The sequence below is a fragment of the Scyliorhinus torazame genome, chromosome 11 (genome assembly GCF_047496885.1).
Source record: "Scyliorhinus torazame isolate Kashiwa2021f chromosome 11, sScyTor2.1, whole genome shotgun sequence".
NCBI classification, from domain to species: domain Eukaryota; kingdom Metazoa; phylum Chordata; class Chondrichthyes; order Carcharhiniformes; family Scyliorhinidae; genus Scyliorhinus; species Scyliorhinus torazame.
In genome coordinates, this window is record NC_092717.1 from 124,546,300 (window position 1) to 124,618,388 (window position 72,089).

The window sequence follows — 72,089 nt, forward strand, 5'->3', positions numbered from 1 at the left end:
GCCACAAGCACTTCCTCACTGTGTTATCCCATGTTATTTGCAATGAATGCTCAGTAGGCCTAGTGTGTGATAATTGCACCCGAACTGTAACTGTACTATGGGCACCAAGCATTACATTATCAGTCCCAGATGAAAATTTAACAAAAGGACATCCCAGGGAGCTGAAGCTGTTGGCAGTCTAGAGGTAAATGAAATTTGTGGTATAATTGTGGATACATTGTTTTAGGTTTGTTTTTATTGCTGAATTCCCATTTTGTGTATCTTGTAAAGTTTTCACAAACAGCTGAGACACTCAAGAGAATAATTAGTTGAACATGTGCCATTTCACACATCAGAAGTGCTTGCAGCTTATTTTCCTCTGAGAGTGTTGCCTGGTTACTGGAGAAAAGTTCAAATATATTACAGCTTCATGAAGGCTGTAGTAATCTCTTAGGATCGCTTTCCAATTCTGTTCAGAAAAGAAACTTACTTTTGTCTCAGAAGAGATCTTGTAAAGAATGTTATTGTTTAATAATTTAGTGATTAATAGGCAAAAATTATTGATGAACTGCTATTTTTGAAGTGCAATAGACTCAATTCAAGCATTTGCTAATTTTTTTTCCCTTTTGGGAGCGGTAGGAGACAAACGTTTGCTTTAACTCCCAAAAAGTGATGCCGTTTTGTGTTTGAATGTTTTACTAGGTTTGGAAACAAATGAAAAATGTTTTCCACATGTTTGCATGGAAGTCTTTAAGGTCTCCTTTCTCCTGGTTTTTGGAATACAATGCGGCCCTATTACTTACTCATCATAAACTGAAACATTGAACACATATTTGAGCTTGCACATGATACCGAAGAAATGTCAAAGGAAACTTCCTCAGCTATTTTGGATCTGGTTACTTAGTTCTGACATTGTATATTTTTAAGTTTCTTCCAGTTACTGTGTGGTAGTATCAGGTATTGCGGTACCTAAGAGGCTGATGACCATTGGTTAGACCCAGGAGTCTACCATTGGCTGTTGTTACGTAGCTTCGCCCTGACAGGCGGAGTATAAGAGATGGTGCCGTCCCAGCAGCCTTCACTTTCTGTACCGAAGCTGCTGGGGAAAAGGTTCTAGTAGATTAAAGCCTTCAGTTATGAAATCACTTTGTCTTGAGTGTAATTGATCGCGCATCATACTGACAACATTGAAGTGGGCCATTAGATGTGGAAAGCAATGGTCTTTTGTCATCCAAATGTTTAAAATGTATTAAACAAAAATTTGCATGTCCTCAAGCTGTTTAATACCATATTTCATTTTGAATAATCTTATTTCAAATAAGATTTTGATTTATTTTATTTCAAAACATCTTCCTGTTCATTTTTCAGTGGATTTGTGCAACTTGCTGAAATAGTTAATTTATTATTCCACTGCTTTGTTGATTAACCACTTCCGCCCCAACAAATACAAATCAATTTGCTACCAAAGGTGCAAAATGCTTCATATCAGCAATGTGAGTGCATTAGTTTGTAAATGGGCTTGCACTTCATGCTAATACAATTTCCAAATTTACCACAACTCTCCGTAATTCATTTACGTGCAAAATGACCATCAGTACAGTTTGTCACCGTATCTGATGTGGTGTAAAATGGACTGTCGGTACTGCCCATTTTGTGTTCCAGCTCAAGATTAACTGCACTTCCAGAAAACTTGGGCGGAAGTCTCCGATGCCCCGCCGGGTCGGAGAATCGGCAACGGGCCGCGTGAATTGCACCACGCCACCCAATGCCGGGACATGATTCTCCGCAGTTCGGCGTGGCGCCGGCCGTGGTATGCGGTGTCTCTCCGGCCCGGGCTGGCATCGGGCCGGCACGCCGATGCTCCTCTGAGCGGCGGGACCTCAGCGTTGAAGGATCCAGGGCTGGCCTGTTGGGGGGGGGGGGGGGGGGGGGGGGGGGAGAGGGGAGTCCGACCCTGGGAGGGGCCACCAGAGTAGCCTGGCCCGCGATCGGGGCCCACTGATCGGCGGGCCAGCCTCTCTGTCGGGGGACCTTCATTCCTCCTTGCCAGCTCCTGTAGCCCTGCGGCATTTGGTGTCGGGACTGACGCGGGGAAGAAGGTCACTGCACATGCGCTAGTTGGAGCTGGCCCAACTGCGCATGCGTGGACCCCGCAGCGCCAGGTTCACGCCGGGCTGGGCCGCTCCAGCACCGTGCTACCCACTGTGGTCTGGAGAATCGGGTCTCGGAACAGGCACCGACGCCGGAGTAAAACACTCCCGTTTTTACGCCGGCGTCGGCACTTAGCCACCCGATGGGAGAATCGCGCCCAGTATGTCTCTTTGATTGTCTGTATCTAGCATTACTGTTCTTTTTATTTTTTGTCTAACCTACTTTGCTTTACCTGCATTTATTTGATAACATCAAGGCATAACGTTAAGGCAGCACGGTAGCACAAGTGATTAGCACTGTTGCTTCACAGCGCCAGGGTCCCAGGTTCGATTCCCCGCTGGGTCACTGTCTGTGCGGAGTCTGCGCTTTCTCCCTGTGTCTGCGTGGGTTTCCCCTGGGTTCTCCTTTTTCCTCCCACAGTCCAAAGACGAGCAGGCTAGGTGGATTGGCCATGATAAATTGCCCTTAGTGACCAAAAAAGGTTAGGAGGGGTGATTGGGTTACGGGGATAGGGTGGAGGTAAAGGCTTAAGTGGGTCAGTGCAGACTCGATGGGCCGAATGGCTTCCTTCTGCACTGTATGTTCTATGTTCTAACATGGATTAGCTACTGATGAGGTGCATTAATAACAAGCCATTGTAGATCTCTTTTAAAACTTGTTGAATGTATTAGACAGGAATAAGCTGACATCATCAGTCCCACATCAACCACAATGTTTGTTACTGATGTATTTGAGGTTAGTGTAATATACCAATGGAACAATCCTGAAAGATCAATGTGACAATGTAGAAATTTCTGACAGGGACTGGGAGGAAGTGGAACAGCCAGAAGTCATGGTTCATGTGGAAACCAATTATTAGGAAGAGAAAGGCTTGAGGTCTGTAGGCAAAATTTCAGAGGCTAGTAGGAAATGAAAGAGCAGGAACTAAAAAATTGGGCTGGTTTAGCACAGTGGGCTAAACAGCTGGCTTGTAATGCAGGACAATGCCAGCAGCGAGGGTTCAATTCCCGTACCATCCTCCCCGAACAGGCGCTGGAATGTGGCAACTAGGGGCTTTTCACAGTAACTTCATTGAAGCCCACTTGTGACAATAAGAGGTTATTATAATAATAATAATAATAATTATTAAAATGGAAGTGGCTACGGGCACAGCAGTATCACTAATACCTGAGACAACGTATCCTCAAAAGCTGAAACATCTGCCCTGACATATGCCCCCAAGGATGTGCACTGAAGAGTTTGTACAATGAAAAGGATGCATTATGGTGAAAGTACAAGCAAATGGGCGGATGGTGAAGTTGCCTCTTCACGTCCATGGAAGCATTCCTGCTCTATTTGACAGAGCATGGTTGGCTAAGATTAGGCTTAACTGGGAAACAGTCAATCAGCTAGTGGATTCAAAGAGAAACTGGCAACAACCTCTGAAGAAGTAGGAGAAGGTGTTCAAAGATTCACCAGGCTGTATCACTGGAGTTGAGCTACACCTAAAAATCAAGCCAGATAGCACAACCAAATGTTTCAAAGCTAGAATGGTACCATATGCCATCAAGCCTAAAGTTGAAGAAGAACCAGAAAGATTAGTAAAGACACACATCATTGAACATGTTGCTACAAGTGACTGGGTGAAATCAATCACTCCTGTACTAAAGCGGGATGGCTCAGTAAGAATTTGTGTAGATTTATCAACTACTATTAACCCAGTTTTTTGCATAGATGCCATTGATTGAAGACTTGTTTGTTGGATTTTCTGGAGGACAGAAATTCAGTAAAATTGATCTTTCACAGGTATATCTGCAGATGAATGTGGCTGCTGATTCACAGCCACTTCTCACCCTCATAATGCACAAAGGTCTGGTACATTGCTGAAGACTTCCTCTTGGAATAACATCTGCACCTGCTGTTTTTCAAAGATCCATGGATCAAATTCTCAGTGGATTAAATGGAGTGCAATATTATTTAGGTGACACTGGTTCGAGTGAACAGGAACACTTGGAGAATTTGGAAGTTAACCTGAAGCGGTGACAGAGCCACAACCTGAGAGTTAAGAAGGAAAAGTGAGATTTTTTCGAGTCATTCATAATTTACCTTGTTCATATCATCGACAAAGAAAGGGTAGATAATGAACCAAAGAAAATGTCATTTAGAAGCACCACGTCCTCAAAATACCTCACAATTAAGGTCGCTTTTAGGATTGATCAATTATTATGGTAAATCTGTGCTGAATTTAGCAATGTGATTCAAGTTTTTACATTCAATACTGTGTCAAACAGACATGGCACTGGTCAGAAGAATGTTAAAATGCAGACAATGAAGTGAAAGAAGCTTTAGTGAAGTCAGAGCTGTTGGTTCATTATAATCCAAAAAATAAGTTGCGATGCTTCATCCTATGGGGTTTGGTGCACATTATGCCTTCAGGTGAGGATTTGCTTCACGCACTCTTACTAGCGCAGAAATGAGTTACACTCAGCTGGAAAAAGAAGCTTTGAGCATCATTGTAAGTATAAAAGGTTCCAGCATTGACTTTATGGGCGTCATTTTACCCTTTTGACAGATCATCAACCCTTGACTACAATCTTTGGGCCTTGTAAACGTATGCCTTCTTTGGAAGGTAATAGATTGAAAAGATGGACACTGATATTGTCAGCACACACTTACGACGTCCAGTATCTCAAGTCCGAGCAGCAGCCAAATGCTGATGCTTTATCACGATTTCTGTTACATGTCAAGCATGACCCAGCAGAAAAGTTTGTCAATATTTTGTATTTCTTGCTCATGGATAGTGTACCTGTGAATTCATCTCAAGTTCAAAGATACACAAGAACTGATCCCGTGATGGCGAAGGTGATAGACTTTGTCCAAAACGGATTGCTGTCAGACATGTACAGGAAAAATCTAGACCTGAAGCCCTATATCACATGAGGACTCGCCACACTTATTTTTCGTGGCCAGGATTAGATGCTCAAATTGAAGAGAAAGTTGAACAATGGCAATTTTGTGCAAAACTAAGGAACATTCCACCAATAAACCAGATGCACATCAGTGGAGGCAGGAACCTCTAGGCGAGACAGCAGCCAGAGATCTGCTAGATCTCAGGACCCAGCTGGGTCCTAGTCAGGAGCAGTGAGAGCCCCTGCTCACTGGACCGCATATCCTGCATTCCAGACACTTGCACGTAATGTCGCCTGGATCAGACCCAGGTCCTATCCCCAGTCCACTCACTCACCCTCTGGCTGCGGTAAACTCCCTGGTGCAGAGGCCAAGTCCATGGGTGTTCGGATGTTGGACATTGCATCCATAGTGTTGTGTCCTGCAGTGTTCATGCAGCATTCAGGCCTGATTGGGATGCTCGGCAACAACTCCCACAGGCTACCTGGCCCACCCACCCATGGGAATCCACTTGTAAAATATGAGATGCTCACTTAACCACGATTGCCAATTCCTAATTAGCAATAGCCTTGTGCGGCATGGCCAGAGGCCTCCGCAGTCAGTGGGAATTATGGGTACTCAGTGGGGCAGATAGGCAGGTGCTAGGATTGCCTCCGGAACGGATACACACAATCCAGATGTTGGCATTGTGGACCCGCGGACGATTAGACCCCCCCCCAAAGGAGACCATGAGTGGCCACTCCCCCCTCCCCTCCTCCATGACCCCCACCCCAATGGTGGCCTATCCCGACCCCAGTGCTCCCGTTTCATGTTTTTAAAAAGGAGTACTAACCAGCGCCAACGTGACCACTTGCTGGGGAGGCCATTAGATCATGGGAGGCAAATCCCGAAAGACGTGCTTGTTCGGTGAATTGGACATTCTGAATTCTCCCTCTGTGTACCCGAACAGATGCCGGAATGTGGCGACTAAGGGCTTTTCACAGTAACTTCATTGCAGTGTTAATGTAAGCCTACTGGTGACAATAATAAAGATTACTATAATTATAATTGTATGGAGATTGGGCTTAAGTGGTGATTATTGGTTTCTCGCTAAGGTGAGATCCAGATTTTGCCAAGCGGATCGGGCTGGTTAGATCACAAACACATCGGCGCCCCGCACGGCTCACGCTTAAGCGGTACGCGGCCATTAAACCGTGCCCGTTAACGCCACCTGATACTTCAGAGATTGGCAACCGACAACAACAAACACGGATTGCTTGGCAGGAGAACATCTCCAAAAAGCGTGAATTCAACCAAGGAGAAGGGAGTGTTAGCTAGGAGTTACACCACTAACGAGAAATAGGTACCAGCTATGATCCTAGCAAAGACAGGTCCAATATCATACACTGTATAGACAGATGATGAAAAAGTTTGGTAACGTTGTGCTGATCAGTTACTTGCTCCACAAAGTGGGTTGGCAGAAACTTCCCAAGAGTTTCTATATTTAGAAGATCGAGCGGTATACTTTGGAACAGAGATCAGAGACAATGATGTTCAGATTCTGTTTCTAAGAACTTTTCAATGTTTATAGTGACAGATACTGAAATAAACACTCAAGAAATACCGATTACTGAAAGAAATGAGGTCCTTCTGAGGTCGCAAGTAGCCGAGTTCAAGAATTCCAAATTCTACCAAAAAGAATAGGCGTCCACCACAGAGACTGTCTTATTGTATATAAGTGTAGAAATAACATATTAAGGATTTGTTCTCGTTGCACTAATGAAGACAAGAGAGAGGGATGTTTTGTATCTGGGAATACATTCTTATTAGTTCTGTGTCACGTGATGTGCGGCAAAGAAATATAACAGGTTTAAACTAACTAAACAATCACTAGAGTAAAAATAGGAAGGATCAGACAAGAAGCAAATGGAAGCAGTTTAGGATGGGTTTGAAATGCACGGGAAGAATCTTCCAAGATTTTCTCCAGCTGCTGGATCTGTCGAGAAAACCAGAATGCAGCTCTCCAGCCAACTTTTCTCACCAGTTATTCCTGTACCTAAGAGTAAAAAATGTTTTCTGGCACCGCTGATGTTGTCACATTGATGGAGTTGAGCCTCCTAGAGCAACGCTGGCTCTGTACAGATCAGGATGTCCTTTTTTAATGGGCACCCTGATTAGCAAGCTGCAAAAAAAATCTCCCCCTCTTAAATGGAGAATCCCCCTCCTGCACGCAAAAGGTCAAGCACACCCCAACATACATAAGGAGAACCTCTCCCCCCAATGTATCTCCTGAAAAGATTGATCCTGGCACTGTCCCCTGGCACTACCATCCTGGCACTTCCAGGCCGGCACTGCAATGGTGTCAGGGACATTGCCAGCGTGGCACTAACAGGGTGCCAGGGTGGCACTAACAGGGTGGCACTGCCAGGGGGTTGTGCCAGGCCAGTGCCCTGCAAGTCCCTCTCCCCCCACACCCCGCTTCAAATTTTTTAATGCCTGCTGTAAACCATATGAATATTCAGTGAGGGGGAACATATGGCGGGGAAGCCCTTTAATTATTTTAAGATTTATTACAATTTATTGAAGTGAGGTTCCCACCCTTTCTGGTTATGTCACCAGTGAGGAGTGTGGAAAATTAAAAATGAGGAGCGGGATTCTCCGTCGGCTGACGTCGAAATCAGGAAACACGATTGGGCGGCGAATCAGTTTAATCGCCGAAAACGTGGAGGGCGCCAGTTTCACGCCACATTGCAATTCTCCAGTGCATCGACAGCGGCATAAATGCAGTCAATACCCTGACCCGGTATTCTCCGAGGCCCCCGCGATTCTCCGCCTACACTGGGGGGAATTTCCGGCGGCAAGGATCACTTGTGCTTTTAAAAATAGTGAAACAGGCGCCGTGACTGATGAGGGGGAGAGAGCATGTAAACTTGGAGATCCCAAGTTATTTACCAAATTGTAGAACGGGTGCAAGTCAGCTCCTTGCTGCTGGCTTACTCTGTACTGCCGCTGGCTACCTCAGTCTTCAGCAGCAGACTGATTATCATTGTGCTGAGAGCAGATGGTGCAGGCAGCGCCTGGTTCTTAAAGGAAGATTGTCCCTCTTAAAGGACAATTGTACTGAATACTACACCCTTCCCTCACAGCAAATTTCCCCTTTACATTTTCTGCTTTCAGATACTCAGAAAATGCCACCTGCCAAATCACAACAACCTCAAAAGAAGAAAAGTGAGCAGCAGCACAGTACTGATGATGAGAGACCATTCACTTAAACTGACACTTGTAGTTGCCTGCTCAGATATTGGTGCTGCACCTAATTTAGAGACAGGATCGTAGTTGGGATCAGCATGTGATGAGCACATGTGGCCTACAGCCAGACATAAAGGATGGTTTGTTTGCCAGCTCCCTGAAGAGGAAGGTTGCAGACAATTTCTGCTGCAGAGGACTCTGGACCTCATGGTATGGCATTGAGGAGAGAGTTTAAGGGCATGAAAACTGAAATTCCGGGTACAATGGCTGGCCTGCAGCATACTGTCACTCTCAGGGAGGTTCACTCCAAGTTGACAGAAGACATCGTGCATTGCTTGCCCTCTACAATCGTTGCTCCATCTCATAGAATCATAGAATTTACAGTGCAGAAGGGGGCCATTCGGCCCATCGAGTCTGCACCGGCTCTTGAAAGAGCACCCTACCTAAGCCCACACCTCCACCCTATCCCCATAACCCAGTAACCCCACCCAACACTAAGGGCAATTTTGGACACTAAGGGCAATTTAGCACAGCCAATCCACCTACCCTGCACATCTTTGGACTGTGGGAGGAAACCGGAGGACCCGGAGGAAACCCACACACAAACTGGGAGAACGTGCACACTCTGCACAGACAGTGACCCAATCCGGGAATCGAACCTGGGACCCTGGAGCTGTGAAGCAAATTGTGCTAACCACCATGCTACCGTGCTGCAGAGCCAAAAGCACTGACATTGCTGCCCTCTAGGTCACCTAATCCTCTGTCATTCCTGTGAGGATGTAGCAACACTCTCTGTAAAATCCGGGAAATCACCACAATAACTCTAAAAAGACTCCCGAGTACTTCATCAGACACTTTGAAATCGCAAAATCTCTGAAAAATTACATTACCTTCAAGTTGGGTGTCTGCCCCTTTATGTTTTAAACTATCTTATGCCTTACTGTTTGATTTTGGAAAAGTGATGCAACAATTTGTCACCTGGATTACTGTGGCCCAAGTGAGAGATCCTGGTACCCTTCAGCCGACTCGGCTGTGAGATGTCAGGGTAGTGCTCTTTCAGAGCCTTCAGGCTTACACTGTGGATGCCAGAAGAAGGTTTCAGCACAGCGGGCCCAAGCAATGTGATATTAGTCTCCCATGGTGTCGTTGGAGGTGACAGTGCGCAGTTGAATTTCTTCTTCAACTTTTGGGCAACGGTAAATGTGGTCTCCTTGCACCCACTTCAGCTGCTGGCACACAGCAGCACATTACAGAATGCACCAGAGACTAAAGGAGTGGGCACATAGGTGCCTGGATGTGACACTGACGGAAGGTCTTTCTGGAGGAGTTCCAGAGGAGGTTGTGATGGCCTGTACCCACAGTAGGTAAGGATGCCACGTCACTCACCTTGCCCTTTTGTCCTTCTCATCTGCAGCAACTTGTGCTTCTCTGCCTGGCCTCAATCTCTTTCCATTCCTTGCCCAATCTAAGGGGACATCTGAGCAAGATGCCCATGACCAAGCATCCCTCCTCCTTCTCCTTGTGACTCCTGTATGGCATCCAATAAGGCAGAGTAACACAGCTTTTACATTATTAAGTGAAGTGCTCAAGCGTTTGCAGAATAATGTTGCTCGGGCATTTGTGAAACCTTGATAAAATATCCCAAAATAAATCTCCCAGTGTGTTTCAAATCTTCTCTTCATGGCTCCAGCATCAAATGCACATGCAATGGTCAATGTCCCCTTAAGTAGTGCTTGAAATTGCAATTAACGCATTAGTTTATTTCCAAGCAGCTGGTCATTGTGAGGATAGGAAGTTCGGGAAAGCGCTAGCCACCAAAATGCCATGTAACCTCCTTAATGAGTGCTTGCAGGCATTTTAAATACAAGCAGCCCCATAATGATTCTTCAGATTGCCAATCCTCATGTAAGCTTCAATTCCTCTATCAAGATTGTGTTTTTTGCAAAATGTGGGCTAAGCGGTCTTTTAGCTTAAGATCCTGAATCTGACCACCTCAGAGTGTATCCTCTGCCTGAAAGTGCTGCTGAAAATCACCCAGAGAATGTTTAACAAAATACATTTGTGGAAGCTTTTTTTCTTTTCAACGTGACGTATGATGCCATAAGTAAACATTCAGTTGGATGGAAAAAGCCTTGCAGGTATCCGTGCAGGAAAATTCTCACACAAAACTCAATATAAAACATTAACAGGTGTCATTAAGCCCTACATAACATATTGGGTTTAAATTTATTCCTGTTCCAAACTGGTATAAAAGTAGTAAACCCACATTCTCTGGTCTTTGACGGGGGGTGGAGCAATGTTATTGAGCCAATTGGGGTACAGGTGGACATAACTTGAGAGTAGCACAAATGGTTGTGCCAATTAGCAAGTTGTGATGTTTCAGTATAAATCAGTTACGCACAAGAATGCTTGGGAAAAAAAGAGCAACTGCAATCTTACTCCATTCTTGGGCAGGATTCTCCGACCCCCCGCCAGATCAGAGAATCCCTGGGGGGTGGCGTGAATCCTGCCCCGCCGCTCCGACGCCGGCAGCTGTATTCTTCGGCACTGGTTTTCGGGCGGGGACGGGGATCACGCCACGCCAGTCGGGGGCCGTTGGCAGCGACCCCCCCGGCAATTCTCCGAGCCCCAGTGGGCTGAGCGGCCGTTGGTTTCTGGCCAGACAGGCCGGTGTGGATTGGACATGGTCCCACACGGCGGGGCTTGGCAGGTAAGTTGGCTGGTGCGGTCCTCGGGGGGGGTACGGAGGGATCCGACCCCGGTGGCCTGGCCCGCGATCGGGGCCCACCAATATGCGGGTGGGCCTGTGCCATGGGGGCACTTCTACCTTCCGCGCCGGCCCCTGTAGGGCTCCGCCATGGCCGGCGCGGAGAAGACACCCCCCTGCACATGCACCGGAATCCGCTGACTGGTCTGCGCATGCACTGAATCACGCCGGCGGTTCTGCGCATGCGCTAACTCGCGCAGTCACTTCGGCACTAGCTGGCGCGGCACCAACCCCTCCGCCGCCGGCCTAACCCCCGGCCCGACGCCGGAGTGGTTCATGCCGTTTTTTACGCCGCCGTCGGGCCATCGCGCCGATTCGGTAGAATCCTGCCTCTGATGGCAAAAGATTCCAGGAACTTATTTATCGAGTCTTGCTGTATTTACCACATTAATGTACTTGGGGAGGATGTATGTTAATATTTTATTGTGATGAGCTAGGGTTTACCACTGGCACAGTTATTGCCTGCCATCGCTATTCTGCAGTCAACACCAATTCCATTAATCAAATATATTTTGTTGATTTTAGTTCTTAAAATGTTTGAAAACCCCCCATGGAAAAGGATAAGAGATGTGCATGGTTCAGTCGTAAATCACGTGCCCATTACAAGTATTTTCCCGTTTACATTTACGCTGCACTCTGAATTGATGCGCCTCGACAGAATGATCACCATAAGAAAATATGATAACTTTTTTGTAAGTAGATAATGGAGTGTCAAACACTGCTTTTCCTTCTGGTGACCCTGATTTGTTAATTCAGTTGACTCCCCTCGGGCTGTTGCAATGCACCCTCAGGAATTGTAAGCCATTGCATCCAAGGTGAGCTCCATCCAAATTTATCTCCCCCATCAGACAGGTAAATGAACCACAAAATCAGGCAGTAACTGAACCACCCACAGGAAATTCATGATCCAGAATTGTGTGAGCAATCTAATCTTAAACTGCAATTTGCACTTTGATTATTATACCATGCTGCAGGAAAGTAGTGATAAATTCTGACCAAGCATGTTTTTGAAATAGTGCCAAACCAGCATTGCATTTTCCATAAGAATATTTTATTGTCAGAAAGTGAATTTTTGGCACACTGCGTCCCAGTTTTTAAATCAAAAATTATGGAACTCATAAGTTAATGCAATACTTGAACTATTTCTTGAGTCTGTGTGAGTAACTGTAATTGGGGAAAGGAATAGCTTTCCTATTTTAACGACATTGGGTAGGATCTACATTGCGTCTTAAAATTAGCACTTCCAATGTGCCCAGGTGGCACTGCCAGCTAGCAGGGGCACTGCCAGGGTGCCAGGCTGCCAGTTTGGTAATGTCAAGGTGCCAAGCTTGCATTTTTCACATTTTCACATTTTTCAATGGGACCTGGGGGTGCTCTGCATGGGTGCAAGGGGTGGCCCCGGGAACCCCTTATAGTGAGCTGGGGCTATGGGAGGGGGTTTGGGGGTCGCGTCGGGGCTCAAGAGATCGGGGCGCCATTTAAATCTTGGCCGGATTCTCCGAAATGGAGGCAGAGTGTTCGCACCATCATGAACGCCGTCGAGGTACACAACGGCGCGAATCGGCCCCTATCCCGACCGATTCAGGGCCCGATAATGGGCTAGGAGCGGGGCCGTGTCATTTATACCCGCCAGGCCTTGTCGCCGCTTAAAGGCGGCGCCGCATACATGACGTGGCCGGCACCGCATAACTGGCGTCACCCACGCATGCATGGTTGCCGTCCTCTCCGAGTCCGCCCAGCAAGAAGATGTCAGACGGATCTTGCGGGGCTGTGGAAGAAAGGAGGTCCTCCTTCAGAGAGGACGGTCCGACGATTGGTGGGCACCGATCGCGGGCCACCCCCCATTTGCGGCCCCCCCCCGGTGCAGTATCCCACCCAAAGCCCCCCGCAGGCCGCCCCCCCCAGCGTTCCCGCGCTGTTCCCGCCGGCAGCGACTAGGTGTGGACGGCTCTGGGGGGAACCCGCCGTTTTGGGCAGGCCGCTCAGCCAATCCGGGCCTGAGAATAGCAGGGGTGCCGGAGAGTCGCCATTTTGGGTGTCTCCGGCGATTCTCCGGCCTGCGGCCCGCAGAACTCGATGGGGCCGTTCTAGCCGCTTGGGAGAATTGCGGGAGGGTGCCGGCCCGGCGTCGCGGGAAAATTTGGCGACCCAGGCGATTCTCCCAACCGGCGCGGGAGCGGAGAATCGCGCCCATGGTGTCCCGATCTCTCACTGCATTTTAAAAAAATTTAGAGTGCCCAATTCATTTTTTCCAATTAAGGGGTAATTTAGCGTGGCCAATTCACCTACCCTACACATCTTTGTGTTGTGGGGGCGAAACCCATGCAAACTCCACACGGACAGTGACCAGGAGCCGTGATCGAACCCGGGACCTCGGCGCCGTGAGGCAGCAGGGCTAACCCACTGCGCCACCATGCTGCCCCGATCTCTCACTGCATTGAGGAGTACCGGCGAGCGGAGCTTCTCAATGCAGGAAACAGGATTAAGTGTGGCCTGGGTCGTGCATTCTCTGTGGAGGCCCCTGATCTACCCAGATGGGCGTTAGATAGTGGGGCGTTTCTCAGCACCCCGAGCACTGGGAAACACCCTGTTAATCTTTTTTTTAGTTTCCCTTTGTGTTCTAGAGATGTTACAGAGGTAATTTCAATGAAATGGACAGAAAGGTAAATTATTTTTTTCTAATTTAAAGTACACAATTCTGTTTGTCCAATTAAGGGGCAATTTAATGTGGCTAATCCACCTACCCTGCACATCTTTTGCGTTGTGGAGGTGAGACCCACACAGACACGGGGAGAATATGCAAACTCCACAAGGCCAGTGCCCCGGGACCGGGATCGAATGTGTGTCCTCGGTGTCGTGAGGCAGCAGTGCTAACCACTGCGCCACCATGCCGCCCACACCCGGCTAATCTAGTGCGCTACGGGACTCTGTTCCCGGAGTGAAGTTTAACCTTAGGCTCTTCACATAATACAAGGAACCATCAGTTTTGGTGGGGCGGGGCGGAAACAGGGGTAATGGATAGTAGCAGATTGGTCACTCCTTATTCACCCTGTCTGTATTTCCTTTCTGCTGACTTCGATAGGTGGTTAAGCTGACACCTGTTTATGCTCCCTCCAAAATTAAACTTACCATCCAATGAATTTCCCTGCATTTTGTAACATCAGCAAAAAAAAGCTTTATTCTCTTGCTTTTTTTCCCGACTAACATTAGATAACAGTGGGGAAATCTTCCCAATAAATCTCAGAAGAGTACCACAGAAGAGTATCAGCACTGTGTGCAGGCTGCTTTCTTGTACTGCTCAGTTCAATTAAAAATGGAACCAAAATGAGTAAGGAAACAAATTCTTGACTCACTGACAGTTGTCTGCCCAATTAGGTTTTCCATACAAATACCAATTCAGGCACCCAGACCGCTCAGCAGATGCCAATTGAGACCTAATGAATAAATGCAAATATGATGTCAAATGCTGCAGTAATAGGATAAGCTAGTAGGGTTGTAAAGATGGCAAGATTCCTTCAAATCAAAGGCTTCATTGATTGTGCCTTCAATGGAGTGTTCAATCAACAGTTTGGCTATCTGCACAGGCCTGGTGGCTTCCTGCAATGTAGCTCAGGAGTGTGCTTCCTATGGCAGCGTTTTGTGCTGTATAAATTTGCTCTGTAAACAGGGACAGCTCATGGAGTTACAATTGGGCAAGGGCACTTGGCATGATGATGAGAGATGATACAGGAGATGTTGAGGAAGTGGCTGGACTCCAACAGCTGCCTGTGTTCAGATCTGTTCAGCAACAGTTCATTAAAAGGTCTTGCAGCTGAACAATTTGTTCCTGTGCATTAACAGTCACGCCTGACAGTTCCTTTTAGTGCTTACCCACTCTCCTCCTGTAAACCCAAAACCAAAATTGATATTAATTATATAAAAATAGAAATTGCTGGGCATACACAGCAGCTCATTGGCATTTTCTGTAGAGATCCTTCATCACAACCCATTGATATTAGCGTTCATTAACTTTCAGGATTGCAAGCGGATAATAATAATAATCTTTATTAGTCACAAGTCGACTCACATTAACACTGCAACAAAGTTACTGTGCAAAGCCCCGAGCCACACTATGGCACCTGGTTCACTGAGAGAGAATTCAGAGTGTCCAATTCACCTAACAAGCACGTCTTTCGGGACTTGTGGGAGGAAACCCTTGCAGACACAGGGAGAGCGTGCAGACTCAGCACAAAGAGTGACCCAAGCCAAGAATCGAACCCGCATCCCTGGCACTGTGAAGCAACAGTGCTAACCACTGTGCTACCGTGCCACCCTACCCAAGCTACAATAGTAACACATTCACCACACTAGATTTCAAAAAGTATTATAATTTAACTTGTTTAGACAATACCTACCTACTAATAATACCACAACGGTCAGACACTACTGACGGTCTTTCGTGCTTTATAAACCATTAGAATGCTTTATGCAGTGTTTCTCCAGTGGCTTGGGCTGTGAATGCTGTTGTACCAATACTCTTGAGATGCTTGTCAGAAAATGCAAGGAGCTTTGGCCTGAGAGAACCCTGCCGGAGGTTGCGGCAAATGAATGGCTTTCTGGCAACAGGGAAGCTCACTGGCAGAAGAGGACACCTTCTGTTACTCCTCTTCGAGGGAAGGGACACATGGAGCTGCAAGGTAAGTATTACAGCTATAATGCTTCACACGGCCCCTGTCTTGACTGCTCTCCAGCTTCTAGCCAGGGTGATGCGACCATCAATTCACTCAAGGACTTATATCAGAGTAAAAGCGTGGTTTTAATTAATTATCAACTTTGCCTGCCTACGACTGGTACATATTGAGAACAGGCCCACAGGCCAGCTACTCTTATACTCTTTCAAAGGGGCGGAGCCATGTGCTGAGCCCCTAGATGCTCCAACCTCCTCCAACATCTCCCCCTGTGGGTGAAGCCATACAATGGCCCACAGATAAAACCCACAGGATTAATAACATAGAACATAACTGGTGAATTAACTGTATTTACAAACATAGAACATAACTGGTGAATTAACTGTATTTACATTCACCACATTCACCCCCTGTAAAAAAATAAAGTCCGGCGGGGGTGATGGGTCACAAGTTCAGCCGGAACGGCGCCCGGATCGTACGCTGCGACCGCCGAAGCACTCGTGTTGCAGCCGCTTCAGGTGGCTGGGGAAGTGGGTCCGGTGCAGCCCCAGGGGTGGACTCTGGGAGCGGCTCTTCCTGAGCTTCATTCCTGCGGACTGGTGTGCCGGGTGGAAGGGAGCGCGGGAGCCAAATGGGCGCAGGGGTGCTGGGCATGGGAGAAAGAGCGGGGTACAGCGCAGGGGGTACTGTAGACATAGTGGTGGTGGAGCCTGCAGGCGCAAGGACTCGGAGGGAGACGGTATCCTGGCGACCATTGGGGTGCTTAACGTATGCGTAGTGCGGGTTTGAGTGCAGGAGCTGGACCCTCTCTACCAGGGAATCGGTCTTATGGGTCTGAACGTGTTTCCGGAGATGAACCGGACCCGGTATCATCAGCCAGGGTGGGAGCGAGGCCCCGGAGGTAGTCCCCCTAGGGAAAATAAACAAGCGGTCATGAGGAGTCTGCTTTGTGGCCGTGCAGTTCGTCGCTCATGAACGACGAGCCCCTGTCGCTGTGGACGTAGTTGGGAAAACCAAACAGGGTGAAGACACTGTGCAAGGCTCTGATAACAGTGGGGGTGGTCATGTCGGGGCACGGGATGGCAAACGGGAAACGGGAGAACTCATCAATAATATTGAGAAAGTAGGTATTGCGATTTTTCGAGGGGAGGGGCCCTTTGAAATCGATACTGTGGCGTTCAAAGGGCCTGGACGCTTTCACCAGGTGGGCCTTATCTAGTCGATAGAAGTGCGGTTTACACTCTGCACAGATTTGGCAGTCTCTGGTTACAGCTTTGACCTCCTTGGTGGAGTAGAGCAGGTTGCGGGCCTTGATATAATGGGCGAGCCGGGTGACCCCCGGGTGGCAGAGGTCGTCGTGGATAGCCCGTAGTCGGTCCTCTTGCGCACTGGTGCATGTGCCGCGGGACAGGGCATCTGGGGGCTCGTTGAGCTTCCCAGGACGATATACTAGATCGTAGTTATAGGTGGAGAGTTTGATTCTCCACCTCACATCGTTCTTGATTTTGCCCCGCTGCGTATTGTCAAACATGATGGCTATCGATCGTTGGTCGGTGACGAGGGTAAACCTCCTACCAGTGAGGTAGTACCTCCAGTGCCGCACGGCTTCCAGGATGGCTTGAGCTTCTTTTTCGACCGAGGAGTGTCGATGTTCAGAGGCGGTGAGGATGGGTGAAAAAAACACAACCGGTCTGCCTGCTTGGTTGAGGGTGGCGGCGAGTGCGACCTCTGATGCGTCGCTCTCCACCTGAAAGGGGACGGACTCGTCCACTGCACGCATCGCGGCTTTGGTCATGTCCGCCTTGATGCAGTTGAAGGCCTGGCAGGCCTCGGCTGCCAGAGGGAAAAGGGTGGCCTTAAATAGTGAGCTTTGTCTGCATACTGGGGGACCCACTGGGCGTAGTAGGAAAAAAATCCAAGGCACCTCTTGAGGGCCTTGGGACAGTGAGGGTGAGGGAGTTGCAGGAGGGGGCACAGACGGTCAGGGTCGGGCCCTAGGACTCCGTTTTCCATGACGTAGCCGAGGATGGCTAGCCTGGTGTTGCGGAAAACGCATTTCTCCTTATAGGTGAGATTAAGTTTTTGGGCGGTTTGGAGAAATCGGTGGAGGTTGGCGTCGTGGTCCTGCTGATCATGGCCGCAGATGGTGACGTGGTCCAAGTACGGAAACGTGGCCCGCAGCCCGTACTGGTCCACCATTCGGTCCATCGCTCGCTGGAACACCAAAACCCCGTTAGTGACGCCAAAAGTGACCTGGAGGAAATGAAAAAGATGGCCGTCTGCCTCAAAGGCCGTGTAGTGGCGTTCCTCCGGACGGATTGGGAGCTGGTGGTATGCAGACTTCAGATCCACCGTGGAGGACACGCGGTAGTGTGCAATCTGATTCACCATGTCCGCTATCCGGGGAAGGGGGTACGCATCAAGTTGTGTGTAGCGCACAAAGACTCACGAGAGACGAATAGAGATGAAGTCGATGAGGCTTTATTAAGCGTGACTTGTTCCCCGCAGTTCAGTAGCAGACTGGCCTGCGGGGGAGAACTCCTGGTTCTTATACTCTGCCTTCAGGGCGGAGCTAGAGGTCAACAGCCAACCAGGACCCGGGATCTGTCAGCCAATGACATCACAGCTTCCCAGTCCCACATGACCCCTAATGCATACTACCACATTGCGTAAACCGGTTAATGGTCTGGCTGTAATCAATCCGGAGCTTCTCCCCGGTCTTGACGACCACCACCTGAGCTCTCCAGGGGCTATTGCTGGCCTCTATGACTCCTTCCCGCAAGAGACGCAGGACCTCAGACCTAATAAATATTCTGTCCTGCATGCTATATCGCCTGCTGCGAGTGGCTACTGGCTTGCAATCAGCGGTGAGATTAGCGAAGAGGGAAGGAGGGTCGACTTTCAGAGTGGCTAGGCTGCACACAATGAGTGGGGGCAGTGGTGCGCCAAAGCTAAACGTCAGGCTCTTGAGATACATTGAAAATCGAGCCCTAAAAAGAGGGGGGCGCAGATGTCTGGGAGCACGTACAGCTGGAAATTAGTGTACTCAGCGCCCTGTACCGCAAGGTTACCGTAGTGCACTCTCGGATTTGTACCGAGTGCGACTCGGGGGTGAGGGAAATTGTTTGTTGCGCCGGGAATATCGGGAGTGAGCAGCGGCTTCCCAGATCTGGGTGGATGAAACTCTCGGTGCTCCCGGAGTCGAACAGGCAAGGTGTCTCGTACCCGTTAACCCGGATGGCCATCATTGAGCTCTTGAGGTGTTTGGGTCGCGACTGGTCCAAGGTGACTGCGCTGAGTTGAGGGTAACCGGCGGCATGGTCGGCTGTGCTGGGGCAGCCCCCCCGGTGACTGTCCGAGCAGGTCGTACTATGGCCCACAGATAAAACCCACAGGGTTAATAACATAGAACATAACTGGTGAATTAACTGTATTTACATTCACCACATGGGGGTCTTTTTTCTGGGCGGGGGTCTTTTTTGGGGGGGGGGTCTGTGTGTGGGCGGTGTCTGTGGAGGGGGCTCCTTTAGGCAGGGAGTCCCTGTGGGTGGGGGGTCCTCCTATTACAAGGCATTTGGGAGGGGTTCCCCAAATACACATCCCTGTGGGGGGGGGGGTCCCCTATTACATGGGTCCCTATGGAGGGTCCCCCTATTACAGTGGTCCCTCAAGGAGTCCTTCATTACAGGAATCCTTGGGGAGGGGAGTCACCCTACTACAGACTTCCCTGGGGCAGGTCAGGTCACCCCCATAGGGGGTGGCCACTGCTCCCCCCAGGGGTGGGGGGGACACGGAGGAAATCTGAGGGTTGGGAGGGCCGTCGTGGTGGTGTTGGGGGGTCAGGGCGGATTTGCGGTGCGGAGGAGGGGGGCCTGCCAGCAGCGAGACTCCGTTATCAGGCCACCTGCTCAAGATGGGGCCTAATAGTGGGATCCCCTGGGAATCCTCTCATAAATTTGCATGACGAGGAACACTGTATTGCATGCTGCTTTACGGACATAAATGGATGGTAAAACTAGTTCAATTCAATCTGGCAGGAGAACATCATCTCCCAAATGGAGATACCTGGCGAGGCTGTCTCCTTCATGGATACCTTTCCTGATCAGAGGCTGCCCTGAATGTCTATACCCACCAGTGCGTCCCCTAACCAGCTTGACTTTTCACCCAGCTCCCTCCTTTTCCCTTATTATGGCCCTCCTGTCCTGGTCCCACTGTGGTCCTCCCAGGCTTACCTTTTACCCAGTTCCAGGGCGCGATTCTCCGAAATGGAGACTAAGTGTTCGCGGCTTCGTGAACGCCGTTGCGTTTCACGTCAAAGCGAAACGGGCGTGGGGACTACCGATTCAGGCCCCCACAGGGGGCCAGCATGGCGCTGGAGTGGTTCACGCCCCTCCAGCCTCCCTTCCCGGTGCCAAATGGGCGCCGCGCCAACCCGCGCATGCGCAGGGTACTTCTTCAGCGCGCCGGCCCCGACGCAACATGGCGTGGGGGTTCAGGGACCGGCCACGCAACAATGTAGGCCCGGGGTGTGAGGGGGGGGGAAGAGGCTGGCCCACCGATTGGTGGGCCCCGATCACGGGCCAGACCTCATCGGAGGCCCCCCCCCCGGTGAAGGAGCGCTTTTCCCCGGTTCATAGGTCACCCCCCGACCCTACGCGCAGAGTTCCCGCTGGCTGCGAGCAGGGGTGAATGGCGCCGGTGGGACTCAGCCAATTCCGCGCTGCCACTTGTCCGGGCCGGAGAATCGGCGGCCCGCGACCGGCGCCATGATCGGCGCCGCGCCAAACGCGCCGGCGCAAATGGCGCCAATTCTCCGTACCTTGGAGAATCACTCACCGGCATCGGGGCGGCGTGGCGCGGTTGCAGCAATTCTCCGGCCCAGCGCGGGGCTGGGAGAATTGCGCCTCCTGACTCTATGCTTTCTTGGACTGAATGCAGTCCCATCAATACCCACTGCTCCCAGTGGCGTTGCTGAGACTAGAGAGTGCTGGCCAATCAGATGGCTAGCAGCTCTTGGAGGCGGACCTCCTCTCCAGATGAAGGTGGAAGGCCCGTCTCTATCCAATTAATATTCCTCAGAGTGTTCAGTGGCTGTGGGGCAGCCAACCAGAGCTGGTGAGTTCCCTGCTGACTCCTTCAATGGCAGAACACACCACCTGTTAAATTCTGCCCACAAACATTCTCACTAAGGCCACCTAAATAGAAAACCATGAACCTCAAAGTTTGGCCATTTCACTGTAGCCTTGCATCAGAATTCTAAATCTAACTTTTTCCTTAAAATTATTTAGATTTTGCCTCAATATGACTTTTAACTATTGATTTTAAGTAGTTACCAGGAAAATGTACATTTATCCACTTAATCATTCCTGGTTATGATGTGTATAGAGTCTACATGGAATGCTCTTGATAAGTTTTGATGTGGAGATGCCGGCGTTGGACTGGGGTGAGCACAGTACGAAGTCTTACAACACCAGGTTAAAGTCCAACAGGTTTGTTTCGATGTCACTAGCTTTCGGAGCGCTGCTCCTTCCTCACCTGAGGAAGGAGCAGCGCTCCGAAAGCTAGTGACATCGAAACAAACCTGTTGGACTTTAACCTGGTGTTGTAAGACTTCGTACTTGATAAGTTTGTTAATATAATTTGTGGTGAAAGCTTGAATGTTACTGAAGAAATTGCAATCTCGCCTGAGCATAATTTGATCAGGTCAACTGCTTTCCACAGCAGGATGACTGCCTCATTAGTTACCATTGCACAAAGTCTTAGTACATCACCATTGATCGCATATACCAGTTTACTTCCACTAAGACATGGGGCGAAATTCTCCGGTATCGGCGTGATGTCCGCCGACTGGCGCCCAAAACGGCGCAAATCAGTCGGGCATCGCGCCGCCCCAAAGGTGCAGAATGCTCCGCATCTTGGGGGGCTGAGCCCCAACCTTAAGGGGCTAGGCCCGCGGCGGATGAATTTCCGCCCCGCCAGCTGGCAGAAAAGGCCTTTGGTGCCCCGCCAGCTGGCGCCATTTCCACGGCATTTCCACGCATGCGCAGTGGAGGGAGTCTCTTCCGCCTCCGCCATGGTGGAGACCGTGGTGAAGGCGGAAGGGAAAGAGTGCCCCCACGGCACAGGCCCGCCCGCGGATCGGTGGGCCCCAATCGCGCCTCCCCCAGGACCCCGGAGCCCGCCTGCGTCGCCTTGTCCCCCCGGTAAGGTAGGTGGTTTAATTTACGACGGCGGGACAGGCATTTTAGCGGCGGGACTTCAGCCCATCCGGGCCGGAGAATCGCGGGGGGGGGGGGGGGCCTGCCAACCGGCGCGGCGCGATTCCCGCCCCCGCCGAATATCCGGTGCCGGAGAATTCGGCAACCGGCAGGGGCGGGATTCACGCCAGCCGTCGGCGATTCTCCGACCCGGTGGGGGGGTGGACAACCTCGCCCTTGATGTGAATTGCTGGAAATAAAAAAAAGCAGGTTTAAAGTACAAACGACGATAAATGCTCATTGTAACTAACATTGGGCGAGATTCTCCGACCCCTCACCGGAGAATCGCCGTGGGCCGTCGTGAATCCCGACTTTTCTCCCTTCGGAGAATTCAGCAGGGCGTCAATCGCACCCCACATCTCGGAGAATGGCACGCGTGGGCGCAAGGCAATGGACTTCGGGGCTGCCGATATTCTCCCGTCCGGATGGGCCGAAGTCCTGCCGACGTGATCACGGGTCACGTCGGCGTAAATCAAGCCACCTATTAATTGGCGTCAACCAGTGCTCATGGTTGACGCCGACCAGCGTGGGGGTGGGTGACGGCCTGGGGGGTTGGCCGCTGGAGAGGCGATGGCGTGGCCGCAGTCTGTATGTGTGGGGGAGAGGTGTGTGTAGGGTTGTGTGTGTGTGTGTGCGGCGGGGGGGGGGGTGGTTAGAGTGGGCTGGGCTCCGGGGGAGTGCCGGGAGGGGGGGTGAGTGCCGGGGACGGGAGGATGACTGCCAGGGAGGGGGACGGGGGGGACGGAGGGTCCGTGCCGGGGAGGGGGACGGGGACGGGGTTCCGTGCCGGGGACGGGGGGTCCGTGCCGGGGAGGATGGGGGGTCCGTGCCGGGGAGGGGGACGGGGGGGGGGTCCGTGCCGGGGAGGGGGATGGGTGTCCGTGCCTGGGAAGAGGACGGGGGGGGGTCCGTTGCGGGGAGAGGAATGGGGGGGGGGGTCCGTGCCGGGGAGGGGGACGGGGGGGATGGGGGTCCGTGCCGGGGAGGGGGACGGGGGGGTCCATGCCGGGGAGGGGGACGGGGGACGGGGTCCGTGCCGGGGAGGGGTACGGGGGGGGTCCGTGCCGGGGAGGGGGATGGGGGGGTCCATGCCGGGGAGGGGGACGGGGTCGGTGCCTGGGAGGGGGGGTGCGAGGGCAAGTGAGTTGGTCCACCTGGCCAGGTGCCAGCCTCCAACAGTCAGACCCATGTGGTCCAAGCCACCTGGCTGGGGGGGAGGAGGGTGTATGGGCAATGATGACATGCCGTCGTTCCCCCCCCCGCACAGGCCGTCATGTTGTCCGGTCAGCCAGCGATGTTGGCCGCCGTGGCGGCAGCCGCTAATGTCCATGTTGCCCTGGATGAGGAGGAGGAGGAGCGTGCCAGAGAGGCGGCGCAGGCTGCCGCAGAGGGGCAGGCGGCAGCCGATCAGGCTGGAGGGACACCTGACCGACAGAACGAGGAGGGGGAGGAGGACGTCGCGGCCCCACGGCAACGGAGGCACCCGAGGACGCCCCGTGTGTACCGGCCCCGGCTGTCATACCAGGACCTCACGGACCGGGAATGCAGGAGGAGACTCCGGACGAGCCGGGAAACTGTGGCACACATCTGCCACCTGCTGGCGCACCTGTCACCGCGTGGCACTGGCGGGGGACACCCTCTCCCCGTGTCCGTCAAGGTTACGGTGGCCCTGAACTTTTATGCAACGGGGTCATTCCAGGCATCGAGTGGGGATCTGTCCGGCATATCGCAGACATCGGTGCATCGGTGCATCCGGGCAGTGACAGACGCCCTATATGCCATTGCGCACCGCTACATCCGCTTCCCTGTGGACTGGGCCAGCCAAGATGCCCGGGCCGTGGGCTTCTCTGCCGTGGCCGGGTTCCCCATGGTCCAGGGCGCGATTGATGGGATGCACGTCGCCGTGCGGCCACCTGCAGATAACAGGGCCGTGTTCACCAATAGGAAGGGGACCTATTCGATGAAAATACAGGTGGTCTGCGACCACCGCATGATGATCCTGCACGTCTGCGCCCGTTACCCGGGCAGTGTACAAGACTCATGCGTGTTGTCGCGCTCATACATCCCAGGCATGTACGAGGGACGCCATCCCCGGCTGAGGGGCTGGTTGCCAGGCGACAGGGGCTATCCATTGCGATCGTGGCTGATGACGCCTATATGGAGGCCACGCAATGAGGCGGAGACCCGCTACAATGATGCCCATGTAGCGACAAGGGGAGTGATAGAAAGGTGCTTTGGCGTGCTGAAGATGCGTTTCAGGTGCCTGGACCTCTCTGGGGGCGCCCTCCAGTATCGGCCAGATAGGGTCGGCCGCATCATTGTGGTGTGCTGCGACCTGCACAATATAGCCCAGCAGAGGGGCGATGTGCTGCAGGCAGAGGACGGCGGAGTGGAGGAGCAGCAGGAAGAGGCGCAGTCCTCCCCAGATGAGGGGGATGGGGGTAATGGTCAGGGCAGACGGGCTAGACACGGGCGGGTGGCTGTCCACCGTTACCGGCTGGGCCAGCGGGCACGGGACAGGCTGATAGACGCCCTCTTCACTGACTAGATGGGCGTGGGAATCGGGTAGTATGGCCACAGACCGCACACCATGGCAACACCCGACCACCCCACCCGCATGCACACCACCCCCCCATTGCCGATCCACCTGCGGCACAACGGCCGGGCTCACACAGTTGCCGGTGGACACGTGTCTATTGCAGGCCATGGAGGATGATGACAACCCGCCCTGCGATGAGCTGCTGGCTCCACATCATTGGACTATGTCTGACCCATGGCCACAGTACCACCATCCACCCGGACCATCCCTGCATGCGGCTGTGACACTGCAGCGCACGGTCCCGTCCTCTGCCCGGGGGGATGTTGATGGCGGCCCAGGGGGAAGGGGGCAGACTCACCTGGGGCTGAGGTAAGACCCCCCCTCACACACACACTTGCGCTCAACGTACATGACACCCCCGCACGCTTTGGGCAGAGCACAAAGGCAGCTTCTGGAGGTGTAACATTGACTTTAATAACCAAAGGAGTTCATGCACGTGCCCTAGCCCCTAAAACTCATTTGTGCCCTGCACCCGTGCCAACTTACTCAGTGTCTAATTGTTTGGCCTTACGGGCCGTTTGACTACGCCTAGGTGGTTCCCCAGACGGTACAGCAGAACTGGAGGTGGACTCCTGCGATTCCTGCCCTCTGACACGGGATCCCTTTGGCGGCCGTTTCCTGGGGCGTCCTGGCCTAGATGGGCCAGGCTGCGGCCCGGGCGACTGGGATGGTGAGCTGCCAGCCTGTCCTGCCCGTTGCCCACCCGATGCACCTGGGACGGAAGGGGGGGAGCCCGAGCTGTTGAGGTGTTCCGGGACCTCCCTTACAATGGGACCCAGAACAGGCCCCAGCACCTCCTCCTCCCTCGGGGTGCCCAATGGACCCCAGGCCTCTACATGGGTGGGGGATGCGAACGGACTGGCCATCTGACACCCCCCCCCCGACATCTGGCGCTGCCAGTCCTGGAGGCCCATGCTGGTATCGACAAGGGTCTGCAGGTTTGCAGCCATGGAGCTCAGGGAGTTGGCAATCCCTGTCTGTGACTGTGCGACGCCGGCTAGCACATGGGCAATGGCGCCGATGCCCTCAGCGATGGCCTGCTGAGACTGGGCCATGGCCTGCAGAGACTGTGCCACGGAGTTGAGCCCCTCTGTCATCTGCCGCTGGCGCTGGCTCATGGCCTCCTGTGAGAGGGCAGCCATGTCCTGGGCCACAGACGCCGCCTGCACCAAACGCCCCAGGCCTCGCAAACCGCTCCCCATGTCTGACACCGTCGCACCCATTGCCTCCACCGCGGACGCCACCCATGCGGTGTCGGCCTGGGTGGCACGCATGACCGGCACCACTGCCAGATCCTGGACGCGAGTGGACTCCTCCACCTGCGACTGCAGCCGCCGGAAGCTGGCCGTCACCCTCTTCGCTCGTCTCAGGTTCGGTGGTTGCATCGGACCTATGGGTGGGTGTGGTAACTCCAGGAACCCGGGATCCATCTGGGCGGCAGATGTTCGCTTGCGCCGGGCTGCCCTCCGACCGCCCGGCCCCTCTGCTGCTCCTACCTCCACCTGCTGTACCGGGACGGCTGTGTTGTGCGCAGTAGTGAGTGTACCAGACGTCTCATCACTAAAGTGCCCAACCGAGGTGAGCGACTCTGTGATGGTGGAGGGTGTTGGTGACAGCAGTGGCGTTGTGTCGTGCGCATCGTCCGACTCTGAGTCCATGGCACTTTGGGGTGGTGGTTCGTCTCCGCACATCCAATCTGTGTCACTGTCCTGTATTTCAGTTTCCTGGGTAGGGATAGAACATAGAACATAGAACATAGAACAATACAGCGCAGTACAGGCCCTTCGGCCCACGATGTTGCACCGAAACAAAAGCCATCTAACCTACACTATGCCATTATCATCCATATGTTTATCCAATAAACTTTTAAATGCCCTCAATGTTGGCGAGTTCACTACTGTAGCAGGTAGGGCATTCCACGGCCTCACTACTCTTTGCGTAAAGAACCTACCTCTGACCTCTGTCCTATATCTATTACCCCTCAGTTTAAAGTTATGTCCCCTCGTGCCAGCCATATCCATCCGCGGGAGAAGGCTCTCACTGTCCACCCTATCCAACCCCCTGATCATTTTGTATGCCTCTATTAAATCTCCTCTTAACCTTCTTCTCTCCAACGAAAACAACCTCAAGTCCATCAGCCTTTCCTCATAAGATTTTCCCTCCATACCAGGCAACATCCTGGTAAATCTCCTCTGCACCCGCTCCAAAGCCTCCACGTCCTTCCTATAATGCGGTGACCAGAACTGTACGCAATACTCCAAATGCGGCCGTACCAGAGTTCTGTACAGCTGCAACATGACCTCCCGACTCCAGAACTCAATCCCTCTACCAATAAAGGCCAACACTCCATAGGCCTTCTTCACAACCCTATCAACCTGGGTGGCAACTTTCAGGGATCTATGTACATGGACACCTAGATCCCTCTGCTCATCCACACTTTCAAGAACTTTACCATTAGCCAAATATTCCGCATTCCTGTTATTCCTTCCAAAGTGAATCACCTCACACTTCTCTACATTAAACTCCATTTGCCACCTCTCAGCCCAGCTCTGCAGCTTATCTATATCCCTCTGTAACCTGCTACATCCTTCCACACTATCGACAACACCACCGACTTTAGTATCGTCTGCAAATTTACTCACCCACCCTTCTGCGCCTTCCTCTAGGTCATTGATAAAAATGACAAACAGCAATGGCCCCAGAACAGATCCTTGTGGTACTCCACTTGTGACTGTACTCCATTCTGAACATTTCCCATCAACCAACACCCTCTGTCTTCTTTCAGCTAGCCAATTTCTGATCCACATCTCTAAATCACCCTCAATCCCCAGCCTCCGTATTTTTTGCAATAGCCTACCGTGGGGAACCTTATCAAATGCTTTGCTGAAATCCATATACACCACATCAACTGCTCTACCCTCGTCTACCTGTTCAGTCACCTTCTCAAAGAACTCAATAAGGTTTGTGAGGCATGACCTACCCTTCACAAAGCCATGCTGACTATCCCTGATCATATTATTCCTATCTAGATGATTATAAATCTTGTCTCTCATAATCCCCTCCAAGACTTTACCCACTACAGACGTGAGGCTCACCGGTCTATAGTTGCCGGGGTTGTCTCTGCTCCCCTTTTTGAACAAAGGGACCACATTTGCTGTCCTCCAGTCCTCTGGCACTATTCCTGTAGCCAATGATGACAAAAAAATCAAAGCCAAAGGTCCAGCAATCTCTTCCCTGGCCTCCCATAGAATCCTAGGATAAATCCCATCAGGTCCCGGGGACTTATCTATTTTCAGCCTGTCCAGAATTGCCAACACCTCTTCCCTACGTACCTCAATGCCATCTATTCTATTAGCCTGGGGCTCAGCATTCTCCTCCACAACATTATCTTTTTCCTGAGTGAATACTGACGAAAAATATTCATTTAGTATCTCGCCTATCTCTTCAGACTCCACACACAATTTCCCATCCCTGTCCTTGACTGGTCCTACTCTTTCCCTAGTCATTCGCTTATTCCTGACATACCTATAGAAAGCTTTTGGGTTTTCCTTGATCCTTCCTGCCAAATACTTCTCATGTCCCCTCCTTGCTCGTCTTAGCTCTCTCTTTAGATCCTTCCTCGCTACCTTGTAACTATCCATCGCCCCAACCGAAACTTCACACTTCATCTTCACATAGGCCTCCTTCTTCCTCTTAACAAGAGATTCCACTTCCTTGGTAAACCACGGTTCCCTCGCTCAACGCCTTCCTCCCTGTCTGACCGGTACATACTTATCAAGAACACGCAGTAGCTGATCCTTGAACAAGCCCCACTTATCCAGTGTGCCCAACACTTGCAGCCTACTTCTCCACCTTATCCCCCCCAAGTCACATCTAATGGCATCATAATTGCCCTTCCCCCAGCTATAACTCTTGCCCTGCGGTGTATACTTATCCCTTTCCATCATTAACGTAAACGTCACCGAATTGTGGTCACTGTCCCCAAAGTGCTCTCCTACCTCCAAATCCAACACCTGGCCTGGTTCATTACCCAAAACCAAATCCAACGTGGCCTCGCCTCTTGTTGGCCTGTCAACAAACTGTGTCAGGAAACCCTCCTGCACACACTGTACAAAAAACGACCCATCTATTGTACTCGAACTATATCTTTTCCAGTCAATATTTGGAAAGTTAAAGTCTCCCATAATAACTACCCTGTTACTTTCGCTCATATCCAGAATCATCTTCGCCATCCTTTCCTCTACATCCCTAGAACTATTAGGAGGCCTATAAAAAACTCCCAACAGGGTGACCTCTCCTTTCCTGTTTCTAACTTCAGCCCATACTACCTCGGAAGAAGAGTCCCCATCTAGCATCCTCTCCGCCACCGTAATACTGCTCTTGACTAGCAGCGCCACACCTCCCCCTCTTTTGCCTCCTTCTCTGAGCTTACTAAAACACCTAAACCCCGGAACCTGCAACATCCATTCCTGTCCCTGCTCTATCCATGTCTCCGAAATGGCCACAACATCGAAGTCCCAGGTACCAACCCACGCTGCCAGTTCCCCTACCTTGTTTCGTATACTCCTGGCATTGAAGTAGACACACTTCAAACCACCTACCTGAACACTGGCCCCCTCCTGCGACGTCAAATCTGTGCTCCTGACCTCTATACTCTCATTCTCCCTTACCCTAAAACTACAATCCAGGTTCCCATGCCCCTGCTGCATTAGTTTAAACCCCCCCAAAGAGCACTAACAAATCTCCCCCGCAGGATATTTGTGCCCCTCAGGTTCAGATGTAGACCATCCTGTCTGTAGAGGTCCCACCTTCCCCAGAAAGAGCCCCAGTTATCCAAAAATCTGAATCCCTCCCGCCTGCACCATCCCTGTAGCCACGTGTTTAAACGCTCTCTCTCCCTATTCCTCATCTCACTATCACGTGGCACGGGCAACAACCCAGAGATAACAACTCTGTTTGTTCTAGTTCTGAGCTTCCATCCTAGCTCCCTGAAAGCCTGCCTGACATCCTTGTCCCCTTTCCTACCTATGTCGTTGGTGCCAATGTGGACCACGACTTGGGGCTGCTCCCCCTCCCCCCCAAGGACCCGGAAAACACGATCCGAGACATCATGTACCCTTGCACCTGGGAGGCAACATACCAAACGTGAGTCTCTCACGCTCCCACAAAATCTCCTATCTGTGCCCCTGACTATAGAGTCCCCAATTACTAATGCTCTGCTCCTCTCCCCCCTTCCCTTCTGAGCAACAGGGACAGACTCCGTGCCAGAGGCCCGTACCCCATGGCTTACCCCTGGTAAGTCGTCCCCCCCACAAGTATCCAAAGCGGTATACTTGTTTCTCAGGGGAACGACCGCAGGGGATCCCTGCACTGACTGTTTTTTCCCAGTCCCTCTTACAGTTACCCACCTATCTCCAATCTTTGGTGTAACTAATTCCCTGAAGCTGCTACCTATGACCCCTTCTGCCTCCCGATGATCCGAAGTTCTTCCAACTCCAGCTCCAGTTCCCTAACTCGGTCTTGGAGGAGCTGGAGATGGCAGCACTTCCTGCAGGTAAAATCAGCAGGGACACTAACTGCATCCCTCACCTCAAACATCCTGCAGGAGGAACATTGCACTCCCTTCCCTGCCATTCCTCTAACTTTCTACCAAGATCTGGCTAACAACTAAATTAAATTTTTATAAAAAATAATAATAATATAATAAAATATGGTACTTACCTCAGACCAATGGGTTTTATTATTAGGTTAGAGGAGGAGGGCGGGTGGGAGACACTACACGTGTAGTGTCTCGGGTTTCCTCTCCACCAGAATTTATTGGTGAGGGTCTTCCCAGACGTCCGCGGGTCGACTTCCTGTTCCCGCCTAAAAAAACTAATTTTAAAAAAAAGAAAAATTCTCAGCTCCTGCTGAAATTGACTAACCAGCCAGCTCCACTCCCGCCGAAATCGACTGGCCTGCCCCTGCAAAGACAAGTGCTTTTAAAGGTTGACTTACCTCCCAGCAACCTCCTTCCGCAGTGCTCCCGCTGAAACTGACTCACCAGCTGTTCTCCCGCCGAAATCGATGTCCTGGGTAGGGGTGTCCTGGGTTGTGGTTTCGTGGCTCGGCTGTGACGGGGGCCTGTGGCTGCCCCTCTCGTCGCTGGGTGGCAGACGCCTGCTTCGCCGCACCCGCATGAGACGGGGCATCGTCTCCCTGTTGCTCCAGGTCTCTCCGTCTCCCGTGGTCTCCGAGGGGCATCGTGCGGGCGTCGCATGCCAGAGGGTCCGGGTCTCTCCGTCTCCAGTGGTCTCCGAGGGGCATCGTGCGGGCGGTCTGCATCTGCGGGGATGGGTGCCTCGACGTTTGCTCCTGCGATACACAATGAAGCATGCATGGGGCGAAATTCTCCGGAAACGGCGCGATGTCCGCCGACTGGCGCCCAAAACGGCGCCAATCAGACGGGCATCGCGCCGCCCCAAAGGTGCAGAATGCTCCGCATCTTTGGGGGTCGAGCCCCAACACTGAGGGGCTAGGTAGGCGCCGGACGAATTTCCACCCCGCCAGCTGGCGGAAACGGCCTTTGTTGCCCCGCCAGCTGGCGCGGAAATGACATCTCCGGGCGGCGCATGCGCAGGAGCGTCAGCGGCCGCTGACAGTTTCCCACGCATGCGCAGTGGAGGGAGTCTCTTCCACCTCCGCCATGGTGGAGGCCGTTGCGGAGGCGGAAGGGAAAGAGTGCCCCCACGGCACAGGCCCGCCCGCGGATTGGTGGGCCACGATCGCGGGCCAGGCCACCGTGGGGGCACCCCCCGGGGTCAGATCGCCCCGGGCCCCCCCCAGGACCCCGGAGCCCACCCACGCCGCCTTGTCCCGCCGGTAAGGTAGGTGATTTAATTTACGCCGGCGGGACAGGCAATTTATCGGCGGGACTTCGGCCCATCCGGGCCGGAGAATCGAGCGGGAGGGCCCGCCAACCGGCACGGCGCGATTCCCGCCCCCGCCGAATATCCGGTGCCGGAGACTTCGGCAACCGGCGGGGGCGGGATTCACGCCAGCCCCCGGCGATTCTCCGACCCGGCGGGGGGTTGGAGAATGTCGCCCCTGGGTAGGCATGCAGGCAGTGATCAGGTGATATGGGGGAGGGGGGATATGGGGGAGGGGGGATATGGGGGAGCGGGGTTATGGGGGATATGGGGGAGGGGGGATATGGGGAGGGGGAATATGGTGGAGGGGGGATATGGGGGATATGGGGGAGGGGGGATATGGGGGATATGGGGGAGGGGGATATGGGGGAGGGGGATATGGGGAATATGGGGCGGGTGGATATGGGGGATATGGATATCGGGCGGGGGGGGGGGGCTCACCCTGGCTGCCCTGACAAGGTTGTTCACCTTCTTGTGGCACTGGGTGCCTGTCCGTGGTGTCAGGGCCACAGCGCTGACGGCCTCTGCCACCTCCCTCCACAGATGCCGGCTGTAGCGTGGGGCAACTCTGCGGCCGTGTCCAGGATACAGGGCCTCCCTCCTCTGCTCCACTGCGTCCAGGAGTGCCTCAATGTCGCGGGACTGGAACCTCGGGGCTGAGCGGCGGGCGGCCATCCGGTTGGGTCTTCTGGTCGGGTGGGGGGAGCAGCGCGTCTTTTGAGCTGTCACGCACGCCGCACGGCGTGAACCACGTGAGCCAGCGTGGATAGCGTCACGTCGCTGCTAGCCCATTCCGGGCCGGAGACTGAGCGACGTTTGGGGCGGCGTGATGCAGGTGGGATTTGCGCCATTTTTGGTGTCGGTCGGCGGACATCGTGCGATAAAGGAGAATTTCGCCCATTGTGTGTAATGCTTTGAAGCTAATGACACACTTATTGAATCCACATCCGTTTTAGTGAACACAATTAAAAGATAAGCAATTCCCTTCTGCAAAATGTCATGATATTCTGGCGAACAGTCCGAATGGGCAGGTGTCGTTAAAGAGGATGTGTTCACGTAAATTATATGAATGACAAGAAATAAATTGAATGAGTTGTATACCTATTAAAGTGCGCTTTTAACTGGTGTTTGCTTGGTGCCCATGTCACTAATTATTAAACTATTTGGCGAATCCGACGGGCGAGAAACACTCAGAGAACACACGGTAGGATAGAAAAAGAAAGAAATGTATTAAGATACACTACTAAACTCGCATGCCCTGAAGGGTCACCTCCCCGACCTGCACCCAGGCTGAGGTTGATACTGTGGAGCCTTCCCTCTTAAGGAGGAAATCTCACCCCCAATTGCCAGTGGAATTCATACTCATTATGAGGAAATGGGAGTCGGATGGTGCACACTCACTTACTCCCCGGGGGTGGGGGGGGGAAGGGGTGTGGGAGGAGGGGGGATGTGGGGGGAGGGGGCGTGGGGGGAGGAGGGACGGCGGTGTGGGGGGAGGGGGTGTGGTGAGGTGGAGGGGAGGTGGGAGTGGGGGGGGGGAAGGGGGCCAAAACACTATTTAATAATCAAATAGATAGTGGCATGCTGTCTTCTTAAACCGCTGCATCCATGTGGTGCTGTTAGGAAGGACGTTCCAGGATTTTGACCAAGCAATAGTGAAGAAACAGCAATCTAGTTCCAAGCCAGGATGGTGTGTAGATTGGACGTGGTGGTGTTCACATGCATCTATTGTCCTTGTCCTTCTGGGTGATAACGGTTTGGTAACCTGTTTGGTAGATGCTGCCAAGTTGGTAGGTGAGTTGCTGCGGTGCATCTTGCAGGTAGCACTGTGTGTGGTGGTGAGGGAACGAATGTTTGAAATGCTAGACAATCAGCTGGGTTGCTTTGTTCTGGATGGTGTGGAACTTCTTGAGTGTTGGAGCTGCACTCATCCAGGCAAGTGGAGAGCATTCCATCATACTCCTGACTTGTGCCTTGCAGATGGAGGACAGGATTTAGGGAGTCAGGAGATTAGTTACTTTCTGCAGAATTGCAGCCTCTGACCTATTCTATTTACAGTATTTATATAGCTGATTCAGTTCTGTTTCTGGTCAATGATAACCTCCAGGATGTTGATAGTGTGGGATTCAGCAATGGTAATGCCATTTAATGTCAAGGGGAGATGGTTAGATTCTCTCTTGTTGGTGATGGTCATTGCTTAGTAATTGTGTGGCGTTAACGTTAATTGTCACTTCTCAGTCCAAACCTGAATGTTGTCCAGATCTTGCTGCATATGAACATGGACTGTTTCAGTATCTGAGTCATGAGGGGTGCTGAACATTGCATAATCATCAGCAAACATCTGCGCTTCTGACTTCATGATGGAAGGAAGGTCATTGATGAAGAAGCTGAAGATGGTTGGCCTGAGGTCATTACCCAGCTGTGATGTCCTGGGACTGAGACAATGGACCTCCAAGAACAAAAGCCATCTTCCTTTGTACCATGTATGATTCAAGCCAGTGAAGAGTTTTCCTCCTGATTCTCATTGATTTCAGTTTTACTGCTCCTTGAATCCATGCTTAGTCTAATGCTACCTTGATGTCAAGGGCTGACACTCCCACTTCACCTCTGGAATTCAGCTTTTTTGTGCATTTTTCGAACAATGTTGTGAAGAGGTTAGGAGCTAAGTAGCCCTGGCAGAAACCAAACTGAGTGTCAGTGAGCTGGTTGTTGGTGAGTAAGTGCTACTTGATTGCATTGTTGATGACCCCTTCCATCACTTTGCTGGGAGTAGACTGATGGGATGGTAATTATCCAAATTGGATTTGTCCTGCCTTTTATGAACAGGACATACCTTGGCAATTTTCCATATTGTTGGGTAGATGTCCGTGTTGTAACTGTACTGGAATAGCTTGGCTAAGAGAATGGCTAGTTCTGGACTACAAATTTTCAGTGCTGTTATAACCTGCACGGGCCTTATGGAGTAGGGATGATTAAACATCCCATGGATCTTGCAGAATACGAGCTCCCCTGATAAGGGGGCCCTTAACAATGTTCGCTTTGTATAGAGTCGGCCAGTAAGGCACTGTCTGAGAAGACGCAGTAGAGAACTATTGGAGACATATATAATAGCTAAGTGTAAAATAAAGTAAGTTTTTGTTTACGACCAACTTGGTGTGGACTCTCCGTTCCCCTTACAAAGAGTACTATTCCCAGAATAACGTCAGGACCCATAGCCTTGCAGGTCGTGCAATGCTGGTCCAAGGCAACGGAAGAGCTCCTTTGCAACTGTTTGGAGTTAGTGTACCGGTCTACATTCAAGAACCCGGCAGCCAACCTAGACGAGTATGCCACTACCGCCACAGACTTCATCAGTAAATGTGTCAAGAACTGCATGCCACAGAAGCTAGTACATGCGTTCCCCAACCGGAAACCATGGCTTAACTGGGAGATCCACTCCCTACTGAAGTCGAGGTCTGAGGCGTTCAAACAGGTCACCCTGATCTATACAAGAAATCTAGGTGCGATCTCTGCAAAGCCATCAGGGACACCAAGAGAAAATATCAGACTAATCTAGAGTCACAGACTAACAACACAAACTCTCATCAGTTGTGGCAAGTCTTAAACAATATAATGGGCAATAAAGCAAATCCAAGCAGAATCTCTGGCACCAGAGCACCCATTCCCAATGAACTCAATGGATTCTATGCTCGATTTGAGCAGGAAGCCAATGAATCAATGTCACCTACCCCAATAGCCTGGGATACACTCATTCTACCGTCACAATCTCAGAAGTTAGATTGGCCTTCTCAAAAGTGAACCCACGGAAAGCAATGGGTCATGGTGGAGTCCCTGATTGGGCATTCAGATCATGCGCGGACCAACTGACGGGTGTATTCTCAGACATCTTTAACCTCTCCCAAATCTGTTTCGATGTTCCCATCTTCTTCAAAAAGAGCTAAAGAATAACCAGGCAGCATGCCTCAAAGACTACCGACCTGTGGCCCTGACATCTATTACTATGAAGCGCTTTGGGAGGTTAGTCATTATACACATCAACTCCAACCTCCCAGATTGCTTTGATCCATTGCAATTCGCCTACTGCCACATCCGGTCCACACCAGATACTATCTTCTAGCCCTACACTCATCTCCAGAGCATCTCGACCTCAAAGACACCTCTGTCAGACTCCTGTTCATTGACTACAGCACTGTCTTCAACACCATAATCCCAGCCAAGCTCATACCCAAACTCCAAAACCTAGGACTTGGCTCCTTCCTCTGCAACTGGATCCTTGACTTCCTGAACCACAGACTGCAACCTGTAAGAATAAACAACACCTCCTCCACGATAGTCCTCAATATCGGGGCCCTGCAAGGCTGCTTCTTAGCCCCACTATACTCCCTGTGCACACACAACTACGTGGCAACATGAAAATGAAATGAAAATCACTTATTGTCACAAGTAGGCTTCAATGAAGTTACTGTGAAAAGCCCCTAGTCGCCACATTCCGGCGCCTGTTCGGGGAGGCTGGTACGGGAATTGAACCGTGCTGCTGGCCTGCCTTGGTTTGCTTTAAAAGCCAGCTATTTAGCCCTGTGCTAAACCAGCCCAGTTTGGCTCCAACTCCATCCATAGGTTTGCTGATGACACAACCGTAGTGGGTCGGATCTCAAACAACGATGAGTCAGAGGATAGGTCAGAGATAAAGAACTTAGTGGCAATGTGAAATGATAACAATCTCTCTCTCAATGTCAATAAAATAAAGGAGCTGGCCATCGACTTCAGGAAGTGAAGTGTCATCCACACCCCTGTCTGTATCAATGGTGCTGCAGTGGAGATGGTTGACAACTTCAAATTCCTAGGTGTACACATCACCAACAATCTGTCCTGGTCCATCCATGTCGACGTTCCGAACAAGAAAGCACAACAGCATCGATACCTCTCAGGAAATTCGGCATGTCCACAATGACACCTACCAATTTCTATGGATGTACCATAGAAAGCATCCTATCTGGCTGCATCACAGCTTGGTATGGCAACTGCTCATCCCAAGATCGTAAGAAACTACAGAGAGTTGTGACCGTAGCCCAGTCCATCACACAAGCCCACTTCCCACTTATTGACTCTGTCTACACCTCCCGCTGCCTTGGGAAAGCGGGCAGCATAATCAAACACCCCTCCCATCGGGGCTATTCTTTCTGCCAACCCCTTCCATTGGGCAGAAGATACAAAAGTTTCAGAACACCCATCAATAGATTCAAAAACAGCTTCAACCCCAATGTTACCAGACTCCTGAATGGCCCTCACAGGGTCTGAACTGATCTTATGGACTGAACGGATATTTCTACGCATCTTCTCAGTAGTTGAAGCACGATACACCGCATACTTCGCCCGCTGTCTATGTTTATGTATTTTCATTATGTATTCTCCTGTATTTATCGTATGTTCTATGTTTTCACGTATGGAGCGATCTGCCTGGACTGTACGCAGAACAATACTTTTCACTGTACCTCGGTACACATGACAATAAATTTAAACCTAATCTAAATCCACTGCTTTCAGCGCTGAGAACGACCCCGCCAACAAACGGGACTCTGTTTTTTGGCCTCGGTGAGCAAAGCCCCGCCAAGGCCGCACATACCTTCATTTCCTGCACTGACAAGTTCAGCTCATCAGTGCAGGAAGAGATTGGGGCACCATTTTTAAATGCCATCCTGATCTCTCGACTCCCCCACTGCAGCCTCCGGACCTCACCAACGTCCCAACTTACCTGTCAGTGTGTTCTCGAGCCCCCCTCATCCCAGCTCATGAGTCTAACTGCTCACTTAAATATGGGAATCTGAATCACGTTCAGTAAGGTTGAGATCCAGATCGTGACGCTTTGCGAGATATTGTTACATCTCATGAGGTGTTCCAACGTTACAAAGCTTGCGAGAGGCCTCCTGCGAGATTTAAAGGCTTTGTTGCGTCACTGAGTCGGGCGCGAAGTGGGCATCTGCACGCGCCCATTATCAATGATGTAAATTATACATGCCAATATTCTTCATTATTTCCTGGATTTGGGGAGATGAGAGGCTGTTGTCAGGCTCCTTGCATCAGCACATCAATTCCACCAGTTTTGCAAAATTTGAGATGGTTGCAACCCGAAGTGTCATAGGAGCCAAAAGAATTGGAAACAGGTGGTGTTATTGAGCGAATCGACTCATCACCGTGGATATCAAAGCTAGTCATTGCGTAAGGAATAAATGGGGAACTTAGACAATGTAGCAATATAAAAGCAGTCGATAAAGTTATCAGCATCAATTCACGACTCCACAGTCTTCCCAAAGCTCACATGTAATGGAGCTATCTTCAGAGTAAAGTCAATAGGGGAAACTTTGTGCCCACGTTTGCCATTAGCACAAACGGTAACTTGACAAACCTTCGCCAGTGACGCGATGAGGTTCCTGCCCAGAAAAGGTTTTCTTTTTCATTTCAATTCAGTTTAATAAATTATTATACAATTATAGGGCTTCCCCGCCATATGACCCCCACATTTAGATTTCTGCCCTCGCTGACCTGACGTGAGGTCTACAGCGGTGTTCCCCATGGGGTCCACCCTTGGCACTTTAACCCTGGCACTGCCACCCTATCAATGCCAGGTTAACAATGCCAGAGGGCAGTGCCAAGGGTCAGGATCAGGCCATGTCCTGCACCACCTGGGGACTGTACGTCATTGTGCTCCCCCGGGTCATCACAACTGTTTTTAGTTTTAGAAAACCAGTAGTGATTCATGCCGCCATGACACCATGCTGGGTGGGTGGGAACATACGGTGAGTGTGGAAGTAGCGACATTAAGACAGCTAATCATATTCAAATTTATTATAAAATATGCTAATCAGAGCACCCTTCATGGACATGAACCTGATTACATCATCGACAGGGGACGGAGAAGATCGCATTAAGGATTCTTGGCAGCGCAAATTTCCGTTTCTGGCCCCGCGCAAATTTTATGGCCATTATGGGATTTGCACCCGCAGCTAGTCCTGCCGCTAAATCGTGGCATATGATTTTATGATTATGGATTTGTTTGATCATTGGATGATTCTTCTACCTTAGTGAACACAAAACTCCAATAATTCATTAGCATTGAAGTTAGATTAATCATGCACAATTGTGTTACAGCAATCAATAGCAAAGCAATTTCAAAATTACTTCTTCCTGTTGACATTTCAAGCATAAGGCTACAATAAACTAGGTACACCTGTTTCATGCCAACTGATGTAAATTTTTGTTTTCAAGGCACATCATCAAAATTAATAAGTTGAGTACATTGTTCAGAAATATTGTCCATAGCATCAAAGAAATTGCAGCACAGAAGGAAGTAATTTAGCTCATTGTGCAGGGGCTGGAGTTGATTACTCTAATATGATGTTTTGCTCTTTCCACATATTTTATTTGATATTTTTCCTCAAAAATACATCCAATTCTATTCATGGTGACAATATGTAAATTCGTTTTAAGTCCTTCTATGCCTTGCCTCTGAATAGTCTTCAATTGGGTGTCCAATGATTTGTGCAAATACAGCATCACTTCATCGTTATACATTATTTTTCCAAGTCTGCAGGCTAATGACCCATTCTGAACCAGGGGAAGTACCCTACTTTGAATCCCATTGACAGGTGCCCACTGAATTGCATCTGGGACACAGCAATAAGGATAGACAATTTGGCTATTGCCAAGTCAGGAGGTACTGGGAACGGCTGTTGAGAAGAAACATGTATGTCGCGCTCATGGCCACCTTACTAAGAATACCACTTTAATAAAGTAGCAATGAATGGTGGTTTCAATCTTGGTCTGGACCCTAGGTAGTCTCCATATTTACTGGTGGACCAGGAGTTCATCTATTGTAGCCAGGCAGACCACCAACAAACATAAACCAGCTTCCGCTGAAGATCTGGGACACAGGGGGCGGGATTCTCCGACCCCCCGCCGGGTCGGAGAATCGTCGGGGGCTGCCGTGAATCCCGCCCCTGCCGGTTGCCGGATTCTCCGGCACCGGATATTCGGTGGGGTTGGGAATCGCGCCGCGCCAGTTGGTGGGCCCCGCCCCGGCGATTCTCCGGCCCGCGATGGGCCGAAGTCCCGCTGCTGGAATGCCTGTCCCGCCGGCGAGAATCAAACCACCTCTCTTACCGGCGGGACAAGGCAGCGAGGGTGGGCTCCGGGGTCCTGGGGGGGGGGGCGCAGGGCAATCTGGCCCCGGAGGGTGCCCCCACGGTGGCCTGGCCCACGATCGGGGCCCACCGATCCGCGGGCGGGCCTGTGCCGTGGGGGCACTCTTTTCCTTCCACCTTTGCCATGGTCTCCACTATGGCGGAGGCGGAAGAGACCCCCTCCACTGCGCATGCGCGGGGATGCTGTGAGTGGCCGCTGACGCTCCCGCGCATGCGCTGCACGGCAAAGTCATTTCCACGCCAGCTGGCGGGGCACCAAAGGCCTTTCCCGCCAGCTGGCAGGGCGGAAATCAGTCCGGCGTGGGCCTAGCCCCTCAAGGTGCGGGCTCGGCCCCTCAAGATGCGGAGAATTCCGCACCTTTGGGGTGGCGCGATGCCGGACTGATTTGTGCCTTTTTGGCGCCGTTCGGCGGACATCGCTCCGATTGCGGAGAATCCCACCCCGGGGGCGCAATTCTCCCATCTGGAGAATAAGTGCCGACGACGGAGTGAAAACCGGAGTGTTTTACTCCGGCGCCGGAGGCCGTTCCCAGACCCCGATTCTCCCGCCCCCGGAGGGCTAGGAGCGGCGCCACGTCATTTACGCACGCCAGGCCTTGGCGCCGTTACAAGTGGCGCCGCGTAAATGACAGGGCCAGCGCCGCGTAAATGACGTCATCCGCGCATGCACGGGTTGACCGGCGCTAAACCGCGCATGCGCGGTTGCCGTCCTCCCCGCGGCCGCCCCACAAGAAGATGGCGGATCAATCTTGCGGTGCAGCGGAGGAAAGGAGGTACTCCTTCAGAGAGGCCGGCGCGCCGATCACGTGGGCCAGACCCCTTTTGAGTCCTACCCAGGTGAAAGAACCCCCCTCACCCCCCTACAGGCCGCCCCCCCAGCGTTCCTGCGCTGTTCCCGCCGGCAGAGACCAGGGGCGAAATTCTCCTACCCGCCCCGCCACATTTCTGCCCCGACCGGCCGGCGGGAGTCTCCGTAACACCGGCCGGTCAATGGGGTTTCCCATTGTGGGGCAGCCCCACGCCGTCGGGAAACCCCCGGGTGCCGGCAAAACGGAGACTCCCGCTGGCGGAGAATGACGCCCCGGGTGTGGATGGCGCCGGCGGGAAGCTGTAGTTTTGGGCAGGCCGCTCGGTCCATCTGGGCCGGAGAATAGCGGGTGTAGTGGAGAATCGCCATTTTGGGTTTCCCGGGCGAACCTCCGGCCTGCGCTGTGCAGAACTCGACGGGGCTGTTCTCGCCGCTTGGGTGAATCACGGGAGGGCGTCGGACCGGCGCCGCGGGGAAAATTGGCGCGCCAGGCGATTCTCCCAATCGGCACGGGAGCAGAGAATCGCGCCCATGAATTACCAACATAAGCAGTATCTTGCCCTGTTCCTGTTCTTCCTTCCACTTCCACTACAACCTATTGCCTTATTGGAGATGGCTATCCCAGATACTTCAGCACAAAGACAGAAGTCATGGTTCAAAAACAAACCAATGACCTGAGAAACAGTCGGTTGGAAGTCTTTCAAGAACACTTGAAGAGTTATACTCTAGATAGGGATTTCTGGATTACCCTTGTGCAATGGACTGGTCAAGTAATGGAAGAAGAGACTAGGTGAACCAATATATGACTAGAAAGATACAGCTGAAGGAAAGATTTCAGATTCCTTGACCCTCCTATGTCCCAAAATTCTTTAATATTCAATTTTTGAGGAAATGATTTTAGAATTCTGCTTCAAAAATAGAAACACTCTTGTTTAAAACAAATCTATTTTTATGCCAGAAAGCAATAATTCAGCATTCGATATCAATTTAAAACTCCTTGTAAAATGCTGAACAGCAGAATTGCACATGCTGCTTTTTCTACCTGTGATGTACACTACCTCGCAATGTTCAAGTCTTTTTTCTCCTCCCAGGAAACATCAGCGTCAATTTTATAAGAAATGTGTCCTTGTAGTTATTTCCAGTTGTATTTAATTGTCATAGAAACAAAGAAAATAGGAGCATGGCCAGGCCATTCGGGCCTTCAAGTCTGCTCCGCCATTCAATATGATGATTTCTGATCCTCTATCTCAACATCTTTTCCCCATACTCTCCCCATACCCCTGATACCTTTAGAGTCTAGAAATCTATCATCTCCTTCTTAAATATATTAATTGAATAAACCTCCACAGCCGTCTGTGGTAGAGAATGCACTAAGGTGCATTCTGAGTGAAGACGTTTCTCCTCATCTCAGTCCTAAATGGCCAACTCAGGCTGTGACCTCTTGTCCTAGACCCCACAGCCAGAGGAAACTGTAGCCATCTGAGATGGCCATCTGCAAAGAACCATGGGAATTATGGCCAACCCAGGACTCAGACAGATACAGAGCTTCTGTGTATTTGAAACGCAGGTAGCTAGACCCAATCAAAACCCCCGCTCGTTTGCATTCTAATGGCCCATTTCCCCAGAACAATAGGACTGCACTCAAGAAACCGATACAGACACAGACTGATCGGCGCCACTCCCTTTACTCAGAGAGCCCAACCGCCAAGGTCAATGACCGCTAAGGACCCGCCCAACCACCAAGGCACCCGCCCCTTTATTGGCCACAATCGAAGGCAGTGATCGAAGCCTGTCAAATTATTGGGTCCAAGATTAAGGACCGCCCCAAAGAGTGCGAAACCCTAGAGGGATAAAAGGGGATATAGCCATGTGTTCTGCCTCTTTTGGACCGGGCCTGTGCCAGCCTCTTTTGGATCCGGCCTGTGCCAGCCCAACAGCAGCATAACGACCAGACAGCCAAGTTCAAGACCAACGATCGCTACCTGACGGATAAGTCCAGCAGAGACAGCCACTTCTTCAAACCAGCCACATGAGATCAAGATAAAGGTCTTATCAATCTGCACACCGCCAGTCACCCTGAAGTTAAGTATAGGTTATTGTAGCTGATAGGTGTAGTTTAACTTGTAGTGTATTGTGCTTGCATGTCGAAGTAACCCTTGTGTGTAAATAACCCATCTTTGAACTTGAACTGACTAACTGGTTGTGTGATCATTTGTCTGATATATGGGAAAGCCTTGTGGTTCAGTAAGAGAAATAGAAACAACTAAAGTATTGGCGATGCTGTTGGTACATAACATCATATCACAAAAGAGCCTCAGTATCATACTGGCGACTCTAAAGAGCAACATTATTGGTGACGCTGGTGGGATAGTATTCGATTGGCAACAAAACACAATCCCTGTATCCAGTCTGTCCATCATTGTCAAAATTTTGTACATTTCAATGAGATCCCCTCTCATTCTTCTAAATTCCGGTTAAGACAGGCGCAGTTGACATAATCTTTCCTCATCAACAATCCTGCCATCCAGCAATTAGTTTAGTGAACCTGCGCTGCACACCCTCTGACCTGTGTCTGCTAGGGTTTCCTCCGGATGTTCCGGTTTCCTCCCACAAGTCCCGAAAGACGTGCTGTTAGCTAATTTGGACATTCTGAATTCTCCCTCAATGTACCCGAACAGGCGCCAGAATGTGGCGACTAGGGGCTTTTCACAGTAACTTCATTGCAGTGTTAATGTCAGCCTACTTGTGACAATAAAGATTACTATTATAAGTATATCCTTTTTTATACAGAGCGACCAAGGACACAATCTACTGACCATGTTGCACCGGGTGAGAGAGCAGGCGGGCCAGCTAGATAGCGGGAGAGGTCGAAATCAGGAGCCACGCCAGGCTCCGCTAGATTTCCGATCTAACCGGCCCGCTCCCGTTGGCAAGTTGAGGATCCCACAGCGGTGTGGCGAGAAACAATAATCACCATTTAAAACCACTCTCCATCCCATTAACAGGAAGGACCCTATCGAACAGCCAACCGGGAACTTATCGCCTCCCCAGGAAGCGGTCATGCGAGCGCCATTTAGTACACCTTTTAAAACCATGATGCTGGCGGAGTAGCTGCTGTGGGGATCTGAGGAGGTCAGAAACCATCTTCAGAATCAGGCAGTCAGCCCGGGGGTATCGGCCCCTGCCACTGCCTCCCAGGCCGCACTGGCTGCCTTGTGGCTGACCCTCCGACCCCCTTGGTTATCCCGTCTCAACTCCACTGCGTCCATGTGCCTGGTCAGGTCGGCATCCCCAAATCGGGGTGCCCATCTCTTTGGTGGCATGGCTGCGTGCTATCTGGGTTTTGCTCTGTGGGACTGGTTTAAGTGCTGCTCCCTTTTGTTCCTGAGTATCTTCCAAGCGTGGTCCCAGCAAATCAGCTGGCAGGACAGTCATTTGCGGCATGAAGCCCTTGGTGCCTCGTTAAGTGGCCTAATTAACGTTAGATACAGATGACGGCCTTGCAAGGTCGATAGTCAGGAAACTCTTGGCATTTCCTGCTTTTTACCACAGTTAGAACGAATTTGGTTTGATTGCACCCCAATCTGCAACAATACTCCAGGTGAGGTCTCACCAAGGCCTTACACCGCTGCTGTAAGACATCCTTGCTTCTGCACCCAGGTCCTCTTGCAATGAAGGCCAACATAACCATTTTCCTTACTAACTGCTTGCTGTGCCTGTATGCTTGCTTTCAGTGACTGGTATACTGGGACACGCAGATCCCTCTGTGTGTCAACAATTCCTAATCCACCATTGTTTAAATAATACTCCACTGTTCTGTATCTTCCTCCAAAGTAGATAACTTTGCATTTATTTACATTATACTGCATCTGCCATGTATTTACTGACTCACTTAACATTCCCACCAAGTTTTATGTCGTCATGCAAACTTGGAAATATTACTTTTAGTTCCCTCATCCGAATCTTTGAAATGTATTGTGAGTAGCTGGGGCCCAAGCACTGATCTCTATGGGACCCCACTAGTCATTGTCTGCCACTTAGAAAATGGCCCACTCATTTATACTCTCTGTTTCCTGTCTGAAAACCAATACTCAATCCATGCCAATATATTACCCCCAATCCCATGTGCTTTAATTTTGCACACTGGCCTCTTACGTGGGATTTTATTAAAAGCTTCTGAAAATCCAAATACACCACATGCACTGGTTTACCCATGGCTATTCTGCCAGTTACATCTTTAAAAAACTCCACTCGGTTCAACATGATTTTCCTTTCATAAATCTGTGTTAACATAGGGCGAGATTGACCAGTCATGTTGCACCCGAAAAGCAGCGCGGCGCAGGGCAACGCAATGCAACGGTAGATGCTGGGAGTTCCCAAATCCAGGATCTACCTGGCACGCCATGCATCGCGAGATCTAACTCGATCTCACAAGGTGCTGCGATGTGAATCCCACCCTTTGTGGGCAGGATAACGTTCTGACCAATCTGCATAATAGAGCGAGACAGCTAGTTCCCGACATCTACCCAAGGTGTAGGGTCTAACCCCTTTGCCTTGGAGATCTTGTGCGAATGCCATTCAGTACTGGTCTCCACAAAAGGGGACCAAACAGAACGGCACTCGTGAGTGTCAGAGGCCTACAGGTGCATGCCCTCTGGACAGGTTAGTACCCTGGCACCGCTGGTGCCACCTGGGCACCCGAGTACTGCCACCTGGTGCCAGACTGGCACTGCCAAGGTGCCCAGGTGGTGCTGGTAAGGGCACTAACAGGGTACCAGGCTGGCATTTTTTGTGCAGAGGTGTTCAGACTGAGGGGTGCCCTGTGCAGGTGTGGGGGTAATGCATGGGGCTCCCTTATAGTGAGTTGGGGCTTGGGAGGCGTTTGGGGTTTGCATCGGGGGCTTGAGAGATCAGGACGTCAATCTCTCACTGTACTGAAGATGTCTGGCGGAGCTCCTCAGTGCTGTAAACGGGACTAACTATGGCCTCATCAGGTAGTTCCCCTCTGAGGCCCCCGATATACCTGGGTGGACATTAGATAGCGGGGTGTTTCTTGGCGCTCTGTGCGCCAGGAAACAACCAACTAATCTCGCGCTCTACGGGACTCTGTCCTCATTTGGGTAGATCACGCCCTTTGTCTAATCCCATTGATATTTTCTCAGTGCCTCATTATCACATCCTCTATAATAGACTCTAGCAATTTCCCTACTATTGATGTTAGGCTAACTGATCTGCAATTCCCGGTTTTCTCCCTCCTTCCTTTTTTAAATAGCGGGGTTACATTTTCCACTCTTCAATCTGCCGAGACTGTTCCAGAATCTACAGAAATGCGGAAGATGACAACCAACACATCCATTATTTCCATGGCGACCTCCTTCAGTACCCTGCGACCTAACGTTCAGATGTTTTCTTTGTACAGTATTTAAAATGGCCACAGCCTGACTTTACAAAACTTTGTTTGGCTTTATATTAATGAAAAGATGTTTCTTTCTTCCAAAACATTCCAACCTGGAAAAACAGAGTTGCTTATGCAGGGACATAGTCCTGATTACTTTAATTTCCTTCCATTTTCTTACAGTATAGCTTTCTTCTTATTCATCGGTTTACTGAGGGCACTCTCCCTACAAGTAATTCATCCAGCAGAAGTTACTAGGCTTTTTGTTTTTCACTAATTTCCCAGAGAATTCTGGTTAATCTGCACCATAAATTACAGTTTACAGAATGAGTAAAGTCGGAAACAAAATGGTTATGAGATAAAGGTTCCTGATATTTATGGGGAGGGAACTCATATGTTCACGTTGAAACTATAGTCCTGTAAAGGAAATGAAAAGCTACTTTTATTTTTAATGAACCAAAGTTCCCTGTTGATTTATTCAACTTTGCTCACTGCTGTTATCAATAAGCGTTGCAGCTGTACAATTGGCAGCTTTTTCGCAGCTGGCAAGGGCTCAGAGAGAGTATAACTTATTTAACAGAAACTGCAGCCCTTGTTAGCACTACATTTGTGTTACTCCCTGAGGAGAAAAATGATTAACTTGGAAGCTTCAATCCATGCTTGATCCAGGCCACTCTCCACCTCATACTGGAGTTCACATTTCCCAAGAAGCTGGTTTGCCTGTGGAAACACTCATTTTCTCTATTGCAGTTCTTTATGAAGTTATTCCTGTGTACCTGTTATTCCTGACTAGTGACTATTAGAGTTGAGTCTAGCACAACTTTTAAAATTACATAAATTATATCCTGAAGCAGGAAAATGTTTCCCTTTGGAAAAGAGCAGAGAAAAAAAATTAGATTGGATAGCTCTGGGGAAGAATCACCCCCAGCAACATGGAGCAACATTCTCCTTATGGTTCACAATCCCACAATCCCTATCATTTTGACAGCTCATTTTATTTTCTGGTCCATGTTCCTATCTGTATGGGGCAGTATTTCACTGAGAATGTACTCAAAACAAGTTCAAAATCCATGAAACCTTTCCAGGTACACATTTTTGAAAAGTTATTTTTAAAACAAATTTTAGCCCTTATTAGCACCAGATGGGGAGATGGTGGCTTAGCGGCAATGTCACTGGACTAGTAATCCAGAGGCCCAGGCTAATGATCTTGGGGCAGGGGTTCAAATCCCACCATGGGAGCTGGTGGAATTTAAATTCAATGAATAAAATCTGGAATTGAAAGCTACTCTCAGTAATGGTGACCATGGCAAACTGTCATTGATTGTTGCAAAAACCCATCCAGTTTATTAATGTCTTCAGGAAATAAATCTGCCATCCTTACCTGGCCGAGCCTACATGTGACTCCAGATCCACAGCAATGTGGTTGACTCTTAACTGCTCTCTGAAATGGCCTAGCAAGCCACTCAGTTCAAGGGAAATTCAGGATGGACATCAAATGCTGGCCTTGCCAGCGATGCCCGCATCACATGAATGAATAAATTAAAAAACTAGATTGTTCTACAAACCTAATTGAAGAAAAGAAATCTAGAGAAAAGGTTTTATGTATTGATTTACAAAATAACTTGTGACGCTTCAACTGATACGGCTCTCACTTTTGGTCATATATTTGGATTGGAAAATTATGGGGATAGATTTTCAAGTTGCCACCTGGGTGTAAAACCGATGCCCTGGTTCGAGCACCTGTTATAGAGGACATCTGTTTTCAATGGGAAGCAAAACAATAATGGATTCCTCCCTCAGTATTCTCTGAAGTCCTCACGAGACACACATTACTGTCTCCTTATGAGAAGCAATCTCAACTGCTCCATCCTCCTGTGTCACTGAACCTCATGTCCACACACCCATTGGGTCTTAGTGACCTCCTTCCTGTTCGTCTCACATCTCCATTTGCTAATCCATTTGCTAAGCTGCTAAAGTGTTACTCAGTGAGCTGAAATTTTCAAAAGTATATGCATTTTGTATGGGCCGTTGTGAGTTTATGTGAGTGGAAAAACAGTGGCGGAAGCGCATTTTTACCTGGATGTCAATAGAAACAATAATCAGGAGAAAAGTATAATGACTGTCACTCCACTAACACTCATTTAACACTACAAAGTTAAAAGGAACCCTATATGTTTTTTGTGCTTCTCAATTTGATTAGATCAGCTAATAGTATGGAACAGCCGATATAACTGGAAGGCCCTCGACTTACTGGGGCCTGGAATGGGAATCATGCAGACTGTAATAAAATTATGACTTAGAGGAGCAGCCCTTGTTGGTCATTTGATATGGTTTCTTACCAGTTCCAAGATACATATCTGTTGACCCCTGGAGCAAGTCATTAATTTTGCGAACTGTGACGTGCTTAGATCAGATGCCTCAACAGAGTCATGAGTTTTGGATGTGAAAGTTTACACTATCACACCAAGAAAATATAACCAATTGCCTTTGAGGTTGATACTTTAAAGCAATTGTAAATAGTCATGATTTCTGCAACTTTTGCATTATTTTGGCATGCAAGCAAAAGCAAAAACGAATGAAGCATGCAAGTTTTGAATTTGTGGTGAAAATAAAGAAATAGCTGTTTTTGTTTCCTGTTTTTTTAGTATCTTGCAGCATCACATTTAATAGGACATGCAAGAGAATGAAAACATCATTTGTTTTACTTGTTACAAAGCCATCCTTTATAAAAAACGACCTTATGTGCTTACATGCTGAAAATCACTGGCTACGTTTCAAAAGGATTAAAACAGCAAGCTGTTAAAATGGTCGATGAAAGTCAGGTGATTTTTTTCTAATTTCTGCACAGACTCAGAATTATCTCAGTCTCGATAAAGCTCTTAATTAAATGGCTCTAGGTTGGGTGTTCTCCCTTGAATTGACATGGGGGTGTGATTTTCCCGCCTCATTGTGCTCTTCCTCAAGCGAAACGAGGCCGGTGAATAGTGGGAGAGGCTGAAAACGAGAACCGCGTGAGATGCCAAACAGTCTGCGATGCAACTGACCCGCTCCCCTAGGCGAAATCGGGATCTCGCTGCAGCATGGCGAGAAACCAATTATCACCACTTGAACCCTATTTCCACATAATTAACAGGAGCAACCCTATATCCAATGGCCTCCTGTGATTCAGCAGCCTCCCCAGCAAGTTGTCCCGCTGGTGCCGATTAGTACCCCTTTTGAAAAATAAGAATCTGCTGGAAGGGCTTCAATGGGGAGCTGAGGAGGTGAGTAGCCATCTTTGCTAATTGCCAAAGAGCCCGGGATGCTGGGCATGCCATCCCAGTGGTTGGTAGGGGGTGGGGGACCCTCGGCTGTGGTGGGGGAAGGCAAACACCAGCTGGGGTTGGGGACCCTCTGCAGGTGCGGGCCCCCATGGGAGGGTGGGGAGGAGACGCTGGGACAGGCAACTGCACGTGGCACCAGCATGCCAACCCCTGGTTCATGTGTATCAATTCCGGGGGCAACCCTTGTCCTTGCCCATCTGCCCCACTGATCACCCATAACCCCCATTGACTGCCGAGGCCTCTGGCCGTGCGGCTGAAGGCTATTGCTAATGGGGAATTGACAATCGTGGTTCAGTGAGCAATTCACACAACCCAAGTGGATTCTTGAGGGTTGGCGGGCCATGTAGCATGTGGGAGTCATTGCCTAGCATCCCAATCAGACCGTGATGCCTGGACACTGTGCCTGAACATTGCGGGAGGCAACACCACACACGCAGCAGCCAACATCCAAACACCCAGAGGATGGGACATATCACTCCAGGATACTGGGACTGTGCCAGCACTGTCAGAAGGCCACTGTCGAGGGCAGGGGGGGTGATGATAACCCACAGAGAACTGAGCGCCAGAGCTCCTAATTCTATGCCATAGTCTGACTCCTGCCTGTCTGCTGAGTGCTCACTCACACCCATCACCTGCATATGGTGCGCACTGTGGGGAGGCAGAGATGCTGGAGAGATGGGCCAAGGATTCGGAGGTCGACTCCCATTGTGGAAGAAAGTGACAGAGGCACCATACTGGTTGTGCTCAAGGATGGTTACTATGTTATACAATTTCCCACTCTCCTGATGGTGCTTCCTCCCCCAACCCCCCTCCCCGTCAACCCCTCCCCCCACCCCACCCCCTCCCCCCGGTGCCCTCAGTGATCCTTGATGTGCTTGACCTTTCTAGCCCCTAGATTCCTAGGATTTGGAGGTTGGCCCGCATTGCGGAAGAAACTGACAGTGGCGTCACGCTGATTGTGCTTAAGGGTGGCTAATGTGTTATACAATTCCCCACTCTCCCAATAGTGCTGCCCCTCCCCCGGTGCCCTCAGTTATCCTCAATGGGCTTGGCCTTCGTAGCCCTTCCACTACGTCTTGGTGTATCCTCAGGATCTACATCTGAGGTGGAGGGAGCCAGCTGCCTACCTCGTCATGTGGGCTTCGATGCCCCTAGTGGGCATCCTCTGTGGGCCCTGGGGCTGGAGAGCTCCGGCATACTTGTCAGCGGCCCCACGTACTACTGTGAGATGTGGGCTCAACAGAGGGGTGGAACTGGGGGGAACTTGTGGCCACTGTCGCAACTCCCTGTGACAGGCCTCGGTTGGCACCCAGTGCCACCTCCTCCCAGTGAGGATTCTTAAGTCTGGCACGCCTCCGCCATCTGGGCCTCTCCCGATGGTTGTGGGAAAGCTTTTCCTAAGGAGACATAGAGAGTGAATCGTTAGCCACACGTGTGGTTCACAGTGATGGTAGGGGGTTGTGAAGGAAAACTTGAAGGGTTGAAAGGAGAGGAGAGGTGAAGGGATGGTTGGGGAGAGCTGGGGAGTCTTCATTTGCTGTGAGAAGCTCGTGGGGCCTCATTAAGTGGACCAATTAACATTGAATAGTATTGCCGCTTTACTGAGCCAAGGGCTGGGAAGCCCACGGCAGTTCCCACTTGCTATCAACTTAGAAACCTTTCTGGAGAATCTTGCCCACTGAGATTAAGTGATGGAATTCAAACCTCATTGATCTTGCAAAAACTCAAAATCCATGGACTCACTTGGGTAAACTTTCCTGTCCCGCTCGCCACGGCAATCATGACAGGCAGAATGGACAATTTGACGGGCCGTTGACCTTGGATGGGAACTTCTAGTCTCGGGGTGAGTGCGATTGGAAAATCCCGCCCATTGTCTCTGAGCTTGATACTTAACAAAGAGAGCTGCAGAGAAACCAGTTCATCACAACTAGGTGTGAACAGCGACCACACATTTCCCATTATGTAGCAATGGCTTTTACCTTTGAATCATTTATGTGGGCAATGGAAGTATTGATCAAGTGTTCACATGATTGAAATCAACTTCAGATAACAAATCTTATTTATTCCAAGACCAGGGAGATACAGACCAGCCTGGAAACCAATAGCACAGAGGAGCCAGGGGACTGAAGTTTCCAAGTGGATAGTCTCCCTCTCTCTGTCCACCTTGCATGCTCAAACCCTGTCTGCTGTTTGACTATTCACATTCCACAGGCAAAGATTTTAAAAACCATCAGCCCAGCATCTGCTGTCTCTGGAAGACAAAATACATTGACTGCCAACATCTTTAAACTGCCTTGACGCTGAATTCTGAAGGACCGCAGAGCCAGCCTGGAACCAACCACGTCATCAGTCTACATGACCTGTATATCATTTGCTTTATCCGACTCTAATAGACCTGTTTAACCTATCCTTGCAATCTTTAACTCACTGGTGCTTCTTTTAGGACAACTAAACATTGTAAATCAACAAATTGAGGAATTAATTAAAAGGCAGTCCCATAAAGAGATACTGCATCAAAGTAACCCAGGATCTCAAATGAAACTCAAAACATCAAAACAAAATGTAATTAAAGGGGTCGATAAAACACCTCAGTCCCCACGGCGCTCACTGGGGAAGGAGGGCCTTGATCGTGCTGACGGATTACTGCATCCTTCCCAAGGACACCCAGTAGCGAACATAGCTGCAGAGGAAGGGCAGACAGTCAGGACAAATGACGCCTTCGGCTGACCGCTGCTTGGACCTATTATAGGCCACCTTGTCCAGGCCCAGGAGCACGCTCCTCTCTCCCTGCCACCCCCTCCACACCAGGTGCCTGCAGATCAGGAGCATGGGGTTGAATGAAGTGCAACCAAAAAGAAAATAACACATTTTTAAGATAACTAAAAAGGGAGTGCAGCCCGGGACAACTTACATATGTGTGGGTTCATGCTCCACCAGGCTGCAAAAGACGCAAGCATCTTGGGAATCCATTAACCAGTGCAACCTACGGTTATATGTGATTGGTGAATGCAACACTCTCCACCACAGGTCCCTGATGGTAAGGGGGGGGGGGGAAGACTCCCGTATAGAGAGCTCTCCATTGGAACCTCTGCCGCCAGACAGCAGCAAGACATTCTGGATGGTGGGAGTGGGCAAGGAGGTGAATGGTGTGTGGCAGCAGCCCATACAGGAAACCCCTCCATTCCGCACTAAAGGGCACAGAGGTTATTTCCATGAGGCAACTCAGATTGATTGCCACCAAGGGAGGGTCCAGAGCTCGGGACCAATGTGGATTTCTGTCCGAGCTGAGGTACACTCATAAGGGAGTCCACTGCACACCTGAAAATCCTCAAGACCTTGTGTGCCATCGGGACCAAACGCCACTGTCTTAAGGTGTTGGATGGCATCGGCCGCAGGCTAGAAGTCCGCTGACACCACACCTTTGCCACCCAGCACGTCCCTGATGCTAATCACCCCAGCAGCCACAGCCCTCCTCTCTGCCAACCACCTGCAGTGGAGGTGTGAATTCCTGAGCAGCAGCTCCCTGACAACAGTCGCGATTTCTGATGGGGGAATGCTACAGTGCGGGGCAACCATGCTCCAGACTTTGATCATGACCTGGTAAATGATGGGGAGCACCTGGCAGGAGTTATGAAAACCCCTCAGGTCTATAAACAGGAACTGCACGTCTTAATTCAGGCCATGCACCTGGTGGAAAAAACTGTTGGCGTGTGCACGTATGTGTGAAATTTGAGTGTGAAAGTTGAAGTATTGTTATTGGCCCGTAACTTCCGTTCCTTTTTCTCGTTTACGGAGATTCTCTGCGCAAATGCACATTGGGACATTTTGGACGTCCCTACGCATGGGCATGCACGCTGAAAGCACACCATGCTTAAACTACCGGCCCAGATTATTTTCCCTGCTTTTCTTCATGTGCTGCACTGAACCGGTTGAATGAAAATTGGCCGGCTTGCCCCAATGTTCATGAAGATTTTACACTTTTTTATTTGCGCTTCTTCTTTTCGGTCCGGAATCGTTGAGCAGACGGGTTAATGTTTTATAATATTAGTCTTTAGTGTTTCAAAATATGTTTAAAATGTACATAAAGTGAAAGAAAGTTTTTTTTTTAACTTTAGTTTGTCATGAGGCTGTTAATTCCATTAAAACGGTACTTCACTGTATAAAGTGAGTTTGGAGACACAGAAAGTGAAAGAAAGATTTTTTTTTCAAACTTTGATTTGTTCAGAGGATTTTTATTCCATTAAAGGAACTATAATGGATGGAATGGGTTTGAAGGGTATGTAATCTTCGGCGATCACTCGCTCACCAATGTGCTTGTCCACCTAAGATACTCCGTGTTAATGGTCACGGGTTCTGTGGGTCCTTGCGTGGCTGATGAGCCTAAGTCTGGAGCAGCATCTTCAATCACTCATTTACCAGGAGTTTGCAAAAAGTGGGATTAGTCCTTGCACTCTGGATCGCGGGCATTCCTTTCTCAGGCTCCTTTTCTGGGTCTCCTCTTGCTGTCAGGTGTTCTCAAAGAATTATGTCCCTTCAATCAGGAGGTTCCTCCAAGTTGGTCTCCTCTGAGCAAAGGTCTCCCAGGCATTGACACTGATGTTCCATTTCTTGAAGAAAGCCTGCAGGGTGTCTTTGAAAGACTTCCTTTGTCCTCATCTTGCATGGGATCCTTCCTTGAGCTGGGAGAAGATTTGCTTTGGCAGTCGGGGCTCTGACATCCTGAGCATATGGCAGCTCAGTGGAATTGGTTTCGGATGGCCATGGTGTTGATCGGGATTCTGTTGCAATCTGGGGCCTCAACGGGGAATGCCCCGCCAAGGTTGCACACAGTCCCGTTTCCTGCACTGAGCAGCTCTGCTAAATAGCGTCTCCATCTCTCCACGCACCGCCCCCCCCCCGTCACGACCCCCGAAAGCCCCAACCCATCTAAAAGGGGGTCCTCAGGCCTTCCCCCGCATCCCACCTCACATGGGCAGGTCACCTGTGGGCCCAATCACTGGTGCAGGTACAAAGCCAGTCTGGCACCTTGGCACTAGCAGTCCCAGGGTGTCACCCTCCCCAGAGACCAACCACCCAGTGACCTCCGATCCAATCCAAGTGACGTTGCGCCTAGATTTGTAAGAACCAGTACTGAATGGCGCTCACTCAATGACTCCGAGGCGAAGGGGTTAGATCCCAACGCCTCGAGCAGATCAGGTGAGCTGCATGTTAGAGTGAGACTAGGTACATAGTGTAACATGCAGATATGCCAAATACTGATCCCACTCACAATGGGTGGGATCCAGATCACAACGTCTTGGGTGATCCTGTTAGGCCTTGCGAAACATGGCAAACCAGATAGATCCCAGTAAAGGCCTCTCCCGGCATCTATTGGCCACATTGCACCCCCATTTGCCCCGATTACTTCAAATGCTTCAGAAAGGTTTAATGCCATAGTTGCCGTATGCAAAACTAATGTGAGCTATCTCTCTGACAGGTATTGCAGAATTCAGGCAGATTTATGCCCCACCTCCACTGGGACAATCACACTTATAGCTTGGCTTCTCAAAATTCTTGAACTTCTTTTGAGTTTCGACGTAGGCGCAGGAATCCTGAGAGAAGATTAAGGCTATATCTTCGCCTGGTGAGGAAGCAAATCAATTACTCACCCCTAAGAGGGTACAGAGAAAGGATATTATATGAAATTATGTCAGAGGAGATGCGTGCCAGGGGAATGTGCTTCAGCAAGGAAGCAATGGGACCCCTTTTTGAAATGTTGAAGGAAGTCCTGAAGCCGAACTCTAACTGCCACACTGCCTTAACAGTGAAATGAAACTCACGACAGCGCTGAATTGTTTTGTGTCTGGGTCCTTTCAACGGGGCATTAGTGACATATGTAACATTTCACAGAATGCTGCTTGGACCTGCATTCACCAGTTACTGCATGCCATTTATCATGGAACTTTGGAGCTCATTATCCCTGTGAAGATGAAGGAGAGGTCCATCGCATTCTCCGTGATTGCTGGTTTCCGAAAATTAATTGGGACTCTCGAATCCTCACAATGAGGGTCCCCACTGTAAATGAAAACAACCGGGTAAGTTCCCATGATTCATTTGTCCTTAAAAACCCAATGTTACACCAGTGCATGATAATAACACCCGGAATTGGATGGTTAATGGGCGATAAGGAATACCCATTGAGAACATGGCTTATAACACCATTCCAGAGGACCAACATTGAAGCACAGGAACTACACAACCGTGCACGATATGTAGCAACATGTCAGGTAGTGGAGAGGACAATAGGTGCTTTGAAATCACGTTTCAATGTCTGGACAGATCAGGGGATCGTTACAGTGTGCACCAGAGATAGTCACAAAGATTGTTATAACATGCTGCATTGCACAACTTTGCCCTTCAGCATGGACTGAGCATTCGCCCGGATGTTGTTTTGCCACCAGAAATGGACAAGCTGGAGGAGACAATATGGAGCCTGCTGCAGGCGAACCATCTGGTGCCGGTGTGCAAGCCAAGGCTCCAGGTGACACAAGGGCAGTTCGAGATCGCCTGGCAGCTGCTGCTTTCAGACATTGAGCTTGTAAAATTAACAATTGATATGTCAAAACCCTCCTTCCCTCTTCATCTCACTCCCTCCCTCTCTCCCTCCCGCCCCTTTGCCCTCGTCCCTCCCCCCCTCACCTCTATAAATAGACAGAACCATTGTGTGAAAAAATATATTTTCTTGCAAGAAATTTGGAAATGTTGAGGTAGATTTTGAACAAAATTTCATACTGAAGCTTCTAAAGTTAAACATTAAGTTAAATGTTGATTGGTTTCAGAGTTTGGTTTCATAAAATTATTTTTGTTGAAAAATGTTTTCCATTGAACCTTACAAACTTTAACACATTTTTTATACAAGCATTAAAGCACAGTATTTAAATATCAGCGGCGGAATTCTCAATTTATGAGAATAGGCTCTACGACAGCAAAACTGGTGATGCATCTGGACCGATTCAACGACTGTTAAGGGGCTAGCACCGGCGCCACGTGTAACATGGTCGATTCCAATGAGATATGTGCGGGATTCGCCGGATTCTCAATTGACACGCAGGAGGCTGACAAGCTGCAGCCGCTTATACACACTTCACTCTCCACACACAACATCCCAGCCAACAAGATGGCAGCGAGGAGAGTGGCATGCCGAACTTGAGGCCCTGCTGGACGCTATGAGAAGAGGCGATGACTCTGTAAACCGGCCAGGGAAGGATGTTGCCAGCCGCCACTGTTCGCTGTGCCTGGGCGCAGGTGGGAGAGCTGGTCAGCGCCACGAGCAAAACCATCCAGGACCACCGGCAGTGCTGTAAGAAACAGCATGACATCCTCAGGGTGGCCAGGATGAGTAGGCAGCACTGTACCGCTGGCAGAAACCCCAGGGTGCCAGGCTGGCACTGCCAAGGTGACAAGCTGACATTTCTTGCATGGTGGCGATTGGGCCAGTGTGCCTTGTGCGGGTGTTGGGGGTGTGTGCCGGGGGGGTGGGGGGCGTGGAGGAGGCAGCACGAGGGACTCTCCCAAAGTTTGAATCAGGGTCGTGTCGGGTGCTCCAGATATTGGGATACCAATTTTAAATGGAGTCCTGATCTCTTGCTACACTGAGGAGTTCCAAATTACGGCAAGCAGAGATCCTCAATTCACAAAACAGGGCTATGTGCGGTCTCAGCCCTCTGTCTAACCAAGTTGCCGTTTAATAGGGTTGTGTTTTTCGGAGCTGCGAGTGCCGGGAAACATACGGCTAAACGGGCTCGCTATGGGACTTTGTTCCCATTTAGTTAAATCGAGCCCTCAGCATTTCTACACAAATCAGTGCAGGTGGGGGAAATATCCTTGTGGTCTCACAAATCCCTTGTGGTCTCAAGCTGTCAAAAGCTATCACCCTATCGAAGTGCAGCTAAATTAAAAATGCTCCAAGAACTTTCCTCTAACAAGCAACCAGTCTTCAATTTTCTCTCGGGTGAGCAGGTGCATTCCCAGACGTTGGTCCCCCAACTCTCATTTCCACCGAGAAATTGAATGTAATAAAAAACAATTTCTCCCTCCACTCTTTGTGGGTTATGGTTTCGCAATAACCGAATGCTGCCTGATGTCTCACCCCAGTATCCCTTCTTTATGTGTGAGTTTAAACAGTGAGTAAAAGACGTCACAGCTGAACGCATTGAATTTAAGAAATAGAACAGAAGCTATAACCTATGAAAGGTACATATCATTTGTGATAATTTGGCAATTATCTTTTGGTGTAAAATTGTACTTGAGGTTGGAAGAGTACTTTTGACTATCTTCATGTCACTTATTGAGTCATAGAGGTCTGCAGCACAGAAAAGGCCCTTCAGTTCATCGCGCCGGTGCTGATCAAAAACAACCACCACCCATGTTCTGATATGACTTTAAAACTATGGATCTGTGTTTGGGCGGGGGTAGGGGGGGGGGGGGGGCGGGGCTGCAAGTAATGACTTTGAGCTTTCTTTTCCTCAACCCTCAACATGAAAAAGTGGGAAGAGTGTTGCTGTTACAGCCCCTTTGGGGGCCAAGACTCTGCTCTATAGGCTTCCTCCCTTCACCTCAGAGTATGAACCCACCCCCTGGTAATTGGAGGCAAGGTTTCCCCTTAACAAGCGAAAAGCTTCAGGATAAAAACCCTGACCTGGGTGCAGGTTGGGGAGGATGGCCCTTCGTGGAGAAGAGTTATAGCTTTGTGATTTTGTATATACCAAAATAAACCTTTGTTCATTCCTATCCTACCGTGCGTTCCTGCATCTCTCCCAGTGGATCCTTTCCCATTGGGAAGGCTCTACCTTTCTAATTCACAACTCAACATTGTGGAAAGCACATCTTCAAAATGTACGTTTTTTGAGAATAGCTCTCTTGCAAACAAAGAGAACAGCCAATTATAAAGTAACCTCGCTCTGCTCTTCACTTAACTAACAAACATTGTTGAGCCAGCAGTTACATTTTCTGGTAGCAGCTCAATGGAAACAAATTTACCCTCAAGCCTTGAATGGGTTCAGTCCCAAACAACACAGATAATAATATTAATTTTGACGTATTATAAGGTCGCCTTTGAGTACAGATTTATTTGCAGTTACTTTTCTAAAAAATAAGAATCTTTGCTGAATTCTGTGCTGGTATGTATTTTATTTAGGCTTTCACCCCAGGATTATAAGAAAACCAGATTCCGATTCAAACCATAGATGGCTCACTGTGGTTATCACTTGAGTGATCCAAACAGAATTGTTTCTTTTAAATAAAATGTCTCAACCTCAGGTACTGAAACCAATCATGCATTTAGTAAAATAACATTTTCTTTACCCCTTTCTGCCTCCAGCACCAGAAGATAAATATCATAAAGGAAGAACCAGGCAACATGCCTCAACAACTCCCGTCCGGTGGCCTTGACATCTATTATTATGAAGTGCTTCAAGAGGTTGGTCATGAGACACATCAACTCCATACTTCCAGATCGACTGCTATTTGCATACTGCCATAACCGCTCCACAGCAGATGCCATCTCCCTGGCTTTACACTCATCCCTGGAGCACCTCGACAACAAGGACCCCTCCGTCAGACTCCTATTCATTGACTACAGTTCCGCCTTCAACATCATAATCCCAGCCAAGCTCATATCCAAACTCCAAAATTTAGAACTTGGTTCCTCCCTCTGCAACTGAATCCTCAACTTCCTGACCCATAGACCACAATTAGTAAGGATAAACAACAACACCTCTTCTACAGTAGTCCTCAATACCAGGGCCCCACAAGGCTGCGTACTTAGCTCCCTACGATACTCCCTATACACACACAACTCTGTGGCAAAATTTGACACCAGCTCCATCTACAAGTTTGCTGATGACACGACCGTAGTGAGTTGGATCTCAAACAACGATGAGTCAGATTATAGGAGGGAGATAGAGAACCTAGTGGCGTGGTGTAACGACAACAATCTCTCCCTCAATGTCAGCAAAACTAAGAAGCTGGTCATTGACTTTGAAAGCAAAGTATCGTACACACTGATGCCTTTTCTGTGGCTCTGCTGTAACTATGGCAATCAGTGAGGTTGCCCCCCTTTTCTTTGATATCTATATTCTAATGCTCAGAGTCGCCAGGTATCAAATGATACCACCACAAGGTTCAACCGGCTATCGATCAAAGAGCCAAATACCAGTTAGTTAGATCATGGTCAAGGGTACTTTATTTACACACATAATTAATCATGCACCATACACTACTAGTTAACTACACCTATCGACTAAGACAACCTGTACTTAACTACAGGCACCCGGCTTAGGTCAGAGGAACAGATGCCGTTGTTCGATTCTGGATCTATCGGGTCTGTAGGAGTAACTGCTGCTCAGCTAGGTTCATCCGTCTGGTAGCGGGCGTTGAACTTGGACTTGCTTCTGGTGTGCTGCGATTGGAGATAGTCGTTGCCAGGGCGTCAAGTCCAAAAGAGGACAAACACATGGTGGACTCTCTTCTTATTCTTGGGGGTTTTCTCGCTCTTTTGTGTGGTCCGTCAGTTTGGAACCCACTAATTGGGTGATCCCTGATCACTATGTTCGATTTCGAACCAATAAATAGGCAGGTGCCTGGATAGCTGGGCGTGTCCCAAGCGGTCGCTGACCCTGTTGTTTATGCTTCCCTAGTGCAGGGAGTGGCGCCAAAATGTCTGGGACTGTACCGGTCGCTCAAGTACCAGTCCTTTGACTTGGTGGAGATGGGCCATCAAAATGCTAATTGGTCGGAGTTTCAATACCGTCTGGATTCCCCACTTGCAAATATACATTTCAGGCTCTGAGCCTGCCTGAATCTTCCTTTGCATTTACCCGCTATGCTTTGCGAGCTTCTCTGTTCCTGGTTGTAAGTGGCCATCCCAGGTGGCTACACTCCGTCCTCTTGATCCTCTACGTGAAGCGTGAAGGATCACACTGCTGGATCTTCTCCTGTTCTCTGACATGCTGGGTACCCTCAATCAAGGACAGGTTCTACCCTACTCTGTCCTATGGGTCAAAATATTTACCTAAATACATATTCTAAAAATTCCTAAGGGGGCATTTAACAGTCAAACCTACATTCCAGTCTCCTTACACAAAAAGGGGAACCTCTAACTGTCTCTAACTAGACTACACTCATGCTACTATTTAACAATCAAAGAACTTATCTTACAATACAAATAACCAATAGCAGCATCACATTCCTACTTATCAAATGTCTATGTATAAAGAAGTAACCTTATTAAAGAAACAACAACCGCGGAATTTATTAGTGAGGAAGGGTTCAGAAAGAGTGTGGGGTTTGCTGGAGTCCGAGGAAAGGGGCTCTAAGTGTGTATACTGGAGGGCGGGAGGCTCTCCTTCTCCATTTCCGCAGTCTGATTGTCTGGATCACACTGCACAATATAGCTATAACCAGTAGGGCTTCTACTGTGTTTGATAGTGAGTACCATTTTATGAGGTTCTCACACCATGTGGGGGTATCGGTGGCTGGGTCTATGTGTGGTGTCCGGGCTAGGGGTGTTGTGTTGGGTAGTCATGTTCGGGGCCTGTGGGGTGGGGGAGGTAGGGGTGGGTAATGCGCACAACTGTATTGTTCCAGCGACGATCATGATACAGATCATCAGGTTCGTCTTCATCTTGTCCGTGCTTTACTCCGTCTTCAGCTTTCTTCGTATCTTCCTGGGGTACGAGCATAATATCTGTTATTATCTTGTTGCTTAATATCTCGTTTGTCTGTCTGTTTCTGCTTATCGTCAATTTCCCATTTCGAATCGTCACCATTTGTGACTCCCTCATTTTCTTTTTTTAAACAACCATTTTGGAGACAAGACATCCGAAAAAAAATTCTGTCACAGTGCGAGCACTCTCTCAGCCTGTGTTTGATGGGCTGAGTGGGCGGACAATTTCTCCGTCCTCTGCAAACTCGTTTTTCCAACCAAGTGATTTGAACATGTAAATAGCAGGTGGGGGGATAGCAACCGAAGGTTCGCCAGAAAGGGGCAAAAGTTGTGGCAAAAGTGCATTCTTTAAACCACAGATGTGAAAAAGAACAGCAAAAGAATTTCGAAAACAAAGGGCAAGAATGGGTGGAATCCCCGGGTAGGGCGGTGATCAGTGCCTGATCATTGCTCCACTACCTGAGATTGGCTGACTAAATGTATAGGGGGTCCTCAGGCAGGGCGGGGATATGTGCCGTTATTCCACTGCCTGAGTGACCTTCCAAGAGCGGTAAGAATTTGGGGATATATGGCCTCCAACAAACTTGTTTCTTTAACTGCCATGTGGCGTCAGAAGAGTAGTCATTACTGTATCAAGAGATTATTTATGAGGTTGACACACAAAATCGTACAAGAGAGAACGTACAACATTTAAAAACAAACTAAAGAAGAAAAGCGGGCAGGTTCCATCAGAGTATAGGATACTGTAAATCTCAATCGGTTCCTTTCTCTCACCATCTGGACACCTCAGGGTTCCATTCCAAAAAGGGTCTCAAAGGGGTTACCATGGTGGGAGTCAGACTCGGAGTCATCACCATCTCCCGGGTGCCAAACGCGTGCCTGGAGTTTTAGTGCCAATGCTGCGTGTGCCGATGTGGGGTCCATTTCGTCATTCCTTGTCAGGCTACAGGAATTGTCGCGGTGCCAATGTTTCATGTTCCGTAGGGCGGTTGGGGCAAGGGGGGTGTCGCTATAGTCGGGTGGTGGGTCAGCTTCCGGAAAGGGAAAATAAATCGTCTCTAAGGGGCTGAATATATCATGGTCGGTGTCTCTGGGGCTGTAGTGACTGGGGCCTGGTCTGTGTGTCCAGTGTTCGGATCTCTCAGGGGCGTCGGTTGTGCTGTCATTGTCGCTGTCGCTAGCAGCCAAATCAAGTGTTGGGGGAAATTTAATCCTGGGGGCAGGGTCAAGGTCGTGTCTGTGGACGTTCTGTTGCTGCTGGGGGAGGGCAGGATTAGGTTGTCAGTGGGCGGGTCTCCGTTGTCTGCCATTGCCAATGAGAGGTGGTGCGAGTGGCTGCACTGTGTTCCATAAACCTTAAGCTGGTTTACATGGAACCATCCTGACTTTCCATTAGGATACGTGATTTTATAAACTGAGGGGCTTACTTTATCGGACATTGAGTAGGGTCCTGCAAATTTAGGGGAGAGGAATGAACTGGGGTTGTATAAGGAGATCGTGACTTACTGTCCGACTGTGTACTCTGCCGGGTGTACTGTCGTAACAAAGCAGGCCTTACTCTGCTTTCGTTTAGCGCCTAGCCGAACAGCTGCAGCGAGCTGTGCTGCTTTAATATTCTCTAACATGTTTTGGACCGCTTTCTCATGGGTCAGGGCGATGACTGCGGGGCTGGTCAAATCAAGTCCAACTAAATACTCGGTACCCTTCATGGGCCATCCGGTCATGAGGGTATGGGGGGTGTAACCTGTCGAACTTGACACCGTGTTTCTAATAAACATCAGTGCAAATGGGAGCACTGTGTCCCATGTCGTGTTGTGCTGCTGCACCATTTTTCTAAGTGTGGCCTTTAGTGTCCGATTCATGCATTCCACAATGCCGCTGGACTGCGGGTGATAGGCAATGTGAAACTTCCATTTTACGCCAAAAATCGTCATGACTTTTTTCATGACCCTGCCTGTAAAGTGCGAACATTGGCCCGACTCAATACTACGGGGGAGTCCCCATCTGGTGAAAATTTGCTCGGTTAGGATCTTTGCCGTGGCCTTGGCCGTATTTGTTCTTGAGGGGGAAGCTTCGACCCATTTTGTAAGTGTGTCGATGACAACCAACACATATTTGTATCCATTTCTTCAGGGGGGGAGGGGACCAATGTAGTCTAACTGCAAGTTTGTCCATGGGCCATTAACAGGGCGGGTGTGTCGTAGCTGGGCTTTTTTCTCATATCTGTCCGGGTTGTTCTGTGCACAAATCAAGCAATTCTCAACGTAATGGGATACGTCAGTTTTTAAATCAGGCCACCAGCAGAGAGGTCTGAGGTGGGCAAGGGTGGATTCTGTCCCTTGGTGTCCATGTCCGTCATGGAATTTACAAATTATCTCATTCCTGTCCTGGGTGGGGACTACATAAATGCCGTCTTTTAAAATGATTCCCTCGTGGATCGTTAAAGAATTAAAAAACTTTTCGTAGGGAGCTGGGAAGTTTCCTTTTAAAATTTCCTTCAATGTCTTGTCTTCCTTCTGTGCTTGGGCTAAGTCTTGAATGTTGGTCTGTGAGACGTGAACTGCATGTACTGTGCCAAAAGTGGCCATGTCGTCAGCCTGCCTTCGCTAGGGTGTCAGCTTTCACGTTACCGGGTGGGGAAGAACGATGGTGACTTCTAACTTTAACTATTCCGTATTTTCTACCTTTCGCTGTCTGGAGGATGTGTTTGAGTAGTGGTGCTGAGGGTAGGGGTTTTCCGTCGGCGGAAATAAGTCCTCTAGATTCCCGCAGGGGTAGGAATTCTGTCAGGCTGTTGCAGACATACAAACTATCTGAATATATGTCTGATGGGGTCGGGAACGAATCGGGGTGCTGGCAATGTAAGCGATGGCTGCTAACTCGGCTAACTGCGAACCTAAGTGTCCAGGCAACTTTAATGCGATCTCTTCTAAAGCGCCTCCCTGACGTCCTCGACAAAAATCCCACATCCTGTGATTCATTTTCCATCAAGGACTGTGGAGGAGCCATCTACATACATTTTCAAAGCTTTGTCTGTGGGCTGGGTCATCTGTTGTCGGATGTCTGTCCTTTTCTGTACCGACTTGGGAACAAAGGGGCCTGTGCTGTGCTTGGGGGCTATGATCTCGCACTCATGTGGGGTTACTGCATAGTGTAAATTGTCGGCCAGAAACATATGCGTTTTGTCCGTTTTACGGTAATGTTGCGTACTTGTAGGAGTAGGGTCCATCGCGCTGCTCGAATTTGGCTTATTGTGCCGTCTTTTAGTCTGCCACCTAATAAAAGCTGTGTCGGGGTGTGCTCGGTCAAAATGGTCACTGGGTTGAGTCCTGTTGTATACGAGAAGTACTGTACCGCCCAGAAAACTGCTAGCAGGTGCCTTTCGCAGGCTGAAAATCCCTGCTCTACTGGATCTAAAACTCGTGAGGCATAGGCTATGGGTCCTAAACGATCATGTCTTTCCTGCAGGAGTACGGCGAAAGGGTTCGGTCGGGGGTCGCTACCTCTACCGCGTATGGGGTGTATGGATCTGGGGCTTGCAAAGCGGGGGCTGTGCTCAGGGCGCGTTTCAACGCATCTACGGCAATTTTACAATCAAATCTATGCGTTTATGTTCTATTTCGTGCTTACCATGCGTATTGACCGTACCTAAATATGTGACTTTTTCCTGGAGAATTTGGGCCTTCTTGGGGTTCATTTTGCATCCAATTTCTGTGAGGAGTCCTAATAATTCTGAAAGAAGCGAAATGTGCTCATCCTTGGTGTCAGTCTGTAGGAGCAAGTCGTCCACATACTGAACAAGGTATTCAGGGCGGGAAAATTTAGATAAGCTGTTCGCCAATTGTCTGTGAAAAATGGAGGGGGACTTGTGGAAGGCACGTCCACGTGTACTGCTGTCCCTGGAAAGTGAAAGCAAACTTGTACTGGCATGCTTTGTCCAGTGGTATGGACCAAAAGCCATTGCTGATGTCCAATACCGTGAAAACTTTTGACTGGAGTTCCTGTTTTAACATGGTCTCGGGACTCATGGCAACGGTGGGGGCTGCTAATGGAGTCACTTTGTTTAATTCCCTATAATCAATGGTCAGTTGTCATGAATCATCTGGTTTCCATACGGGCCAAATCATTCCTTGGTTCAATAAACTCTGGATTACTTTGGCTATCTCTCCCTCGGCTTGCTGGGGGAAGCCGTATGGTTTCTGGGGCTTAGGATCGGGACCTGTAATGTTAACCATTCCTGGGATTTTGCCACAGTCGTGCTTGTGCTGGGCAAACAATGCTTTATGTCTTTTCAAGAGCTCTCTCACCGTTTTGTCTGTGGTAATGGTTGGGGATCAAACTAGTACTCTCCCATTGAGCTAATTCTGTGTGCATAGTCTCCTCCTGTGAGCGTGGTGGGGGCGCGTGCAGCTCTTGCCATTTTCCATACACATCTATTAACGGGGTCGAACGAAAGGTTGTGTGCACTCATGAAATCTATGCCCAGGATGTGTTCTGCTGCCTGGGGTAAATCTACTAAAACGACCAAGTGTTTCGTTTTAATGTTGCCAATCTGTACATCCACAGGGGCTGTGATGTGTCCCTGCTGGAGGTGACCTATAAAGCCACTGAGGGTAATGGTGTCCTTAGTGGGCCATATATCTCTCTGGTACATCGCGGAGGAGTTTAACGTGGGTCGGGACCCTCCTGTGTCCCAAAGGAACTCTCCTGGGTGTCCCCGGACTGTGCCTGCAACTACCGGTCTTCCGGAATTATCCCAAAGGGTATCGCAGACCCAAGTTGGGGAGCCCGAACACCGTTAATCGGTGCCGTTTATGGCCAAACTATCTGCTCGAGCGCTAACACTGTGGATGGGTCTGGCATTGTTTCTAGGGGGGGTATTTGTGTGCTGATCATGTTGTTGTTTCGGGGGGGCATTGCATTCTAGTGCGTAATATCCCTCGTGTCTACAATTATAACATTCCTGTGTTTTAGGGTGCTGCGCGTTACTTCTGCCTTCATTTATCCATGCGGGGTCTTGGTGTGCCCTTCCTGGATTCATTGTGGCGTCTACTCTCTCCTGCTTTGTCTTTCTGTGTAGGGACTGTTCCCAAGCTATCGATAAGCGCTTCAGTACCCAAACTTCATTGTGTGCCGGATCTGAGGGGTCATAACTGGCACATGCCTTTTGTCCTGCCTCTGTGGCATGGGATACTAGAGTACGGGTCCATTTGGTCGTATCGCCTGCTGATAAATGGGCGTGGGCTAACTCACTAAATACAGTGGTAAAGTGGATCCAGAGGCATCCAGCAAACACTGTTGGATGCTCTCCCTTTTTCTGCCTGCACCGGTTGAGTCCTTCTACCAGATCTCCTCTATTGTAGCCAATGGCGTCTGAAATGGCTGTTTTCATGTCTTGGAGGCTACCTCCTCCTACATTTTGTGGGTCGGGAAGGGCTGAACTAACCGACAGGTCAAGGCACATAACTATGAGCTTTACCTCTTCCTGCTCGTCTAAACCGTACATGAGGGTCTGTTGCTTAACTAGTTCGAAAAAGTGGTGTGGGTCTGATGTGGGGTGGAAAGTCTCAATCTTATCGCGGGCATCTCTTAACTGGGTGATGGTTAATGGGGTTGTATACACAAAATCACGTTGGTCTTCCGCAGTGACCCTGCGCTGCGTAGTGATGGGGTTCATAGGGTCGGGTGCTGCCTGTGTAGTCGGTGGTGCGGGTGCTTTCCTTTTCGGGGCCTGGGGGGCTCTATTCTGATTCTGTCTCATTCACGTACCGTTGGGCCGTTTCACTGAGTTCCTGCCAATCGGGGCCATCCTCCTGATCTAGCTGTGGGCCAAAGTTATCTCTGAACCCATTCTGAACGGATAGCAGTGATTGCAATCTTGCAATTTGCTGCCTGCACGTGGCATGATCCACCAAACACTGCCTCTGTTCTGTGGTGGAACTGTGGAGTGCTCGGAGGGCTGCCTTCAAATCCTCGCATTGTTTCCTCAACTGTTCTACCTGGTTCTGTTTCTTCTCTTACCATTACAGCACGTTGTGTGTCCTGGTGGGCCTTATATTGAATCTAGAAGCTGCTGAGGTGGGCGAGACAAGATTGGTGTGCCCTCTTGACATCATCCATTTCCCTGTCCTTTGCTGCTAGCTGCTCCCGGAGTTGCACATTTAATCTCTCATTTTCACTAATGTTTCCTTCTCCACTTCTCTCATTCTCCTCAAGCTGTCTACGGAGCGTCCTCATGACCTCCTTGGGAGACTTTTAGACCGCAGGGCCACCAGGTGCGCTCTATCTGGCCGGTAGAAGTGCGGCTTGCACTCTGCGCAGACTTGGCAGTCTCTGGTGACGGTCCTGACCTCCTCAATGGAGTAGGGCAGATTGCGGGCCTTAGGAAAATGGAAGAACCGGGTGACCCCCGGGTGGCAGAGGTCATAGTGGAGAGCCTGGAGTCGGTCCACTTGTGCGCTGTGTTAAGTAATGGGTTGAGAGACATTGCAATTAGTTGTCTCATTTATGTTAAGTATCTATTAATTGACACTGATATGTAAAGGGGCTTCAGGTGGCCTCTGTTAGGTGATGTACAGTGAGAGTTTTGTGCAAAGGCTGTTGGAAGGAAATAAATGGGTGTTTGTGAAAAAGGAACAGAATTTTAGACTCTTCATATCACAGCAACTAAAACGTCTGACAATTGGTAGAAGAGGATGGTTGCTGTGTAAATGTGAAGGTAAAAGATACAACTTTCCAGATCAGACCAAGGAGTGAGTGAGAAAAGAAAAAAAAAGGGATATATGGCTGAACCGAGGATAAAGATGGCTGGATATGACTATCCTCCCTTATTTTCTGAAAGGGAATCATACGACCAATGGAGAAGTGCAGTAGTTATGTGGACTAAGGTAACTGCTTTGGGAAAGAGAAAACAAGGTATGGCATTGGCTCTTTCTCTACTTTATGACAGTAAAATCCGAAACAAAGTGCTTTCTGAGCTGGAATTGGAAGAGTTAGACTCAGAAGAAGGTCTGGAGACTTTATTACATTATATGGATAAGAGTTATAAGAAAGATGACTTGTTAAGTGCGGATGAAGCATGGTCGGATTTCGATAAGTTCCGGAAAATGGAGGATATCTCCATGGAAGACTATATAATGGAATTTGGCAGACTATATAAAAGGCTGCAGAAACACAACCTGGAATTTCCAGTCTGTGTTGACCTTTAAATTACTTGACTGTGCTAGAGTGAGCAACATGGATAGGCTCCTGGTTTTGACAGGAGTTCAGTTTACTGATAAGGATACCTTATTAGATCAGATGACAAAAGCTTTACAAAAGTTTCTGGGGAAACATTCGATTCCAATGGTTCTAATGACCCAAATATGTCAGCCTGCAATAAGGCAGAATATGGAAGATACACTACTAACAGGATGGCAAAATCGTATGGCTACGAACAGGGCTCAAGACTATAGACGGAGACCGAGACAAGGAAATTATGAAGACAGAAACCCAGTTAGAACCTACAATAGGAAGATGAACCCCAGAAATGTACGGGGCATGATAAATCGATGTTTTCGATGTGACTCTCAATACCATTATGCTTTCAACTGTCCAACTCGTTATGAGAGAGTGTTTGAAGCGACACGTGACACGGAAGAGTCAGAAGAGGAAAAAGATAGTGACCAGAAAGAAGGCATTGTCCTATTGACAAGCAGTTTTATGCCGGTAATGAGGGTGTTGGTTGCAGAATCCTTCAACTGTGCTGTATTGGACAGTGGCTGCACATCGACTGTGTGTGGAATTGACTGGTTAAAATGTTACCTGGACTCTTTGAATGCTGAAAATCGTAACAAGGTTAAGGAATTTGAAAGTTCCACAAGTTTCAGGTTTGGGGATGATAATACTCTGAAGTCGCTGAAAAGAGTGGTGCTCCTTTGCAATATTGCCGGAGTGAATCATTTCATTAGCACGGATGTTGTATCAAGTGAGATACCTTTGCTTCTGAGCAGACCGTCGATGAAGAAAGCACACATGAAACTGGATATGGAACAGGATAAGGCAACAGTTTTTGGAAAGACGGTGGACTTACAATTTACACAGCCGGGATACTATTGTATTCCATTACTGACAAATAATATTTCAAGTAGAGTGGTTAAGGATGTGTTAATGGCAGTTGAAAATGGGACTTTAGCTGATAAAAAGCTTGTGGTATTAAAACTGCATAGGCAATTTGCACATCCGTCTCCTCGGAGGCTGAAAAATTTATTAAAGGATGCAGGGGTAAGGGGTGACGACTATACTAAACTGATAGAACAGGTTAGTGACCGCTGTGAAGTTTGTAGGAAGTACAGAAGGACACCAGCACGACCGATAGTAACCCTACCTTTGGCCAGGGAGTTTAACGACATTGTGGCCATGGACCTTAAGATCTGGGATAAAGCAAATTATATATTTATTTTGCATTTTGTAGATGTAGCAACCAGATTTAGTCAATGAACGATTGTACGAAGTAAAGAAAAGAGAGTAATTCTGGATCAAATCGTGGAAAAACGGATAGGGGCAGGAATGGGTCCACCGGCAAAATTCCTTACGGACAATGGGGGAGAATTTGCTAATGATGAGTTTAGGGATATGTGTGAAACATGAATATCAGAGTTATGAATACGGCTGCAGAAAGTCCATTTAGTAATGGTGTCTGTGAAAGAAATCATGCTGTCATCGATGACATGCTTCGGAAAATTTTGGCAGATCGACCTAATTGCAGGCTAAATTCAGCTTTAGCATGGGCAGTACATGCAAAGAATTCATTGCAGATGGTTAGGGGCTATAGTCCTTATCATTTAGTGTTTGGTAGAAATCCTAAAATTCCGTCCATTTTGGATGACCAGCCTCCAGCTTGGGAGGGGACTACAATTAGCTCTGGTTTTGCTGAACATTTAAATGCATTACATCGCAGTAGAAAAGCTTTTTTGGAAGCAGAAGTCTCTGAAAGAATTCGCAGAGCTTTAAGACATAACGTACGGCCATCTGATGCCGTTTTTCAGCAAGGAGGCATGGTATACTATAAGAGAGACAATTCTAATGAATCAAAAGGCCCAGGGAAGATCATAGGCATAGATGGCAAAGCAATTATTTTGCAACATGGTAATCAAACTGTTAGGGTACATTCATCAAGGATAATGGGTACAGATTACAAATTTTCAAACTTAGACAGAGTAGACAGGCATGACGAGGAACCAGAGTCATCTGGTATGCATGTGTTACAGAACTATGAGGACCAATGAACTGATATAGACCGGATTTCTGTGGAGGAACACAACACTTCTGATGAATTATAACAGGCCATTTTTCCCGAAAGGGCAACTGCCAAAAGTTGGTACAAAAGTGACATACTTGCCTGAAGGGTCTAGTCAATGGAAGGATGCAACTGTTATTAGTAGAGCAGGGAAGGCCACTGGAAAGTATAAACATTGGTTGAATGTACAGCATTCAGGGGAAGGAGTCAAGACAATGGATTGGGAAAACAAAGTTCAAAAATGGGGGCACAGAAACAAAGTGCCAGTTCAGATAATACATCGGATAGTGAACAGGTCTGCAGGAAAAGGTCGAGAACTATTGAAAGGACATCCCACAGCAGAAAGGAAAGATCAAGCAGTAGCAGTACAGAACGAGATAACAGGCGGGAGAGGGGACGTAGTTTATCAAGATCTCAGAACATGAGTAAGACTATGAATACTAATAGGAGTAGAAGCCCACATGCACGTGAGATTTTGGTGGCTTCAAATAAATTAGATGAAAAAGTTATCAAAGAAGCTAAATAGCAAGAATTGCATAGTTGGAGTGAATTTGGGGTACACACCGAAGTACCGGACAGGGAACAAAGAGCTCTATCCCACAGATGGATTTGCACGGAAAAGGTTCTTCCGGATGGAACTTAGAAGGCAAAGGGCAGGCTTGTGGCAAGGGGATTTGAAGAAAACTTAGAAGATCAGGATTTAAGGGTAGATTCACCTACAGCAGGAAAGGTTATTTTAAAGATCTTCTTGGCTCTATTAGCCACAAAGGCATGGGAATGCAAATCTATAGATATAAAAGCTGCCTTTTTGCAGGAGCATCAGCTCCAGAGAGACATTTTTCTCCGTCCTCCTAAAGAAGCAGCTAACACAGAAGGGGTACTCTGGAAGTTGAACAAATGTGTATATGGATTAAATGATGCATCTAGAGTCTGGTATTTTTCGGTAAGGTCAGTTTTGTTAAAGTTAGGCTGTTGCCAGTTGAAAGCAGATCCTGCAATGTTTTACTGGCACTATAAAGGAAATCTTTCTGGCATTTTTATGATGCATGTCGATGATTTTTTGTGGGGTGGGACTTGTGATTTTGAAGCTATTGTAATCTCTGGTTTGAGGAAAGAATTCCGGGTTGGAAGTCAGGCTTCCGGTGCATTTAAATATATTGGACTGGAAATTGGACAGACTAAGTTAGGGGCAACTTTACGTCAGCAATCTTATTTGGAAAGCATCAGCTCAATAGCAATTAGTCGTGGCCGAGTTTCACAAAAAGACGCAATGGGTTGAAAGATAGAAAAAGAGCAACTGCGAAGTTTAATTGGGCAACTGAACTGGTTAGGTAGACAGACTAGACCGGATGTGAGTTTTGATGTCTTAGAGTTGAGTACAAAAATGAATGATCCCAAAGTGGAAGACATAATAAGAGCAAATAAAGCGTTGGCCAAACTAAAAATGCAGGAGTGTGTTTTGAAGTTCCCGGTTTTAGGTGACCTTAGGCACTTGAAGTTTATAGTGATGCGTCCTACGCAAATTTATGTGATGGGGTTTCAAGCGCAGGAAGTTTTATAATTTTCTATTTGGGGAACAATGGAAAATGTTGCTCGCTTGTGTGGGAAACAAATAAAATAAGGAGAGTGGCAAAAAGCACTTTGGCTGCTGGGACGTTCAGCCTTGTCGAGGCGGTTGATATGGCCTTTTATATAAGTATGATATTGACAGAAATTTTGGGATTAGGGGATTTGGGTAATATACCTATTGACTGTCACATTGATAATAAATCCCTGTGGGAAAATGTGAACTCTACAAAAAGTGTCAATGAAAAGAGGTTACGGATAGACATCGCAAGTTTGAAGCAGATGTTGGACAGAGGGGAAATATCAAAAATTAAATGGGTCGACAGGAGCTATCAACTGTCAGACTGTTTTACGAAAAGAGTTCACAGAAACTTTT